We start from the raw sequence: 62,725 nt of genomic DNA on the forward strand, positions 1-62,725 counted from the left end.
ATGTGACTCAAATCTGATGTGAAAACAATAAACTCTCTACATCTACTAGCAAACTTCCAGAAAAGTGCAAAACAGGCGAAACACAGATTTCCTTTGAACCCAGGCTAAATCCCCACATTTAAAGTTACCTTTGATTTATAATAGCTGGAGCATTGATCAATATACTTGATGTATATTTGACAAAATGTAACGTTTACTGCTTGTTTCATAATTTTTTCATCTTCAACTGCCTTGTTGCTAAAATGTGATAAATTAATAAACCTAATCAGACTTAAACAGAGCTGAAGACTTAGTTTTGTGATTTCTGTTGTTTTGTGGAATAATTCCCTCAACAGAATGAGACTCTAAGTCTTAATAATTTGGAAATATCTTCTTTATCTTCTTCAAAAATTAACATTACTAGAAAAAAGGTGTATGTTTATTTTCATTTTAGACAGAAATAAAATTGTGGTTCTTTAAAAATTTCCTAGAGTGGGTATTTTAAAAGTTGTGTAATATTAGCAGCTCTGATTGAGTTTTATTTAGCTGGTCTGAGGGTAGAAATGTCTCTGGATTGTGGCGGATGCAGACCGCCGGTAAACTCTGACGTCTGCCTGCTTGGTGTTTTTATTTTGCAGTTGGTGCAGATGATGAGCCTGGTTTGGTTGAATATCAAAGCTCCTGGTCGCCTGTTTCTCCATAAATTACCCAGAAACCTGTGCAGTGGTCTCATAAAAACACCACAGAGGGATTTCCTGCAGCCGTTAAGTAAAAACGCAGAAAAAGAGACGAACTTTGAGCACAGCAGACATTTCAGCCGTACTGTGACGTCTTCATGTGAAATATTAAAACTGATTACAAATTATAATGATTTATAGCAAACTGTCAGAGGAAAACGTCCGAGCTGTGGTTTGACCAACACTTTAGATTAGATTAAAAACATTTTAACTATTAAACTAGTTTATCTGGGATTGTAGATTAATGAAAAATCCTTTTAAATATATTTAATATATTTTGTGCAGCAATCTGATTAAAGAAATATTAAGTTAGAAGAAATGCTAGTTGTTTTGAAGTGTTAATTCTAATATTTATAGAAAAATTTGGTTAAATTCAGAAACTTTTATTCAGTAATTTTTTTACTAATTAAAACTTGCATAATAATAATTTCTACTCAAACATATTGATGAAAATCCATCCACGTATTACTTATCAATAATTTCAGTTTTTTTCACCGATAGTTTGTGCGCTAAGAATCATGGGTAATTAAAACCGCTTCATCTGATGTTCATTCTTTCTTTCTTTCTTTCTTTCTTTCTTTCTTTCTTTCTTTCTTTCTTTCTTTCTTTCTTTCTTTCTTTCTTTCTTTCTTTCTTCCTTTCTTTCTTTCTTTCTTTCTTTCATTCTTTCTTTCTTCCTTTCTTTCTTCCTTTCTTTCTTTCTTTCTTTTGTTTTGTATTTGGTCATGTAATTTTTTTTTTAATAGCAGCAGGAATATTGATAACATTTAGTCACAACCAGCGCTTTGACTTCCTGGTTGTAAATGATAGTAAACTAACTGATTTTGGTCTTTAAATACATTTAAAAATTACATCTTTGATATGAACAATGGAGGACCGTCAAGAGTCCCAGAAGGAGAAAAAGAAAAGGAAATAAGAAGAAGTGGGATTGCGTCCTCAACTCCCTGAAATCCTGAAATGTTCCGGAAGCTGCTTGTTAAAATTTAAAATCAGAACTGAAAACATAAAGATCAAGTGTTATTTAAATGTGACCATATTGTTCTTAACCCCTTTCTGAATGATGGCGCTACATTTCAGGGTCATTGAACGCAGCAGGCCGCCGTGCGCACACCTAAACGCCTCATCTTCGCGCATTTAAACAGGGGATGCCGACAAATCCGACATGAAATAAAACTAATCCCGCATCTGCGCGGTTGACTTTCTGTCAGGCTGAGTTGATCATAAGTGCTGACTGCAGCCGATGTTAAAGTGGAAGTTGCTGCGTTTGGAAAACATAATCATGAGCGCGCATCGCGCAGCCGCCAGCGCCCCTCCCCTCCGTTGTTAATAATAAAGAGAGAAACTGAATCCGAAGCTGCGATGTTTAATTCATTATTATGTAAGCTATTTGGAGAGTGATTGGACGGTAATTGCTCATTAGGCTTGTATATTTGTCGCTGCACCTTATGTCAGGGCCAGAGGAGCTGTGTAGGGAGGATTCTCTCCTTTCATGGATCCATTTCAGAGGCAATTTGTGAAACAGGACAGATCAGGTTAGACCTGACGCGGCTTTGTGATTGTGACAGGCCGGCCTGCAGGTGCCACCCTTCAATTGGATCCCCTAACTGATGGGATCAGTGGAATAAAACGCGAATCCGCTCCACGGAGCGCATTTTGACTAAAGTTCCTAAAGCCAGCCTTTGAAAAGCCACTTCTCCCATCTTAAAGAGATTTCACCTCGATCAATTATTGACTTCGCGCTCTGATAGGAACCCTGCCTTCCGCACATATTCCTCCCTCGGCTACTATTCACATTAGCGGTGTCAGCGGACGTAATTATACCTACTAATTGCAGATTAGAGGTTTTGGGTCAGCGGGGTCACTCGATAGGGCCCGGCTACTCGTTTCTGGGCCGGATAATCATTTCACGTCGCGGGATAAATGTTTAATGCAGCGAGCCTTGCAGGTCCAAAACGTCCAAACTTCAGTTCGGGTGTTTTATTCGGTTTTATGGGCAGTTTAGCTGCTGGCGGCGGGTCACCAAAGGGCTGACCCCCTACAGCCCACAGCTCGAGCGCGTGGGAGTGGGATCTGACGCGTCACATCAGGACTCGCGCTCTGGTTTGAATTGACTCAATGAGTTTATGTCTGAATTTGGTCTTTATGGCTACAAATGTCTGGATTTTATTATTATTTATTTTAAAAATAACCGCTGTTTATTAGTAAAACTTATTTTGTATAATGTTTTATTCTTTTTATTTAAAAAAGTTATTTAATGTTTAGAAAATGTAAAATAAGAAGATTTTTTTACATAAGACTAAAAGTTTTGTTTTTTTTTTACTGTTATTTTGAAGGTAAAACTTATTGACGCCGTTTAGAAAAGTACATAAAGCACCAAACAACTGTTTTCTGTTTTTACCCCAATATTACTGTTTTAAAGATGTTTCAAATAAAGAATAAAAACAAATTATTCTGCTCAATTCTTCACTTAATGATCGTTACGCGGGTCCTTAATTTTTTTTACATCAAAAATATTGAAAATGTCTCGTTTAAGATGCAATTTTGTTTTTTCCTTTGGCTTTTTCATCTGTTTCTGTGGATCTGAGGTTTATTTGGCTTCTTAATTTTTTTAATGATTAAAAATATTAAAGAGAATTTTAAAAGTTGTTTTAGAAATGTTGTATTATTGTTTCGAAGAAGTTGCGTGGCTCAATCTCTTTTTAGGGGGGCGGAGTGACAGGGATATATATGATTTATATATATATATATATATATATATATATATATATATATATATATATATATATATATATATATATATATATATATATATATATATATATATATATATATATATATATATATATATATATATATATAACAATATATATATATATATATATATATATATATAACAATATAACAACTTTCGGGAAAAAAACATTTAATCGCCTTTTAACGACGGTTTGAAAAACAAAAATACGCCTAAAATTTGCTCTATTTTTTGTCAACTTCCGTCTAATTAAAAATAATAAATCCAGGTGAGAATCAAACGTGTTTAATCAAATTTCAGCAGCCTCTAATGAGGATTCCCTCCTGTCTCTTGTGTGTCCAAACAGGCGCACAAAGGCTGATTTTTTTTTGGAGGGGGGGGGTAAGGAGAAGGAGAGCTGTGCGCCAAATTTGTTTGCGGCGGATCAAGGCTCACCGCCTCCACTGCACTTTCTTTATCTTAATTCCAACTTGAAAAGATATAATTATCTAGTTTGAACAGGACTGCTATCAAATCCTTCTTTATAGGCAGGGTGGGGAAAAGCTCGAGTGGATTGTGAGGCTCTGAGCCGCTCCGTGTTGCCCGAGATAGGAGTAATGAAGTTGTGGAGTCCGGAGATACAAAGGGCATTAACCTCATTAGCATGAAACCTTTTCTTCTAACAATTGTGGGACCCTTTCAGTCCTCTAATCCCCCCTATTTCAAAGCTGGGTTTGTAATAAAGCTTTTAGTTTTTTTCTCTCTCTAAAGCTAATGGTATTCTCCCTCTCTGTGTCTCTTTCTAGATTTTTATTGCTGTTATAATCTGTTGGTCGTTTATTAAGAACTCCCATTTATGTCTCTAAAACACTCGTTTCTATTCATAAAACAATTTAACATAAAACTGCAGTTTTTCTGGAAAGTCAGAAAAAATAGAACAATCCTTGTTTAATTTATTTTTTCATAATTTTAACGCGGATTTTGTGTTTCTGTTTGATTTTAATGAACAGTTTCTTGCTCCAGTTCTGACTGAAGACTTTCTCAGACAAAGATCCCATTTTGCGGCGCATTGCAACCTTCCCTTATCGCGTCGTGAGGGGTAGTCAGATTGTACTAAATTATGTCCAAGCGAGCCTCCCCCCTCCTCTAACCCACTCCTCCTCTTCGGATCCGTGGATTAAGAGATTAAAGTGGACCACTGGGCAATGCATCCCCTTTCCCCCCTCATATTACCCGCATGATAATTGCCCAAACTGATTTGCACTTCCACAAAAGCCTTGCACAGGGGGCCTCTTTGTAGCTGCAGCGCAGCAGACTCTGCAGCCGCCCCCGAAAAATAAAACCAGCGCAGTGAGTCTGAAGACGCGCTGCAGCATCCCGCTTCCAAAATAGAAAAAAAAAAAAAAAAACTCTCGCTGCGCCAAATTATTGCGCATTTTTTCACGATTTCCTCGTCAGAAGCCTCATTTACTGCGGCTGCGCGGTTTTAATTAAAAGTCATCCAATTGTACTGCGCGCGACATACTGATAAAACTTTATTGACAAAATATTGACAATTACATACTTCTTGGAAGTATACTTTGTGTTAAAATTGTAGCAAACTTAACACAAACACAAAAATATTTACATTCTGTAAAAGGGGGTTTGAACAGAAGCAGGAACTTTTAGCATTTCTGTACATGGAATACGTTCAGTGCCTGAAGTTTGTTTGTTTTTTCTCTGTTTTTTTTTTTTTTTTAGTCCTTCACTGAGTCCTGACAGGAGGCTGCAGAGCGACTCGGTTCTGGTTCTGGTAAAGCTTTGGGTTGAAGGAACGTCCTGATATCTTCCCTTTCACTGCTGCGCTATAATTCACCTTTTAGAAACAAAAATAATTAAAAAATGTTTTCTTCTGCTTTAAAAAAAATCAAAACACCGCTACTTCATATGTTTTCACAATCACTTTTACACGAGAATCATCAAGGAAAGACTGCACACTTTGTAGAAAGGAAGAAGCACGACATCTCTCTGTTGGAAAATAGAGTTAAAATGAAAAAGAAATTGAATTTTCTTCTTTTTTCCCTCTTTAGTCAAATTAAAAGAACTACGGGGGAAAATATTAAACCATGCATTTCAAGTTTTACAAAAAAAAAAAAAAGAAAAAAGTAGTTTGGTGTTTTGGTTTCTTGGGTGAAAAAAAAATCTTCTGAAGTGCAAACGTCCAATAAGAATTGGAGAAAAATTGAAAATTAGCTGGAGGTGTGAGGGCTTGTAGTGGCGGAGCGGGGTGGGTTCAGGTAGGCGGACTGAGGCGCAGCTTCCCGGCCCGGTTGGACCGACAGAGCCGCTCCGTGCAGCAGGACCAGCCTCGGCCTCCGTTTCTCCTCCATCTGACCCTCCCACAGTCTCTGCCCCGCATCCTGTATCCTTATCCTCCTTCATTCAGAGAATTCTGAGAAAGTCAATCCCATTTTGGATTTTTCTTTTCTTTTTTTAATCGTCCGAAGTGACATCAATTTCCTCCGGGCTCGCCTGTTTGGTCGCCAGCCTCCAGCGGTTTATGTGATGCGAGCCTTTCTTCTTCTGCTGCGACTCCGAGCCCTCTTCCTCCAACTTCTGCCGCTTGAACTTCGTCCTTCGGTTCTGAAACCACACTTTTACCTGAGGAGGAGCGGGACAAAAGAGGGAGACAGAAAACAAGCCGGATCAGTGTCAGGAGGTAAACCTGCGATTGGTCCGTGCGTAAAAAGGAGAGCAAAGAGGAGAAAAACGCGCTTAAATTTCAAGGAGAGATTAAATTACCAAATTATAGCAAAGAGCAAAATAAATATAAATACACCATGCATGATGATACTCCTCACAGTTACATTTATATTATCGGCAAAAACATCTATCTGATGTCAACACACTCTTCTAAATGGATTTGTCAATAATCAATACCGATAAATTATCCGCTGCTTTGCTTTGTCACTCCTAAATGGCCGCTGAGGTGCGTTTAATAAACCTTCAGAGCGGCTAATTGAAGGAGGTGACGGTTCATTTCTCCCCTCGGCTTCAGCGGACAAAAGACGGCGGCCTGGTGGGCTCAAACAGCGGCTTAAACATAGCAGCGCCTCGCTCTTTGTGTCCACTATCCCATAAAATGGTTAACTGGTTAATTTGCCCTCCATTTTGAAAGGCAACATTCTCTCATCCATACCCCTCCACCTCCCCAAAACAAAGTAATCCAAGCCCTTCTGAAATGAGGTTAGGGCCTACACAATGACCGGCAGAAAGCCCCCACCCACCACCGCTGTCCTCGGTTGACAACACGCATTTACGGAGCCCGGTCTGCAGAAACAATTTGCGGGGTTGATCGTTGGGAATTATTGTTTTGCAAATGTCAACAGCCATCTTTAGATCCGTGCGTAAATATGGAGTCCTGGTAAATTATAATAATAATAATAACAAAAAAGGCAATAAAAATAAAAACACCATAACGAATGGTGAAAATATGTGAACGTCACATGTGATACTCATCAGGAATCAGGTGAGACATGAATAAATAAACGTGACATTAAGCAGCAGGTTTATGCGCAAAAAAAAAAAAAAAAAAAAAAAAAAACACAAACAAAAAAACCCAAAACGGAATAAAAGCAGAAAAAGGCGGGACTTTTTGTCAATCACAAATAATAACAATGATAATAAAAAATAAAAACCATGAAACTGGAAGAGTTTGTCTCTTACCTGAGTTTCTGTGAGGCTAAGGCTGTGGGCGAGCTGCTTCCTCTCCGCTCCCACCACATAATGGTTCTTCTCGAACGCGTGTTCGAGCCGGAGGAGTTGCGAGGGGGAAAAAGCTGTCCGGATTCTTTTGGGCTTTCTGGCCAGCGCGTTGTGCAAAAGGAAGCTCTCTGGACTCGTTTCGTTGCCTGAAAACGAGCAGAAAACGAGGATCCTGGGTGATTTTTTTAAACGACTGAATTCACATGTTTACATGAACAAAAGGCCTGAGCTGAACTCATCCACAGAGAAACACTGCAAGTGTTGGATAATAGTTTATTATTAGGAAATTATGGCGTAAAAGTGTATAATACAACTGAAATGTGTGTTTAAAACGTTTGTTTGTCCTTATGCAACTCTACAGGAGGATATAATTATGGTCTTATTTATTGGAACAATGAGAAATAAAATCGGAATTATCTACAGCGAATATATTACATGTGTAAGCCGCAAGTATAATGTAAAAATATGTTGAGAGAAAATCAAATAGGAGCATGAGCAGCAGAAAGTAATCAAATAAAAACAAATAAAGTAAATATAAACAAAAAAATAATAATAAAAACGCGGTCAGAGTCATCTGACTCAATGCAAAGCATCATGAACAAAAATCTAAAATATTTTTAATGATTATTTATTAATTCTTATTTTATATTCTTATTTTATTTTATATTATTTCTTATTTCTTATTTTATATATATATATATATATATATATATATATATATATATATATATATATATATATATATATATATATAGTTTATTCTTGTAGCATTTATTTTTAACCTTTGAGTAAACACTCCTACAATACGTTGTTATTTAGCTCTAGTTAAAACAGAACAGTATTAAAACAGAAATAAGCCTTATTTCTGTTTTAATACATGTTTGCTCTTTAGATAATTGTAAGTAAACAATATTTTTTATTTCATCTATTTCCCAGTATTTCTCTTATTTTTACACACCAGTTTATGTGGAAACTCACAAGTTTTACGTGAGCCTCTAACGCGTTTTTTGTGTAACCGATTTTCCAGGATTTCTCATATTTTTTACACGAGAGTTTATCTACAAACTCGAAAGTTTTAAGAAAGGTAAGCCCCAAACGCGGCCGGTCAGCGCGCGTCACGCGTAAAAGCGTAGCCATAAGGAGAACTTACCCTGAAACCTGTGGCCCAGGTACCTATATCTGTGTAATAACCAGGGGTAGAAGGTGGACGGGTCCCGCTGCTGGCTGGCGAAAAGCGGATGCGGACTGTGCGACGAGGAGAGCGGGTGAGCGGCCAGCGCGTGTGGCGGGGCCACCGAGTGCACCGGGACGGCGGAGTTCGGCGGGTGAGAGACCGCCTCTGCAAACACCAAGTCCGGGTTCGAGTAGACGCCCCTGCCGCCGGAGTGGAAACCGTTCAGGAACGGGTTCATCTGGCCGGAGTTTGCATAGCTGAGAGCCGCCGGCCTGATGGGCTCCTCTGAACGGGACGCCGGTACCGGATTATCCTTCGCCACTAACGATTCTATTGTGAAACACCTCTTGGGTGTGGGTTGAAACATGGTCTGATAGTCCAGATTCCCCAGTTTAGGTCGAAGTTGTCGAAGGCGCCGCTGCTTAAAATAATCCTCCACACCCAAAGAAAAGGGGGAAAGTTTTCTTCGCTGCGAAATAAGTTGGGAAGCTTGTAGGAAAAAATAAAAAGAGCTCAGCTACTCCCAGACTAATCCATGGATGCGCTGGGTTTTTTTTCCCCGGCCGGGTTGGTGCAAGCAGATTTGTTAGTTCATGAGCCTAATTAGCGCTGCAGCCCCATAAACAGCTTCCTCTGCAGGCTGTAATGGCATGGTGATTGGTCGCTGCTGCTGCCGCCGCCGCTGCTGCTCGCCTTGAGGTGGAGACGGGGAAGACGCTTAAAAAGTGCGTCAACGGGGGAGCAGGGGCGCGGAGAGGCGGACTCGAGCGCGCAACACGGAACGGATTCGTCCAGAGAGGAGGCCCCCCGCACACGCGCGCGCACTCTCTCTCACTCACGCGCGCGCACACATATCTCCGGGACATTTAACTCATTCATCCGAACCATGGAGAGCTGCAGGTTTGCAGCTTGTTTGCATGGAAGGCTCATAAATGACTCACTGAAAGTGATTTTAGGAGGGAGAGTGTGCGCGACGCTCTGACTGCTTGGCCAATAATTATTTTTAATTAACCACAACAGCTCGCTCCAATTAAAGACCAGCATGAACATATAACTCCGCTTATTTTACTTATTTTTTTTGGTTTCACGCCGGTTATTCTAAAAAGAAAAACTTTTATTTTTCCTTCCAGTTATTTTGGTTTTCAACAACGTTTCAACAGAACAACCAAAGAAAAGTCTTGAATGAGTCCGAGCTGCTTTCACGGTTTTCGTTAAGAATATTCGACATATTTACACGCAAATAGGTTAACGCTGCGTGTCAGCATTAAGAGAAAAACACGCTCAGTTGTTTGGAGCAGCCTACCTGTGCGTGGATCAGTTGACATGCGGGGCCACGGCCGCGCGTCACGCAGGGCTGCTGGGAAGTCATGCAAACATTTTTTAAAAATTTTAAACATTCTATTATTATTATTATTATTATTATTATTATTATTATTATTATTATTATTATTATTATTATTATTATTATTATTATTATTATTATTATTATTACATAGTATCGCATAAATATTGTCATGCTAATATATTACTATAGAAGAGACTCTGAAATATTCTGTGAATTATTTTGTACATGAAGTTTCGTGGAATAAAGAATTGTAACATTAAAATTAAAAGAGCAAAAGCTTCCCAGCACAGATATTTAAACTTATTCGCTACATTAAAAGCATTATTTACCATATATCTATATATATATATCTATATATATCTATATATATATCTATATATATCTATATATATCTTTATATATATATATATATATATATATATATATATATATATATATATATATATATATATACACAACACGCAGATAAGAGACGCAAATCACTTAAAATATATAAATATATTTTAATTATATTACGTATATATAAATATATATACGTAATATATTATATATGCATATTAAGCAAATTGCGTGTTGTTGTTCTTGGTCTGTTTTTTCAAATATATATATATATATATATACAAAATAATTTTAATATTTTACAATTCTACTATTTTGATCAACTTCGTAATTTTTCTCTGGATGGTTGTTTATTTTGACTTATAATAAAAAACATTAACTTGTTATATTTTTTTTTTCGCCCTCCGGTGGTTCACCAGGTCATGACCCCGGCCTGCTTGCTAATTATTTCCTCCAAACTTTTGAAAGCTGCTGGTTGACTGCTGAACACGGGCAGCAGGATCCGAACCCGCCGTGGTACACGTGGTCCGGCGGGTTGCTGGTGTTTTCTGCGAGGGTTTACTGACCTCTACTGGTTGCCAAGGGGACAACGGAACAAAATCCCAAACAAAACTTCATCTGGAGCAAGAAGCTGCTGATTTAGTTGTGGTTTTGTAAGAATATTTGAATAAAAGTTTGATCTCGGCCTGTGGTCCGTCTGAGTCTGATCCAACGACGCTGAGGAAATATGTGCATCTACTGCTCAATTTAATAACAGTGAAATGCATTTATCTTTCTAAAGAATGATTTCATACTATTTTATGGTCAACTGAATTAAGTCCATTGTACAAGAGAAAAATGGAGTAAATTTCCACCAATAAACTCAAACAAGGAATTTTCTGAGCTCCAAAGGTAAAAAATGTCAGATTTTGAAATTTCTCTGCTGCCCAGATATTGCATGCTATGAGACGGTCACAGAGGCAGTCTTCAGTCAGAGGCCCCTTCAGACGCAGTGCAAGACTGACTGCTACTGGAAATCCGTCCTTCCAACAGCATTACCATCCACAACTCTGAAAGATATTGGATTTGAGTTACATTTTTTCCCTTTAGGGTAAAGTATTTTAAAATTAAATTGTCTTATTCTTTTAGTTTAAGTAAAGGAGTGAATAGAACTAGATCTTTGAGTTTTAAGTGTTTTTCCAGTTAAAACACTGAACCATAGTTAAAGTACATTATTTGGAAATATTATCTGAAACGTTTTTCAGAAGTTCTGAAAAAATAAAATGTTTCAAACAAAAATATATATTTTAGTGTATATAAAATATATTTTAACAAATACAAGTGTATTTTAAGATTATTCTTAAAAGAATTTTAATATTTAAATGTTTAGTATATTTTAAAAATATATATTTTAAAACATTAGCATTTTTAAAAATGTTGGATATATTCTTATGTCCAACTGATGATTCAAAAATTCAACTTTTTTAAAATATACGATTTTCATAGAATTTTAAGTAGATAAGTGATACTTTATCTTATGTCTGTTGTGCTAAAATTGACATTTCTGTAAAGTTTTTAAAACCTAAGTTTGTTTTTCTCCCATTAGACAATGAGGAAGAGGCGGTGAGTAAACATTTTTATTACGTAAAGTCGTTCTGTTTACATGCATCCAGCGGCTCCAGCAGGACAGAAGCCCACACTGGATATCAAGAAACCTTCTGAATTTTCTGAAGCATGCAAATCAAGATGTGAAACCTGCCGGCAAATGAAACCAGGAGAACAACTGCTGCTACTACAGGAGATGCTAATCTGAGTCAGATTATCGATGCAGTCTATGATTAAGAGGCAGTTGGTGATACATAGTTTGCATTGAACGTCAGACCATTTTTAGATTATTGTTGAAGTGGCCACACAAGCTCACTGGTTACTGATATTAGATGTGAGGAGAAACCAGTCAAAAAAAAAACAAAAACACAAAAAGATAAAATAAATCCCCAGGAAACTAAAGTCTACAAATATTTCATCCAGTATTAGAAGCTAGAAGCTGTGACCCACTGGCTGGGTATTTTTCTCTTATTATTATAGTAATTCTTGTCATGTTTGTGTGGAGCGGTTCGTCCCAGGAGGCGGAGCCGCCGCTCAGCGCCGGACGGTGGTCCAACCGTCGTCGTCCGTCTCGTTCTTGGTGCGGCGAGGGTTGTCCTTGTCGGTACGCCAAGCCTTTTCCCCGTCAGCGTCGCGCTCTTGCTCCGTCTCTCTCTCCCGCTCTCTGGGGCGTTCCCTCTCACGCTCCTCCCGTTTGTTGTCGCCGCCGCGGCGCCAGGAGCTTCCTGAGGTCACCGCAGAAACAAGAGCTTAAGTTAAAAATACGTTTTTTTTAATTAAAGGAACACATGATACATAAAAAAACATTTTTAAAACAGGAAGTTTGTGTGTTAAGAAGCCCCTAATAGCAGTATTTATATTTGTAAACAGCGACCTCTACTGGCTGAATGTCATACTTCGTCTCTATAAATCAGACCAAGCAGAAGTTGCATTTTCTTCAGTAATTCAAGACAAAAACTTTATAGATTAGTTACATATAAAAATATGCAGTTGAAGGGTTTATTTATTTCAGCATCTAGGAGATGCACCGATCTGATATTATTTGTATTGTTTTTGATATCATAAAAATACTTCTAGATTGGCATCGGTGACAATGTTCCTGATCCATAAGGGCAGATCTACTCATTCCAATTCTATACTTTTGCTCTGAGTGGCATCATGTTTTATTTATTTACTTTACACTGTACTAACCCTCAGGAAGTGAAAACAGTGGATCGATGCATCCCTACTTAAAAGTTACAAACTTAACTTGTCAAAAAAACTAAAATTAGTTTCTGAAACAGAAAAGTGTGAAGTTTTTAATACTTCTGGGTTACAGATGTTTTTCTTAAGGCAAACTGTGACGAAGCTGATGGGTCTGAGTCTTCCTCACCTTCATCAGTATCTCTAGGCGGAGGTCTGTCGCGATCGTCCCGTTTGTCTCTGTCTCGCCGGTCGTCCCGGTCGCCACGGCGGTCGTCCCGGTCGCTACGGCGGTCGTCCTTGTCGGTCTCTTCTCTGCGGGAATCCCTCCAGCTTCCTTCCTCGTTGCCTCCTCTCCTCCAGGGATTCTCCTCTCTGAAAACGGTTTCAGATTGGGTTAATAAAATACCAGGCAACAGGAAATCTGTGACCGTTAGAGCCTTTTTTCAACCCCACCTCTGTGGACGACGGTCTCTGAAGCGGTCGCTGGTTCGCTCGTCTCCATCATCGTCTTCTCCGTCGTCGTTGGCGCCGCCGCGGGGCGGCCCCCAGCTCTCCTCTCGGGCTTTTTCCCGCTCACGCCAGCCACCTTAAACACAAATATTCACTCATCAGTAACGTTTCAACTCAGATCTCACTTTCTGACCTCTAGTGGACAGTTTGTTTTCTTTTTATGAGCCAAACTTTTCATTTAAGTTTCTGCAGGTGTTGCCAACTAAAGTTTAAAGCTTTTTAAGACTTTTATGACCATTATTAATGAAATTTAAGACCTGTATCATCAGAGAAAATAACTTTGTTAGCACAGAATGCTCGTATCACTAAACGGTTTACAAAGAGGAGTGAGCCTATGGCGAAGACGAACGCCGTCCAGCCAACTGGCGATAAATTCACACTTTCCTACAATAGGGGCAAAAAAGTGAGCTAGCTAGCAAGATTATATTAGTAGCCAGTTAGCGGTAGCCTCAACCACCTGCAAGATTTGAGACCTGTGATTACTGTGTTTAAGGCCAACTTAAAATTTTAAATAAATCTCAGACATTCATATTAGATACATAAATTTAGGCTTTTTAACCCTCCTGCGGTCGTATAAGACAGAGTCAATTAGACCTTGCAACTTCCCGACGTTTTACCCGATGCACTGTCTCGTATGCTCTTTTATGAGTTTTTATTTCTTTGTGGTTTTGTTAACCAAAGGTCTAATGGGACACCCTCCCCCAGAACTCCACTATCCGATGGGTGGTGCTGTGGAAACCCACATCTGCAGAACTCCAGGAAGGTTTAGGATTCGGACAGCCTGAACACGGCTAAATTAAAGTCATCCTGAAAGGTTTCAGTTCTCTGAAGGATGATTCTGGTAGAACTGTACCGGGTCTGCCGAGGGGTTTCCATGGCTTGGCGTCCTCACCGCGGCGTGGGCCATCATCCATGTCTCTTCTGGGGCCCCAGTCGTCGTCAGCTCCACGTCTGGAACCCCTGGAGTCATCAAGCCCCCTGCGAGGACCCCTGTCATCATCAAAGCCGCGTCTGGGTCCGCGGTCGTCGTCGAAACCGCGTCTGGGTCCGCGGTCGTCATCAAAACCGCGTCGGGGACCGCGGTCGTCATCGAATCCTCGTCTGGGTCCGCGGTCGTCGTCCCCGCCTCTCCTGGGACCTCTGTCGTCGTCGAAGCCTCGGCGCGGCCCACGGTCGTCATCAATCTCCCTGCGAGGCGGACGCTCGTCTTCTCCTCCGCGACGCGGACCTCGCTCATCGTCAAAGCCTCGGCGAGGCCCGCGGTCGTCCCCGTCACGGCGAGGACCGTCCCCACGCCTGAAGGGGCCGTCCCGCTCCTCTCGGTTCTCTTCTCGGCCCTCCTGTCTCCAGTCCCTGCAGAGGAAACGCTTCCAGTTTAAAACAGACACTGAAAACGGAGGCTGCAATGTGTCCAGATGTGAAGCTACACACCTGTCAGGAACCGGGCGGCGCCATTCCGAGTCGCCGTCCGTTTTCCTTCTCCACCCTCCCTCGTCCTTCTCCTCCTGTGACACGACAAGATGTTAGTCCAGTTATTCTACCAGTCTTTACTGAAAAGCAGTAATAACTGTTTCTTGACTTTTACCATTATGAACTGGTTCCTACTGGTTTTTACTGAGTTTTATAATAAATCTGTCAAGTTATAATAAAAACAAATCAGTCAAATCCCAATATGTGATTCTCTGGTTGAATCAAAAATCTGCCTTTGGTGAAAAAAAATCTGCCTTTTTATAACAAACTGTTGAATAGTTGAATTTCATAAGTGAGAAAATTCGTAGGTGAGGAGGAAGATAGTCTGGTAAGAAAAAAAGCTTCAGAAATAAAGAAAAGAAGAATGGATAAAGACAGAAGGAAGAACGGATGTAAGAAGAGACTAAGACTGGAGGGAGGAAAAAAGAATAGAGTCAAACTTGTATCTTCAGGCAAAACATTCCTCAGATGCAGCTTCCTGTTCCGGTTCTGTTGGACCTCTCAGTACTCTGAAACCTCCGGTTCTGTCATTCCTACCTTGGGTTTCTTCTCCTGTGGGCTGATGGTCTTCTGCCGGATGCGCTCCTCTATCTCCTGCTGTCGCGCGCGCTGTTTGCGCTCCTGCTCCTCCAGTTTGCGCAGACGCTCCTGGTACTCCCGCTCCTCCTCCTCACGGCGCTCCTGCTCCAGGCGCTCTCGCTCCTCACGCTCTGTTTGAAAACAAAAATGGACGCCAACAGGTAAACAGAAGGGTCTTCATTTTAAGTTTCATTTGTCTGCGGTAAACTAATCTGATCATTTGACCCGAACCTTTCTTGAGCTGCTCCTCGTGGATCCGCTGAGCCTCTTCCTCTTTCTGGCGGTAGAACGTATTACGCCGGTCCTCTTTGCGCTGCTTCTTCCTTTCTTCCATGCGCTTTTTCCTCTCCTCCACCAAACGCTCCTCAAACGCTTTTAGTTTTTCCTTTAAAGACCAAATAGACACTGAGTTTCTGCTGTAAACTCATCAGGTTCTGCTTGGCCCTTCAGCTGCTGCAGACCTCATAGATGAAGCTGCGGGCCGCCGTGATCTTGGCCAGGAAGCCTTCCTTATCCTCAATCATCCTGGACATCCGCTTCTTATGCTCCAGAGCTTTTTCCCGCTCGATCTTCAGGTTGTTGATCTAAAACAGGAAACTTGCTGTTAGGATTAGTGCCACTGAAAAATACATTTTTGGCTTTAATCTGAGAATTCAGACTTTAACTTTATGAGAGCAAAAGTCTAAATATTTAGAGAAAAACAGTCCATAGGACACTCTGCTTCAGGCTCCTCACACACCCTCTCCTCCTCTTGGAGCTCCCACAGCTCCATGTCTTTGACTCGCTGTTCCTCATACGCCTTCTTGATCAGAGGAATCTCCTCGAGGCGTTTTGCCCTCTCAAAGTAATCAATCTGTAGAAAAACAAACCCCAGAATTTAACTTCCATCTAGTTTTTCTATATCTTAACAGATTTCTGCTGCAGATTAGAGACCAACCTTCTTCTCCTGATTCTTCAGACGCTCCTGAAGTTCCTTCTTCTCCTTCTCCAGCTGCTCCACCTGTTTGGCCATGATGAAGTCAGGATCCAGCTCCTCCAGGTCCTGTTTCGGAGTAAAAATATTTTTTTTGAGTCTGTATGAATTAGATGACGATTATCTAAATAACTGATTCATTATGACGAATCAAATTAATCGTTTCAGCCCTTTAAATTAGTGTTTATGTCATTAAACTTCACCTCAATGTCAATATCCTTGAAAGCTTTGGCTCCCAGCTCCGTTTTCTTGATCTGCTCCAGTCGCTCGCGGACCGTCTTCTTCTTGATTTGCTCGTGTTCCTGCATGATGCGCTCCTTCTCCCGCTCCTTGGCCTCCTGCCGCAGACGCTCCTCCTCGGCTTTGCGGACCTTCTGCATCTCGGCTTCTCGTTGCTCCAGCTCCTCCTTCTCCCGCTGGATGTTCAGGCTCTCCAGCCGCTCCTTGCGCTCCTCGATGGTCTGCCTGCGGGCCAGGATGCGCTGGTGGTCCTTGCGAGCGTTTTTCAGATACGCAGCAATGGCCTGCTGGTTATGTTCATCGCGCTCTTGCTGGAAAGGCATAAAAAAACAGTTTTGTTCAGACAAAAACCCACCTAAGAACCGATCGCTCGATAAAAAATATGGTTTTGAACAAATTCTGGTTTAATTTCCATCAGAACAAAGAAAGCAGGGCATTCTGGGTAAATGTAATCAAAACAAAGAAAAATTGACGTGTGAAAAATGTCACATTATCAGTAAAATAATCTGCCAATTAACTTTTTCAACAATATAAAAAAAAAACTTTTATCTTACTAAAACGTTACTTTTAAGTTAGCTTGTCTTATTCCAAGTGTACTAAGACATTTGCAGACCAAAATTACTTGGTAAGATTTTGTGTTTTTGCAGTGAACTCCAACTCTTCCTTCATTTGACTCATTATGTTAATATGAGTTTCAAATTTCCATCATTTTCTTCCCCATAACAAATGTTCTCTACATCCTAACCTGTTTGTTAGAAAATCATTTGTATCTCTGAGTTTTTGACATTTTTAGTAAAAAAAAATAAAAAAATCCAAATTGTTGCAGAAATGTTGCGTTGAACATAAAAACAGCCGATGACGGATTATGAACATGGACTGGTCATGAGAGCAAAGGCCACAGTAAGCGGCGAGGAAACTCACCAGGTTAGAGGCAGGTTTGATGACCTGGATGGCTTTAGCCAGGGAAGCAGACATGGCGGTCAGCTGGTTCCTGATCTGCTCCGACGGCATGTTCTGCAGGAACGGACCGACCGGAGAATCCTCTTTGGTCGAGTAGTTCAGGTCGGAGCCGAAGCTCAGCGTTCGAGACGTGTGGTCGATCCGGACCTACAGGAAGCATCAGGAAGTCGAGACGCGTTGTGTAAAAAAACCTTCAGAGCAGCTGGACTCTGTCGTCCAATCAGATGCTTGCCTGGAGATCGCAGTGGCGAGCAGCGTCCACGATTGAGCGCTCCAGCTGGAAGGCGTCCACGAAGGGGACCAGGGAGGCCAGACGGCTGAACTCGATGCTCTGGTAGATCTGAGCCACCTTAAAACAACAGAAAAAAAAAGACAAATTAAACCTTTATCAGGTTTTAGTAAAGTTACGGTTAGCAGGAAGAGGATTTACCTGCTGCAGGAGTCTGAGGATGGTGTTGCTCTGCAGGTGAGGGACATACTGCTGCAGGTCTGCCTCCTTGTCAGCCTGATCTCTCACCCAATTCAACACCTGAGACCAAAGTCACAAAACAGGACAAAAAATGATCCAGATGAGATATTTTAAACACACATAAATTAACTTCAACAGTATTAATTGTCACATGGAGAGAAGTTGTCTACCTTCGTCACTCTCCCACTCAGCTTGAGCGGATGAAAGTCGACCTCCAGCCAGTTGTAGAGCTCCTTCACTTCAGGGACGATGTACTGCAGCAGGTTAAATCTCACCTACAGCAGAAACATTCAGTGAGAATAAACTCAAACATTTAACTGTAGCCAAGAAAAAAATGTTCAAAAGGTTAAAAATCTGAATCCAGCTTCAGAAAGCCAAATTTAAGACTTTAAGATGTTTTTGAATTAGCATCTAACCTTGTATGGGTTGGCAGAAGAAGTGACTCAAACATCATCCAGCCAACTAACCAATAGACCAATGATAGATTGGTTTTCAGGGAGTTAACTAGCTAGCTGATTAGCTGTAGCCTCAAACACCTGGAGTCACAGAACTAAGTGAAGACGTAGATGTAGGCACAACAAAGTAACTATGTTACATTCAGTTATTATAAAAATGTCATAAATATATATCAAATATGTAGGCCTGTCGCGATAAACGAGAAATCAATTAATCGTACGATAAGTTAAAACTATCGACGTCATTTTAATTATCGGCTTTATCGTCTCTTCCAGCCTTTTTCTCTTTCTGTTGATGACGCTAAATGAAAAAAGGCTCAACTCCGGTGCTCTCCACTGACCGTCACTTCCTCATTTCCTTAGTGTAATGCCCAGCGCACACTACACGATCTTAGTGCTGTCGGTAGATTGTCGGCCCATTTTCAAAACCTGAGAAACCACACATTAGCAGACAGAAATCCTTGGTATAACGGTTTGATCGGGTTCGATCGTGCCGTGTGGTGTCCAACAGTGGGCACAAAATAATGGCTACAAGTCCAGTTAACTCATTTTAAAACCAGGCATTAATCAATGCTTTACTACAATCTCCCTGCAGTGCATGTGGCTCTAGTGCTCTAACGTCCTGACTGAATGAAAATCATTATAACCTATTTATGTCACGTTAACGAAGAACAGCTGAAAAGTTACCGGGTTCATCAACTGCGGTAACAATTTCGCTCCAACTCCTCCCCTCGTCATTTCTATATTCTTTGTACGAAATGTTTTATAAACATTAATGTTGTTTCCACACATCATCTCCAATGTCCGCTGGACTTCGAGTTGCGCCGTGTCAGCTGTGTGGGATTCCCCTCTGTAATTTCCCCTCAGAAAGTACAGAGGAGAATCCGGCTTTCTGATTGGCTACCTGTCATATTCAACAGACTGCGTTAACTATCCCAGTGGGGAAAACCCCTGATTTAGATCGGAGGCCACAACGGTCTACCATAACACACCACACACTACAGGATGATCACAAGAGACAATCTTAGTACGATCAAAGTTCTAAGATTGTGTAAGGGGAAAATGTAGGTGTGAACTAAGGTGTAGTGTGAACTATTGCATCAGGTAGTCGATGTGCCCATCTTCTCTATTTAAATCTAATGATTACTGAAGGGCAATATGGTAAACAGACTTTATAATCTGCACTCTTTTGGTTGAATGCAGTATTTATTTACACTTTGGCTTTATGTTATTTCGTTTTTATTCAAGTACATTTTTGTTAATGGAGACTGAGAATCAATTTTATTTTTATTTTTGGTTGTTTTGTTTATCAGTTCCAGTGTTGGGTGTTATTTTGAAAATAAAGTGCATCCATCTTTGGCAGGAAATCTCATGCATTATTACATCATTTCCATTAAATCAGTGTAAAAAGGTCTTCAAACAATACTATCATCTATCGCAATAGTTTTTTGAGACAATTAAACGTTCAGCAAAATTTGCTATCGTGACAGGCCTATAAATATGACACAAAAGAAATTTTGACTTTGTAATGTAACGTCTTGACATTGTAACGTCAGACACTGCAGGTCTGTTTTTATAACATGAATCCATCCTACAAAACAAACTATCATCTTGAAATTCTGTTTCTGTGACTCTAGATTCTGGAGGACCACAGAAACAGTTATGGCGAGCCTGATTTGGCCCGCAAACCTCCAGTTTTACACATATGCGCTAAGCTACAGCATACCATGTCGTTGATGAGGCTCTGGCGGGTCGGTGGGGACTGGAGGCCCAGCAGGGTGGCCAGCCGGCGGTGCTTCTCCACGATGATGCCATCCATGTCCAGCAGCCGAGCGATGTCGGTGCGTTCAGGGGTAATGGGAATAGACAGAGTGGCCAGGAGGACTCTGGTGGACATCCTGGAGATCAAAATAAACCGTTTCACCGCATGTTCTCACTTCAACACACCGCTCTGTGAAACAACAGCGATACCTCTGCATCTCGTCCTGGGTCAGATTCTTGCGCATCTCCCTCGACAGATGGTAGAGGCGGTGGAGAGTGCAGGCGTGGAAGAGAGCGTTCCCAGACTTCCAGAAGACTGTGGAAACCTTGTTGTAGTAGTTGGCCATGAGCTGTGGCTTGGGAGGCTTCTTGGAGAGGGCGAAGAGGCCGTGGATGTCCTCGACGGCCTTAAACGCTTCCTAAAGGACAAAAACGAGGAGAAAAGGCATCAGTGGATTGTTTTGGTTGTGAATCTGGATTTAATCATGTTTTCCAGCTCAAACATCAGAGATTACATTCTGATGTTTTCCAATGAAAGCTTATTTTTATTGTTGAAATTCACAATAGGGCTGAAACTAGGCATGACAAATTAAAAAAAGGCAACATTTTTATTTGCATCCAACAAATAACTTGATTAAAACTTTTAACAAAGTCCCAGCACGAATATTAAATAAAATAGATCAGATCCAGCTCAGAACGAACAGCGGATTGTTGTTGGAGAGGTTCTGACCGACCTGCCAGAGCTCCATGCTGATGGCGCTGTCCAGCTGCACCAGCCGTGTCTCCAGGTGCATGGACTGGCTCTCGGGGTTGTTCAGGTTGATGGCAGTACTCTGGTTGTGGTGCCGCTGGATCTGACCCAGATGCATGCGCAGGTTGTCGCACAGCTTGCGAAATTCTGCTTTTCTGGTGTACTGCAGGCAGAACTTGAAAGCTGCAGCAGAAAAAGAAACAAGAATCGGTTTTTCTTCTGTCAAAATCTTCAAATCAAATAACTAGAAGTAGCAGAAACTTTTAAGCACTTTTGTAGCCATTCAGCCCTACAGACAAAGTAAAGTCATTAGTATAGAGCTAGATACCTTGCTGGGCGATGTCATGATACAGACGCTCCACCTTGGAGTTGTTTCTCAGCAGGTCCAAGCACTGGCGGTACGACTCCCACAGGAACTTCACCCACGGCGTGAGCAGCAGGCGGTCGGTACGATCCTGGGTGTCCTCCCCGCTCACAGCGCTCAGCAGCACGCTGCAACGTCACAAAGGACGTTAGATATCAGAAAGGTTCTTTAATTGCAGTGTTTCCTTTAGGGGACCGAAGATTAATCAGCCCCGATTTCTCTAATTTTGGATGATCGGTTCATAGTTACATGAACTGCATGGTAGAAACTGATATTTTCTACCAATACATTGATGTTGTCTTTACTAAGAGAAGGCTATGTTCTACCGTTGCCAACTTTGCTAATTTTTTGCAATATTTAGTACAGAAACTAATTGGCATAATATAAAATCAGTCAGGCTTTTTAAATATCGGAGATCAGCTTCAGGTCTGCTAGCTACTGCCACTAAGACTTTTAACCCTCCAGAGGTCTTTAGAGACCGGATCATTTGGACCCCACTGCTTTTTGTCAACTTTTGGGTTGGTTCTTTTGAAAATTTGTGCTGAGCTCACACAAACTGTGTGACTTGGTGAACAGACTGTTGCACTCAGTTCAACGAGTCAAATAGACAATCAACCACATAGGGACAGAAATCACCACAACGTGATCTGATGTTACCAGAAAGGCTGACAAAATGAACAGCATCAACTGAGAACACCAACAAATACTACAAGTCATCTTTAGGGAAATACTAGACTAGATCGTTTATCTTCTGGTTAAACCATAAATTCACCTTTCTGGAGTCTGGATGTTGTCCAGGTCCTCGATGTCCAGAACCATCTGCTGCGACTCCTCTTTAGCCGTCTCCGTCTTTTCCTCTGCCAGCTTCAGGTAAGCCCTGACCACATCCTCCAAAGATTTGATGTTCACCTGAGAGGAAAGACAAAGGCTTTAATTTACCACGACCTGATCAGACATCCCAGATGTAACCGCTGTTATTGTTTCCTCCCAACCTGCTGGCAGATGTTCTTGTACTGGTAGAGACCCTCTTTGGCCAGGTGGCTCTTGCGCAGATCCACACACAGCTCCAGGTACTTGAGCATAATGGGCTCGTGGATCTTCTGCCATGTTCGATGTTTTTTACTCTTGATAACATCATACAAAACATCCAAGGCTGGCTGCTTCTTGCCGACCTCAAGAAATTCTGTTTAAAAACAAGTCAGAGAAATTCCTTAATAAACAAATACATTTTTATTTAACCAGAACAGTGGATATAGTTCTTATTTATACTATTGTATAGGTAATTATGGCAGAAAGCACCTATTTTAAAAAGGCTTCTGTAGAACACCAGTTATATTATGTTTCTAACCAACTGTTATAAAAATGTTGAGTAAACTTTTAAAATGCGAATTAGCTGTGTTTGGAGTAAATCAACCATGGCATGCAAACCGTAACTTTGTAAGATAGTAATAAACAGAAAGTAGAAGTTTCAAACTAGCAAGTTTTGTGCTTCTGGTAAGGAACAGACCCACCACTGGATGGGAGCCTTCGCTATGTCAGAACTTATTCTGCAAATGTGTTTCCATCTCTTCAGTTTTTTAAATAAAGAAAAAACAACCAAAAACCAACTCAAGCGATGCAAAATTGAGGAGGATGTTTTGAATTTTGCCGTTTCTGCCAACCTTTGTGAGATTCACTATTAAGTGTGATGTTTTTCACCAAATTGCACAATGTAACCAAATTAAGTTACATTTTCCAAGTTATTTCAAGGTTAAATAGCTTCATTGAAGCAAAAACAGAAGAAAATGGTTTCTATTTAAAAATTTAACAAGCCAGGATTTATTACTATGATCATTTGTAAAATGAAATTGAACAATAAAAGACATTTGCTATTAATTTTAGTAAATATTTATATAATTGTGGAACTCGGTTTGGTCCAAGTTTTTAATTTAGATTACATTTTCCCACAAGGTTTTACATCCTCGATCTAAAGGCAACCGAAACATCTAATTTGCCTAGCAACAATCCTATCCAATATCGTTAGGAGAGTTCAATCTGAAAAAATACATAACTGATAAAATTAACGTTATCCACAAAAATGTGGAAAAATGCCGAAAACCGTTAAACACAGTTGTTTCTACAGACTGTAGCAACTAGGCCCAAAGTACAACCATATAAACGCTAACAACATCGGTTTATTTTATATAAAAATTGACACGTGCAACAAAGTGTTGTCAATAACATCTTTTTGTTTGTCAAATTATGTTAACACTGACATAGTACAACGTTATCATTTAATAACCACTGTAACACAAACAAATATGGCCTAGATGTCCCTACAACTAGCTTAGCGCGCTATTCCGACTAGCATTAGCAGTTAGCATCTCTGAGGTGACGCGGCTGGAGTCAGCATTAAATCCAGGAGCAGCTCAAACTCACCGTTCGCTCGCTTGAGAGCGTTTTCTGGCCGCTGGAAATACGCCGGCATCTTGGTGATGTGCTAGTGCAACTCAAAAGTGACTGACTTGGTTAAAACTGCAGTAATTTCACCAGTCCATCCAGGCCACGCACGCACTCAGGGCGACGGCGCTGGCTGAAAGGATGAACCGCGTGAGCGACCGGAGAAAGGTTGCCAGGTGCGAAGCACATTCCCCTTTAGGAAAAGTCACAGAGTGAAAAACGTGCAATGAGCTTTTTGTTTTACCAATTGGGTTGGTCGAAATAATTTTGTATCACTTATTGCTAAATATTTAATATGAGTATAAACACATTACTGGATTATTGGTCTTTGAAAAGAGTAACATTCCTTTTAAATTGCAGGGGTGCCACCGAAAAGCTTTGTAAGGGGTTACCAGAATGGGTGACACTAATGTCCCGGAAATGGCACACCTACACCATGAGTCATTTATTAATAATGTAGTCTATTTTGTCCAATAATGTTAGTGTGTGTTTTAGCTGTGTTGAAGATTGCGTCTTTTTAAGACCACTCTTCCTAAACGGGGATTTTTAACTAACCTGGCAGCGGTGGGGGAACAAAGCTCCCGGATGTGCTGCCTATTAATGCGTTCAAGGTCTACTGAACAAGAGTCAGTCAGTCAGTCAGTCAGTCAGTTAGTTAGTTAGTTATGAACTGTTCTTCGGGTGTCACTACTATTGATTAAATGCAAAAAATAGGCATTTTAAACACAAAATAGGTAGGGTTGCAACGTCTTATTTTAAAAGGGTGGAACTAAACACCTTTGCGCTTCTTTCTCTCCCTTATGAATTATTCTGTTAATTTTTGCCTTAATGTGATTCATTCTTGCATACAATACTAAGAAAAATGATTCCCACTTATAGTGTTTTAAATATAACCTATATTTTCCGTTTTCAGCATTAGAAATAATTACAAAGATATAATATAATATAATATAATATAATATAATATAATATAATATAATATAATATAATATAATATAATATAATATAATATAATATAATATAATATAATATAATATAATATAATATAATTAATATAATAAAGTTTGCAGAACAGCAGACATCGCTTTCTGTTGGAAGAAGCTCTATTATTCAACGGCGTTGAATGCAGCAACAGAGCTTCCTATAGATAGCTGTGATTGGCTGAGAGCACCGAGGCTCCGCCCTATCATTCGTCCAGTCCCGGAAGAGGGAAGAGGTTTTGCAAAGAGATGGAGAAAGTCTGTTGACAGCTGAACTGTTTCAAACCCAGTAACCAGACTTACCATTTCCGCTTTTTCTGAATCTATCCAGATTCGTTTTTAGACATTTAACCATTTGAGGCACTCTGGACTTTCTTCCGGGTTAGATTTTATTCCAAAAACGAGGAGATTTCTTGTGTTTTGGCTGCAGTTTAACTTGTGTCTGGTACTGGAATGGAACATGGCAACGACTGAGACACAGCTGATGTTGAGCGTCGGATTAATTGGTAAGTTTGTATTGATCGAGTCATTTCCTTCTGTTGTTGAAGTGTATATTAATTTAAACAGTTTAAGCTGGCGCTTCAGGACTTTAGGGAGATCACATGACACCAGTGTGACCTCGATATGCTTCATCAGCAGGAGCAGAGCGCTACGGGTCCTTCAGGTTGGAGTTTAAAGCATCAATAATCTGGCGGTGAAACATTCAATAACTCAGACCTCATCCTGATCCATTCTTTATTTTACTCTTTATCTACTCACTAAAAAGCTACAGTGAATCTTCTCAAATTTCTCACTTAACTTCAAGTTGTTTTATTAAGATTTATTTGATAGACAGAAAGCAGCGCATGATTGTGTATTTTTTATTTGTCTATTTATTTTAAAATATCGTATTTATTTAAAAATGATTGTGGAGAGGAAGAAAATTATGATTCTTTATTAATTTAATTTTTATACAAATACAATTTTGAAAAGTGTGACGTGCAACCCCCTTTCCTCCAATTCTACTGAACGAAAACACACAAGCCAACCACTTTCAGAAGACACATTGACCAAGGAGCACACCGGACAGGCTGCGGTTAGATTTGCTAACTTGAACACCATAAAACATGGCAGTGGCAGCATCATTCTGAGAGGATACATTCAGCAGGGTCTGGCTTGTTGGGGAAAATGGAGGGAGAAAAGAGTAATGGGATAAAACTTGTTAGAGTTTTCATGCAAATACTGGTGAGCTGTGTACTGTACCCTGGTTCAGGATTATGGCCAAATTATGCTCTTGATTGTGTTTTCCCCCTAACATAAGAAAAATCAGATCAGACCCTCCTCTACCCCCCATTCACTCTTCTGTTATGGATATTTTAAACAACTGTTAAACAAAAAAAAATCCTGGATGGGCTTATGTTACTCCTTCTTATACTTCCACTGTGTTGGAAGTTGAATTGTACAATGTAATTGTAACTTGCCTTTCCAAATAAAAAGTTAAGTTAAAATAAATAAATAAACAAATAAATAAATAAAAAACTTGTTAGAGTTTTAGTTCATTCTGACAGAGTTTGTTAGAGTAAAACTTGAAAACTGCAGGGGAATGGTTTAGGTCAAACGGCCTAGTCAAAGTTCAGACCTAAATCTGAATGGGAAAAGGGGACAAAACTTTAAACTTGGTGATCTTAGATGCTCCCCTTTAAAACTGACTGAGCTTGAGCTATTTTGGTTAGAAGAACCAACAGAAATGTCTTGATCAAATGTATGTCAGTTAAGGTCCGAGGGCCAAATCTGGCCCGCATTTGATTTTTACACGGCCCTCTAAACTATAGAAATGCCACATGAATAAGTTATTTTGTTAAATATTATTTTATAAATCAAATCAAAGCACTTTTTATCAATATGCTGTCAAATTACATTAATGTGAGACTTAAGTAAGTACTCATCGAATGCAGGGAATATTATTTAGTCATATTTCAACAGTTTTATTGTTAATTTTATTAACACATTCCCCCACAAACGACTCGTAGAGGACATTTGTCATATTGATATGGCCCAAAATGATACTAAGTTTAAGGGTTAGGGTTAACACTGGAGTTGTTCCTGAATCTTGTCTTTCATGTTTCCACCGTTAGAGAAAGACGTGAATGGAGACACGTTGTGGGTGTGGTGTTATCCCTCCGTCAGCGCTGAGCTGAGGCAGCTGCTGCTCACAAAGTGCTGCCTGACGCAGGATGGACGGGATTTCCACACCTTCGTGTTCGGCCAGTTCAGCCGGACCTGGTACTACATCACAACGCTGGAGGTCCAGGAGCCGACGGCGCTGAATAAGGTGCTGACCCGGCTGCCTGTCTATGGATCAGAACGCCTCTAAAGTAAGGCTGAATGATCCGGCATAAAAGTAAAATCAGATTGTTTCCAATTTAATTGCTTTTTTTTTTTTCTAAAATAGAAACTAGAATTGACAGAAAATATTTCCTAAAAGTGTCTTATAGGCTACAACATTTAGCCTGATACTCTCATATCTGATCACATTAGGCTGATGTGATCAGATGTGATCAGATATGAGAGTATCAATCTGTCATTCTTATTTCGAAATAGAGGATTTTAAACAATTGTTTCAAAGACCTACTGATAGTTTGATGCTGATGTGTTAAAAGATTAAGTGTAATTTATAAAACTTGTGCCACAGTAGAACTTCATGTGGATCAAAATTCCTCCTGGTAATTTTGATATTTTTTGTGTTTGAGTTCTCATAAAATTACCACTTTATTCTTATTAACTTTTTAAAAAAAATTGTAGCTTGGCTCTAATATTCCCACACAGAGTTGAGTTGAATTCAAAGTCCAAATAAATACAAGATGTCTGTAAAACATGGTTGTCAAGCAAGATGGCCGCCTTGTTTTGTGCTGACATCACTCTATGGAAACCCATTGGTGGAAAAAAAATCCAGATTTTCCACAAATTTAATCTTCACAAACCAAAATATTCAGTTAATTGATCAAATCAATTTATCACCCAGCCTAATATAAATTATACATCTGTGCTGATGTTTTGTCTTCTGCTTGTAGGTCACCCATTTTTCAATCGCTGTCACAGCAAAAGACTTCAACCCTGAGAAATACGCTGCTCTCAGTCGAATACTCTGCAGGTAACGATGTTTCTAAAGCTCATTTCCACCGTTCCAACGCTCCCGGTTCGTTCTTATCAGTGCGGATGGTTTGTTTTTCAGGATGTACGTCAAACATGGCAGTCCGGTGAAGATGATGGAGGCTTACATCACCGTCCTGACCAAAGGAGTCTGTCAGAATGATGAAAATGGCTCGTTTCTCATCAAGGATTATGACGTCCGGAAGGCGTACCTGGCAGGTTCAATCAAAGGTAAAACCGTCCATGAGTCGCCTCTAAAGGTTTTCCTTCACATCAATTATTAAACTACCAGATCAGAATCATCATTATTGATTTATTATTGATAAAAGTAGCAAAAATCTTTTACTGGTTTGGAAACATTCAGCTTGGAAAGTAAAATAAATGTTTTTCTTTTTTCATGATTTTATTGGATTTCTTTTTAGCTTTCTTTTCTAAAACTGAAATTAAAAATGACAGAAAATGTTTTTTTTTTAAAATGGGCTTTTATTTCAGTCATAATTTCTGAGTTCTACAACGGAGCATAAGGGCCAAGCTACAATACTGTTGAATTTGATAAAATGTTTCTTGTTTCTCAGTTGGTGACTGTATGATGTTTTTATGATAAAACTCTTTGAACTGAACCTGAACTTGTTGTTTTTCCTTCCTCTTCTGCCTCAGATGTTGTGTCTCAGTTCGGCATGGAGACCATCATCCTGTACACCGCCCTGATGCTGAAGAAGAGGATTGTGGTCCATCATCCTCGGATTGAAGCGCTCCTGGAGTTCACCAGGTGAAACTGGGATGTTTCCTCTCGTTTTGCTGTTGGGAATGATTCTGAGTCTTCGTCCTCTTTCTGAGCAGAGTGCTGCCGGCTCTGGCCTGGCACAGGAAGGACTGGTCCGTCCTGCATCCTTACGTTCACCTGACCGCAGCTGAGCTGGACGACCTGAAGAAATGCCCCGGTGAGGTCGCCTGCAGATCAGACCAATTAAAGGGGAGGTATCATGTAAAATCGACTATTTTCAGCTTTACATCATCTTATTAAGTTATTCCCATATCAAAAACAAACCTGGATTGTTGCCTTGATTCTTTTATGCAGAAATCATTTAATCTCCATGGCGACCATTGAGCTGTGCTAACCACCTGGGTGGACCTAGCTCCGCCTTTCAGGCACAGCTCCTCCCCCACTCAGCTCCTTCAGACTAGCCAGCAGCTATTAGCAAACACCTGAGCTCATTATAGGAGCTTCTTCTCAGTGAAACTCTGGTAAAAAAGGTTGTTAAAGGGTTAATAGAGGAGCCATGTTGGGATGGCGGAGTTTCAGAAAGAGCAGGAGTTTTTAAAGAGACATCGGCCTAATTTTAAAACATTTCTTTGAGTCATGTTTGATATGTAGCATTTTTATAACAACTGAAGGTAACATAGTTGTCTGTGCTATAAAATGGGAGGAAAACGTGTAATTCTGCTCCTTTCTAAGGAAACATTTGTGATCGATGTTTTAATGTTTCTGTTTTCTGCTCAGGTTACATCGCTGGGTTTGTGGATCCAGAAGTCAGCAACAGGTTGGAGCTTTTTGACGTGTTTGTGAGCCTCCCAGACAGTGTGATCACCGTGTCCCAGGGCGCCAAAGGTATGTTCACTGAAAAAAAACAAAATACAGTTGGTTTTTAATTAATAAGAACCTCAACAAAGAGGATATTTTCTTTAGTGATTCTGAAAATAATCTGTTTTGACTTGGATAATGAACTAAAACCCAAATGTTCAATAGAAGAGGAATTTAATGTTTTTAATTTAAAACCATGCAGGCTGTTCAGAAAGTGCTGTATCCTAGTATATTAATGGAAAGTTTAGTGGAAGAAAAATGTGTAGTGGAAGAAACAAAAGATGCACAGCAAGAATCAGAACTTCCAGGTCCGACACAATCAGCCGTATCCAGGACTTTGACTACACCGGTCCTGTTCTTTGAATTAAACCAGAGACAGAACCCTCTTCTAAAGCAGAACCAGAACTGGGCCGCTGTTCAGAGTAAAGTTATTTATAATTAAACAATTTAATTATAAATAAAATAATATTTATAATTTCATTATAAATATTATAATATTTATAAAAAAAAACTAAATAACCAAAACTGAAAAAATTTTCGTTAACTAAAATAAAAACTGTAATTAATGGGGAATAAATACATCTAACTGGAGCTACATTGTTCCGGTTTATAAACGGGTTTAGATTATAAAACTAAAACATACTGAAACTGTAAATATGTTATTAATTTTGGGGTTATGAATCTATTTATTGGCGTTTCAAACTGATTTCCCTCCAGTTGCTGTTGGCGCTCGACAGCAAAGTTTGGAGAAAACTCCAGAGTTTTGAAACGTTTTGATACTCAACAAAAATTGTATCTTTTGTTGAGTATTTATCACCCAGTACTTTGACCTTTTCAATTCTGCACCTAAAAATTAAACAAAGTATGAAAAAAACTACAACTTTTAAAAACTCAACTAAAATGTAATAATATTTAATCAATGATGATTGATAATAATAAAAAACTAGCAAATACCAACTTATCAACTTTGTTGTTATATTTAGCAATTTTATTTAGACAAGAAAAAATGGTATTGGTCAGAATTGGCTTTTTATAGTGCAGTTGGGGCACTTCTATAAATTGGACTAAAAATTTATTATTTTATTGGTTTAGTTTTTCTGATGAATTGATTTAAAGGTTTTCATTGATATAGTGAATCTTATGATACAAATGTTAAGTCCTTTTTTTGCGTCGCGCCTGCATGTCGCCGCAGACGCCATGGCGATGGGGAAGTTGCACAAGGACGTGGCTCAGGTCATCGTCCAGTCTGCAGAGGACGCTGAGCGATCCGACAGTCAGGTCATCAAGGTGAGAACCGGCACAGAGCCGCTTCCCTCTCCTCCTCCCTTCCACTCTGATCACCAAACTTTAATCATCAGGACATTTCCATCAAGACAAAGGAAATCCTCACCAACCTGTTCGCCCTGGCCGACGCCTGCGAAGACTCTAAGCTCACGCTGGAGGTTTTGAAGCAGCATCACTTCCCCCCGGCCACCGAGAACTTCCTGTTTCACCTGGCAGCTGCAGAGCAACTCTTACGGATATAAACTGGAGCTTCTGCCGCGTCATCTCGGACACTTCCTGTTTCCTCAAAGGCCTTTTTTTCCCCTGCACTGAAATCTGAAGGTGAGGAACATGAGGAAGACACCAGGTTGTTGATAATTAATGTTTTATTCAAAGTTTTAAATGCTGAATGCAATTAAAACCTGAAGGGTTTTATTTCTTAATGCGTCTGAGGTACGATTTATAGAAAGAATCTACAGAAATCAGACATGAATGTCATGTTATTATGGGATTTTAATATGCAACTTCATTGAATTTGTTATTGTTTTCTATAAAATCATACATAAAGGCTCAAAGATACTAATATTCCATCAACAAGCTTCTGGTTTCATTCTAAATCGATATTTTGCAACTTTTCTTGTATTAATTGTCCTTTTAAATTATTTTCCTTCACTGCAAAAATCACTAAATCTTACCAAGTTTTTTTTTGTGTGTCTACAGATGAAATTAGACAAAATTAACTTATAAGTAACTTTTCAGAAAGACATAGGAACTTTTTAAAAGTAAATAATTCCTTTATATTGATGATAACGTTCTAATTCCACTGGCAGATTTTTCATGTTATAAATAAAATGTTAGTTTTGGACCGATTCCAGCTCTGTTGAGTTTCTTTGAGTTTTTCATCTTTTGTTCAATCCAAGTTGTCTAAAAAAATCACTTTTATGTTGCCTCAGAGTAATAATGAGCCATTCATCGTCTGTAATCTTTGTAATCAGAAGACCTATTTCACGCTCAGTCCAGCTATAAAAATATTTTGGGTCGCGAATGTTACAGGATCTTTTGAAGGAAAAAAAATGTGGCTTTGTGTTTGAAGAACCACTATTTTATTTTTATGTTTGGGTTTTAAAACAAAGATGCAACATTTTTGCAATTGCATTGGTGGATGTTGATCTTTGTGGAAAATCCTTTATTATTTCCTCTGAAGTTTAGATATTTACACCTAATGTCTGTACATTGTGATGTTTGAAATCAGTTAGAAACTCTCGTTTGGGCTGATGATGCCGATTCTTATTCTGAAAATGTTACATATTTTCCAAACCACTGAGAAAATCCCACAAATGCATGCATGCATCTCAGCCTGTATGTATAATTTTGACCCTTTGTGGATTAAAAACAAAATCCCCAATTCAAACTTAATCACCAAATTGTTTATCATCATCAAAAGAACTGTTTAAATAAATAAACAAAAACTAAAGGTGAATCTTAAATTTGAAGCTCTGTGCTGATTGCTGCAGTCAGATCAATACGTCCTTTTTTATTTTATTTTACTTTTTAAAAGAAGTTTCTGTTTGTGCTTCTGATTACATTTCCTACATTCTAGCTTCTTGTTAAAGAAGCTGGAAGATTGAGTGAAAATGATCCTCATGTGACGAGATGTTACTACAAAATTAAGTTAGTAAAAACAAACGCCTGGTTTTTCCCTCTTAATCAGTTTAACGTTTTGTTTTTTACTGATGGGATCAGTGCTGTGGGTTATTTTTTAAACATGTTTTTTTTTAAAAGATGCACCGATCCACCAGGCAGAGATCAGAACCGGCTGATCGTCTGGTCCATCATCTGGTCACATACTGAAATACACAAACTTTCACTTCCGTTCAGTGAAAACTGGGAATTTCCACCATTTATCCGCCTTTAAATGCATCAGCCGGCAGCATGTGCGGGTCAAAAGTTAAGATCCAAGATGGCTGACACTTTGAAATTATTACCAAACTTTTTCTGTTAACTTGACATTTATCCTGTAAATATCAACAAATAAATCCGTTAGGGGGAAAAAATCCATTTCGATAAACTGGATTAAAAAGTTTACAAACCATTAAACTAAAACTGGATTAAAGCAACTGGTAATATGAACCCTGCTAATCCTGGAAAAGATCTCCAAATCTAACAGACATTTGGAAAATCTCAGGTCAAAACTGACCAGAATTTGGACATTTTTACTTTTTCCAACACTACAAGTCACTCCCCAGCATGATACTGCCACCACCATTTTTGGTCACATCAATAGAGCTACTAGATGGTAGCTCTATTTGGTAGGAAGTACCAGGAAGTGGCAGAAATTGATCTTTTCAGATTATCTGCCTCGTGTTAAACTTCAGGGCCGGCCAAAGTCTTTTTGGCTCCTTAAGCAGATTGTTATTTGGGGGCCCCTGAAACCAACATGTTTTACCTGCTTTATCATTCCTAATCTACTCTGTGTAACACACCTGCATTCATTAGCATCATTTGCAACTAGCTTACATCACACCAGTGTTATTATGATTATAGCACTAATCAACTAAAAAACTGGATCTTTAAATGCAGAGTGGTATTTATGTGTATCATATTATTTCAACTATTTGACTGTAACATCAGCTGATAAACACTGAATTTACAGTAAACAGGTTTGATATTTTTCCAAAAGTAACAGCAGCCGTCGACAGGAAGAGATTAACAATTATATAACAATTGTTTTTATTTTTTATTATTCAGTGTTATTTTATTATGTATTATGCATGTTTTGCGTAACAACATACATTTCTTGGGGGCTTTAAGCAGCTGCTTATCTGACAGAGTGACGGATTTAACAAATTTGTAAAGAACATTTTTATAAATGTTACATACTGCACTGTTGATTTTACTGCTTCACACAACTTACTGTTCAGGTTATTAATGTTTTATTGTTGATTCTTTCAGCAAAATCAGATAATTTTTTTGCCTCATTCTCTTGAATAAGAAAGCAGGATTTACATTTTAAAATTCATGCAACATCAAAGCAAATGTATTTTTATGATTAAATAAAATGTTTGGTATAAAAGATACCTGATATAACGACTGAATAAAGTTAATATCGAAATGACTTGGTTTAATAAATTAAATTTGAGACGTTTCCTGAGGTTTTGCTCCTCAGAGTCCTCTGTGGTAGAACAACGTTTGGCCCGACGCTCCGGCCTGCAGCTCCTCCTCCACGCTGTCCCGGTTTATCTGTGAAACGAAGCCGGAGTCAGTTTGGAAAACCTCAGAGCCGACGGGAAGCAGAAAACCCCGAACCTCACCGTTCCCGCCGGCGAGAAGAGGCTGAAGGAGACGGGGATCATCGATCCGAGGACGAGCGCCACGCTGATGTGGCGACACGGTGCCATCAGCAGAGCGTTCCTCTGGAAAAATCTTCTCCTGCAAAAAGAAAACATTGAATTTCTGTCCAAATGTGGTTGAACATACCAGCTGGTCGGATATTTCCACAGGATTTAAACTAAGACTGAAATGATTTATTGGATTAATCAATTGAAATAATCAACTCATTTAGTAATTAATTAATTGTTAAGTGGGGTACACAGACTCAAAGGCTATTGGCTAGAAAAAACATTCAGAGCAATAATTAAGCAAAAACTATGCAAAATATATATATAAATTTTGGATTTAAGATTAAAAACATTACCTGTAAATGTCAGTTCACAATACTTTTAGCTTCAGATAAAATAATAAAAATACTTTTATTTATGGGCACCTTTTGGTATCCAGTTAAGTTAATCCTGCACTGTGTTAATGTTTTTAGCTGCAGATTCATCCTTTGCTACAAATGATCAAACATAAACTAAAGGAATTCTGCTGACAATAAAATTTTATTTTCTTATATTTGTCTATTTGCATATTTTATATGCATCTCTAATATTGCATAAAGAAATCTTAAGTGATTACATAAAAAATCTGCAAAATGTGCAATTTTTTTTCAAAATGTTTGTCATAATCAATAGAATAATCTATTGATTACAAGCTGCAGACCAAATTTCCACTGTAAAATTTCACAAACTTTTTTTAAAGATCCCAAACAAAGAAACTGCTAGTTCTGCTTTGTCTTTATTGTATCTTTTTGATGACATCACAAAAGGCACAAAAATTGACAGATCCCAAAAAAGAAAAAAGAAATGCTGCTGCAGCTGCACGGCCCAGTTTTAACTGTGAAATAATGTGGAAAACTTTACATTAAATAGAGAAACTGAACCCGGGATGATGTTCTCCCTCAGATAAAACTCTACCTAAAGTTATTTTGACTGATTTTATAGAAAAAGTTAGTCAGTAACTTCAAAGAAAAACTAGTAATAATGATATAAAAATAATAAAATCAAACGTACTTTTGTAGGAATAAAACCAGCAGATTAGAAACGGCAGCAGTCGTCCCAAACAGCACCGCTCTCGACAGCGCAGTTTCCCACACGGCCTAGTTAAAGGAAACTTTTAATTCTAAAACTGTTACATTAAAATGCTTTTTTTCATTTATTTTGCTGCTTTTTTGACCTTTGACCCTGCTGCTTTGGAGACGCCAGCAGGGTTTCCGTTACAATCGAACACTTGGATCCCCGTTTCTGTTTCCTGGTGTCTGATGACGAAAACGTTGAAGAACGCCAGAGCAGCTGAGGGAGGAGAAGGAAAAGATCATGAATCCACAGCGGGGAAGAGTTAGGAAGACAGAGAAACAAACAAAAGACCCACAAAACACAAAAAATCAAAAATATAAAAAACATTGAAAACACAAAAAAACATGGCCACACAAGATTCACAATACTTTGACCTTTTTGAATTCTGCATCTAAAAATAAACGCAATAAAATTTGCACATGTGAAATACGTGCAGAAAACTTTACATGTGAAATTCTTCCATCTTATTTGTTCTTCATGTTACTTCACATTATTATTAATTTATTATTGTAAATTTTCATATTTACTCAATTTTTAAAATGTGACTTCCCATGGGAGATGTGATTCTAGACGTCACAAATTCAGACATTTTCCTGCGACTGAAACCTAATTTGAGGACAGGAACTTCACCTGACAGCGGAATGGGGAGAATCGACCTGCAGAACGTCTGCAACGGAGCGCTTCTTATGCTGAGTCTGTTGATAAAAATCTGAGGAAGAGCCTAAAGTAATAAACACAGAACATCCAATCAGCAACTCCTCAAACTGTTTAGCTTTCAGTGACGAACTCTGCAGTGAAAAGCCGCACACACCCCAGCACACGTCGTGTAGGAAACGGTTCCCACGATGAGCAGAAGCTGCTGTAGTGACGTCTTCTTCTCCTGGAGACGAAGAGACGGTGAAACTGAAACATCTGCTACTTTTGAGTCATTGTCGGGTTTTACAGACTTTACCTTCTCTGTTGAAGAGTTTCTGTGCACGTAGCTGAACCCAGCGTTGTAACTCTGCACCAAAAACTGAACAGCAAAATGAACGACTTCAGTTTATCAGCATCAACAAACTCAACAAATGCGAGGCGACGCGCATCATTACCTGCCAGAACAGCGCCACTTTGACTCCCCTGTGAGGCAAAAGACTCGCAACGATCTGGAAACAGGAAGAGGTCACTCTTTTACAGCTGAGGAAATTAATGTAGGCTTCTTTAGGTTTATTTTAATGTGAAGAGAAAGAAGATTCACCAAAGAAACCAGCATGTTGCATGTATGTACAGCACAAAACTATATGTAAAATGCATAGTAATAAATTAATTGTGTAGATGCAATTTGAAAAGAGTACAAATTGTGACACGAGTAAAAATTTGATGTGCAAATATGAATAATATGAATAATATTTCAAAGCATGTTGTGAACACCCATAAACTTTATCCAAATTCTGTTAGGTTTTAGCAAAAAATAATTCCAAGAAAAAACACAAAAACTCCTAAAGGTCAGAAGTATTATGTTACATCAAACATAAATAATAAGTACCAGGGATACAGGTCTTGTATTTGGTATCAGCATTTGGAACGTAATTCCCAAAAAACATTGTTGGTCTTTTCAAACAAAAAAATTTATAAAATGATTATTTTACTCACTAAGATATAAGTCTGTTTTTAATGTTTTATAACAAATGAATATCATGGACTGTTACTTTGTTAGCAAACACAGACTTCAGGTAATAAACACACTTACCAAAGGTCCTGATATCGGTAGATATGCTGGAAAGAAGGAGAAAAATAAAAGTCACATTTTTTTCAAACTGTACTGGAAATAAAATGTGCTTCAGAGATTTACTTCACTTAACTAACTGGAGGTGTGAGGGTGGAGCAGTGAGACAGTGGTGAGGTGTACGGCAGAGAGCGGAGTGAATGGGTTTAAATACTGCAATACATGAACTCCTTCATTACAGATTAATTTATTGAAACATCTCCACTTTGTATGTCAATATAATTCTGGAACTGTTCCTAGTTCAGACTTGATAAAAATGTTTTTAGTTGTGTTGTTGCTTTTATTTGGACAATTGTTCCCTCTGGAATGATGAGTAACCGTGGCAACAAGATATTGTTTTTCCAACCAGGAGAGGCTGATTAAAGTCTTATGAGCATATTATTCTTCCTTGACCAAGTTAGGATAAGTCTATGGGCTATAACGAACATGTTCATTCCATTTTTTGAACTTAAGCATTCTTAAATAATGAGATTTTAGCTGTTTTAGGGTCTCTTGTCACTTTAAATTCAAATAAGCTGCTGCTGGCCACGCCCTCCCCAACTCAACATTTACACTCGCACTGAAAATGGCTGCAAACAGATGCTTAATTATGCAACCATACGTCTTTGAAAAGCAGAAGTGGAGCCTCCTGCACAACCAACAAGAATGCAGAAAGCAGTTTCTGGATGATAAGTCAACAACAAAACAGCCATTGTGCAGCAGTAAAACCAGCTGACCAAACGTGCTGGAACTCACTTCCCTAACCCTTACACCACTATTTTTTGTCCTTTTAGAACTTTTACTGTCATTAAATATAACATCTTATGCAACCAAAGATGTATGGTTCCATAATTGCACATCTGTTGGCATTAAATTGTTACAGCATGCCTACTAAAACTGAGAGGTGAATTTTGAATGTTTTGAGACAAAAATGCACATTTTCATTTCATACCTGGAGGGCGGAAAAAAAGTGGAAGAACCGCACCGGTACCAGTGTGGGTAGAAGACTGTAAACACAAGATAGAATAAATATCATATGCAAAAAATAATTTTAATAAAAGTTGAGATTTGTGTTAGGGAATATGTGAAATATTATTAAACTTACAAGTGAGAGGTTCACTGCCACTTCATCCTGTCAGAAACGCAGATATTAAAGGTTTGCTTTGTTTTTAACCACTTTACGTACTTAAAACACTAAAACGCACTCTCACCTTTTCATCCAGCTTCTCTGTACTTCCAATGAGAGAATGGGCTTTCAATATTTCAGCCTGAGGAGAGCAGAGAGAGCAGATTATTACGCCCAGTCCAACATCGGAGCAGAACTCCATAGTTACTGTTAAATCTCACATCAGAGGAGAGCAGCAGGGATGGATCCAGGAGGTAAACCCAAGTCTTCAACCTACTGAGCAAAGACTAAAAAACAAGACAGGCTCAGTGTTCACTAATGATCTGCGTGTTTAATCACTGCGGTGAACTGTTACAATACCTGGCCTTTGTTTTTCCACTGCAACAGATTAGCATCCATAAGGAATAAAAAAATAAAGGTTTACAGGAATTAAAGTAAAACAACCCACTGAAAAATAATCCTATAAGCATGCCTTTCTCATGCTTCTGAGGTCAAGATGTTTAAAACGAGACTTCCGCTTTAGACACGTGATCAGCGCTGTGGGTGGGTACGTTCAAGATGCATTCAAAAAATAGAAAATAACAGAGATGTGAAATGTTTTATTTTTCGATTACACACTCCAGTTTAATACATTAAGAAGTGGTTAGGTAATTATACGAAACTGATCAAATAAAACTGGAAAAATATTACATATATCAGATAAAGTAAGACATTCCGACATTTAAATTATTTATTAGATATATAATAAAACGAGAAAATAATGGTAAATCCATATTTGCTTCTTGCATAATCCTATTTGTCAGTAAATCACGAATTAATTTAATATCCATATCATAGTCAGTGTTAACAATACTTCAACGCGGACTTCAACTTACACGCCCCTCTCAATATGGCGTCGACGTTGACGTACGAAGTTCTGAAGAGCGCCTGAAGGCAACATGACCGACAGTCGCCCTTTTTTATTCTTCGGGAAATACTTATTTCGTGTTAAATCCTTTACTGCAACATAATTTTTCAAAGTGTAACAGAATATATTTATTTATTTCATTTTATTGATTTTGATGACTGATTAGTGTCCCGCAGGTGGCTCTGACCCTCCTCCTGTTGTGACATAATCCAACATGGCGGCCACCGTTGGAAGACTGCTCAGAACCTCTGTGAGTAAAACTCTTAATTTCTGTCAGCTTAGGTTGTTTGTTCGCTCTGTTTACCTCAGTTCGCAGCTCAGAATGCAGGAATTAAATCATGACAGGAGAAGTTTTTAATCAATTTGTTCAGAAACGCGTTAATGTGCTGCGCATATATCCAAATTTGACACTGTGTTTCCAACCTCTGGTTCGCGGGCGCTCCATGCGAAAATTAAAAAAAAAATTTGTTCAAATTTATTTGTCAATTATTTGTAAATGTGCGCAATAATTATATATTTCGGCTAAACTTTTAAAAGAGTTGTGTGACTTTATTTGAGCAGCAATTGAAATAGTTTTCAAATGATGCCAAGATCCAGATGAAGGTTAAAATAAGGTCAAAAACAGTTTATTACTTTATAAGATATTTGGCACAGGTTTTACATTTGTTCAAATATCACAACAAAGTAAATAAAATTAAGACAATTTGTCCCTCAATTTACATTGAAACTCATGAAAATTTGTTACCCAATATCACAAAAAATTGTAGTTGTGTTTTCTTTATTTGTATACGTTATTATTAAAATGTCAAATGCTATTAATTGACTTATAATTGAGTTACGAAGTAAACAAGAAGGAAGTAAATAGTTGGCAGTGTAAATCCTGGGTAATCTGACTTACTGTTTTTTTGCTCATTAAATGCATCCAAACTAAGAGCCTTTTTTGTTCCAGTTCTTCAGTAATTTATATTTTCTAGTATTTATTATTACTTGTAGGTTCGGGTTGCAGCTGGAGGGCTGAAAGTTGCAGCTGCTTGCCAGCATGGAGTTGGCGGCGCTGCCAGGGTCCTTTCTGCTCCTGTTCTCCAGAAATCCTTTTTCTCCACCGGTAGGTATCGCATCACTAGCAACGTCCAAGAGTCAACATTATTCTTTCTACTGCTGATGATTATTAAACAGATTAATTGTTTTAAGTCCTATAGATGAGATTAAACCAGAACTGTTTGTTTAAACCAAACACGGCTCTGTTAGGCACGGTGGTGGCAGGGTCATGATTTGGGATTGCTTTGCAACTGTTTTTCTTATTTTAGCTTTTAAAGGAACCAAAAGCAGGAATTTACAACCGAATGGTGAATTAACAACGAGAGGATTTAATAACTGTACGTCATTTAGCTCTTTATTTCTCAACTGGTGTCAAACTACAAATTAAATTGTATTTTTATTATTGTCAAAGTTTATTTTATGATTTTAGTCTTCTAAAACCAAAAAATCAATTAGCAAAACCCTGACAGAACTGTTCATCTGCTGAATGCTTGCTATAGTAAAACTATAGCAAGAATTTACTAACTGTGTAAGATTTATTTTTCTCTGCTTCAAAAAGATTTAGCAAATAAAAATTTTTAGTGTTGGGGGGGAAAAATGTATCTTTTCATATCAAATTTTTGCTGATTTCTGGTTCACAGACCACAGAGAGAGCTGTTGGCCGAATCTCCAGATAACAGAGTAAGAATCGTTTGACGTTTTGTTTATCAGGCTCCTCCAGATGGGCGGCCGCCGTCACTCAGCCGGCGCCCGGCTTTAAGGCCACAGCCGTCCACAACGGGGAGTTCAAGGACCTGAGTCTGGCTGACTTCAAGGGAAAATACCTCGTCCTTTTCTTCTACCCTCTGGACTTGTGAGTATTTGTGAAAAAAAGCCCAACTGGGTTTTCAGATGTGAAGATGAAGAAATGGAGAGAACTAAAACAATTTGTTATTATTGGCATTGGGTTAAAAAGATTAATAGCGATTAATCGATAAAATCAATTTATCGTCCAGATCTAGTTGAGCTCCAACAGGAGCTGTTAATTAACAAAGTCAAATTTGTTTTAAATCATATTTGATATTTACAGCATCTTTATAACAACTGAAATTAACACAGTTACTTGATCGTGCTATGAAAGTCTACCAGGTGCCTGGAAAACATAATACTGTACCTTTAATTTGTATGACACTGAATGAGGAATGACTTCCTGCTTAAAATTTTTAGTTTCTTTTTTTTGGAGAAGTTTGTTGCTCCAGCAGAGTGAAATCTGGAAAACTCTGAGCTGCTCTTGTATTTATTTGTTGCACATATACAAGCTATCATCTATATGTCGTTAGCTCAGTTAGCTTAACAGATAAAACCTGCAAAACTCAAAATATATACACATTTGCTTTTTATTGGATTTTTCACTCAGATATAATAATAATAATAATTAAAGCATTAAAAAAGGAAGATTCAAGTTTTCCTGCTAGCATCATGTTAAACAATAGCAGATTTGAGCTAAGCTATACTAAGACAAGCTAAGATAACTTTCAGCCAGTTGTTAGATTAAACAAAATTGTTATATTTCATGTGGCATTTTGTAACAGCTTAAGTTAACATAGTTTGTTGATTGTGCCTGGAAAACGTCGTACTTCCCCTTTAATTCCTGCGTTTTTGCTGTTTTCAGTACGTTCGTGTGTCCGACGGAGATCATCTCGTTCAGCGACAAGGCCAAGGAGTTTCACGACGTCAACTGTGAGGTGGTGGGCGTGTCTGTGGATTCTCACTTCACCCACCTGGCCTGGATCAACACGCCACGAAAGGTGCAAATGACTCTGACAATACGCAGAGACTGTAGCGCGTATGTAGATGAATATGTGTGTTAGCGGCTTTTATTGACGTTCCAGGCTGGAGGTTTAGGAAACATCCACATCCCTCTGCTGTCGGACCTCAACAAGCAGATCTCCAGAGACTACGGGGTTCTGCTGGACGGCCCGGGAATCGCACTGAGGTGAGCTCACTGTGTCAGGCGTTATACCTGTAAACATCGTTAACTTCTTTTGATATCATACTTTGCAGCAAAATACTAGTTTCAAAGCCCTCAACATATTTTGTGTGAGAGGCAAACTGTGAAGAGGAAGTAAAATTATACGTAGATTTCTATGTAAAAACACCCATAAATAAAGTCCAGTTTCCTTCAGAGGTGATTTGATTTGTAAATAGTCCAGCTGTGATTAATTTAATCTCAGAACAAGTCCAGATGTTCAGTGAACATTAGAGAACAAACTGGATCAGGAGGAGGAGTACAAATCAGAGTTAGCTTGTAAAACAAAATCACAAGGTTTTAACATTTGTTTAGTCCATCTGGTTCAAATTCAAAAATACTTTATTCAGCCAAAAGGGAAAATAAATCAACAGTTAATGAACTAATTAATTAATGAACTTCACAAGCAAACAACTTGACTTTGGTTCAACTTTCCTTTCAGTGAAGTTTTTAAATGTAAATAAAGAAAAAGATTTTTTTTTTCAAATTTTAACCAATTTTGGGTTTTTATCTAGTGACTTTTTCTCTGTTTCTTTTCTTTAGATGAAAGTTTAAAAAAGTTTTTATTTCAATCGTTACGGTGTGTTATTAGAACCAGAGTACCAAACAAATAAAATTATGAGAATAAACTCAAACAAGAATCATCGTAAAAAAGTTTTAATACGAGAATAGTCATAATTAATACGAGAATAAAATTAGAATAAAGTCACGATATTAAGTGAATAAACTTGTAAAACTACTTTATTCTTGTAATAATTTTTCTGATTTTTTTTTCAGACACAGCACACTAAAAAAATACTCGTTATAAATACAAGATGTTTGGTCCTGGGTCGGCTGTTATCACTTTAAAATAAACTAGAAATTTAATGGTGGAAATAAAAATCCAGATTTTTCAAAAATTACATCTTCAAAAACAGCAAATTTGAGGTTAAATTATTGAAAATGAGCCTGACATTGATGAGAGCTCTCTGGAAGAAACTGCCGCTGTGGCACCGACTGGAAAGTTAAAGTCTAAACAGTTCATGTCCAGCATGTGTCTGCAGAGTTGTGTGGTAAATAGAAACATCCGATAATCTTCTGTTCCATTGTTTTAGGGGCTTATTCATCATCGATCCAAACGGTGTGGTGAAGCACATGAGCGTCAACGACCTGCCAGTGGGCCGGAGCGTAGAGGAGACGCTGCGCCTGGTGAAGGCCTTCCAGTTTGTCGAGACGCACGGAGAGGTTTGTCCAGCCAGCTGGACGCCGAAGTCGCCCACAGTGAGTATCTCTGGGAAAACTGCAGATTCCTACAGCACCTAAACATCCCTGATGCTGTCAGTAGGAGGAGTATGGCAGGCTGTTGTAACATAAAATCAGTTTCACCACTCTTACAAACCAGATATTATGAGTAGACATATTAGAAAATTAAGATATCTCTAATTATAGTCTGACTTGTACAAATGACAAATTTGACTTTGAGTAGTATGATGCTTCACAACATCACAGGTAGATAAATAATAAAACCTGAAATAAAATTTTATTTAATCTAAAGTAATTTAAAACAAATGATAAATTTGGCAGTAAAATATTAAAAATATGAATAAAAACAATACATTCTTTATTTTAGATGCATCAATTTCCCAAAAACTCAAATTAATTACTAATTTCCCCTTTTTTTTTCTAAACAAAATTCCTGTAAGATATCTCCAGATCAATTAGATATCTAAAAATAGATTGCTTTATCATTTCAAATATGTTGATTTATTATTCCATCTAGTCAAAATATCATAGCATTATGAATCAGTTTGAAATTTCAATAAAATTCTGAAATGCTTTTTGAAGATGCACCATTTTCAGCCTGGAGATGGGTTGACAGCGACTCTCTTAGCTTTTCAAAGCCACTTTGATGCATTTTGTTCATCAGAAGTGAATTAGCAGGAAATGTTTGCAGACTTCTAAAACTGTCCTTTTTCCTTTTTTTCCTGACAATTTTGTGCAGAAAACCCAAAATAAGACAGCTCAGTAACAACACAGGGCTCACGCACAATTCTTAATTCAGATTTCAAAAATTTTTATTTTGATGAGTCACATTTACAGCCATGTTATGTTACATTGTAATTATGGAGATGACAAATCCGGTAATTTAATTTGAGTCATAATTATTATTCTTACTAGTCAGAATGTTAATGCGGAGATCTTAAATTCAGATTCCTGAAAGTCAAAATGATTTTAGACATCTAGAATGTAATTTTACTAGCAGTCAGAGGAAAGTGATTTTATGTTAAAATGGCCTGCCGTAGATTTAAAACCTCTAAATTAGTTTCCATTCCTCTTTTGGATTAGATTAGCAGTGAGTCTAGCTTGGAGGTCGATCAGCCGTCTGCTTCATGTTTGGACGGAGACCTGAACAACCTAAAAGCCGTTTTAAGCTCATTACTTTACCGGAGCAAAGGCTACAGATCCGCTTGGCTGCAGTGTGACCTTCATGTTGGCCTTCTGCTGGAAGGATCTAAAAGTTAAATCAGGAGTCCTAAAGAAATTTTGTTTCTTTATTGCAATTAAAATCACTGATTTTTTGTGGCGCTACTTTACAAATATACTCAAGAAATTTTGCAATATTTTTTTCCAGTGAACAGCTTCCAAATTCCACATATAGAAGAAAAAAGACGAGCAGATTTTATTCCTTCAGGAACTTAAATGGCTCAATTCACACAATTTCCACAGAAGATAACTTTATCAAGTAAGGCAGCAACGTTCTAGAAGAAACACTGCCACCTGCTGGTGGGAGCTTATGGCCACCGTTATAAAGTTGCACAGTAAAGAAATGCAGGTGTTAATTTTTCAGTCTATTTCCACCATTTTATTCATCTATTTATAAATATCAGTTCCAAACTTAAGCTCTTATTCACAAGGTAAATATTTAGTTCTAAAATAAATATTTAGCTTATATTTGGTTCCAAACTAAACATTCAATTTTCAAACTAAACCTATTATCTCAGATCAAAAATATTTAGAAAGGAAGTTAAATATTAGCATCATTGACACTCAATATTTTTGACCATTTGTGTAAAATTAAATTATGCTTTTAGCGTTTAAAAAAATCAGCTATTTTTGTGTGAATTTCTGGGATCCAGAACTGAATTAAGTTTCTCCACATTGCATATCGATTTTTGTTTCTGTTCAGTGAGAGCAGCATAATGTCGTCTAATTCTCATTCCTTTTCAGATCAAACCAACCCCTGAAGGATCGAAGGAATACTTTGAGAAAGTCAACTAACCGTTTGGTGAAAATTACAGTCAATAAAAGATTCTTAGTTTACTGATAAATCTGTTTGACAAACTCCTGGCTTTGATTCGTCTGAACCAGTTTGTGTTTCTGTTGATCAACTCTCATCTCTACTGTATGAAGATAATAAAAATCACGCTGAGTAACCCCTGTACATAAACATGTTTATTTTCTTTTTACAGCAAGTTAATATGCAGGTTCAAAATGTCTGACATTGGTACACAACATGAAGTGCCAAAAATCAACCAAAGTGGGAGAAAACTGGAAATTAGAAAAAAAGGCATTTGCCACTTTTCATACAAGTAGGGTACATACTGTATTTACACAAAATAGGGAGAAACACTCTGCAGCACAGTGTGGTGATGAAAACATCTAGTTTTAGGTGTACATAAACTTTACTTTTTACAGTAGCAGAAACGAAGCATCGCCTCGTTTCTGTAGATAAACGATGTTTTTCTTTTTGCCGAAGCTTAGCTTACCGAAAGACGTGGGCCCTCTTTAAAGCTTTGAAATCCAAATAAAAAACGTCCCCCAAAAGAAGAAAAGTTGGACAAAATGTGGCTTTAAGAGTTCGAAACAGAAAAAAAAATGGAGGCAGAATTTGATGAAGATGGTTAATGTGGAAAAAACTTCATGCAGTTTCAGGCAAGCTGTAACAGCGCCCACCCCAAGCACCGAACTAAGAAAAACAAATCAATGCAACTAAAGGATTCATTAAAAAAAAAAAAAAAAAAAAAAAGACACCCTGTAGTAAAACTGTACAACGAAAATACATTTGGGATCTACATCTAAAGGTACATTATTAAGGTTATATACACGCCACCCCATCCATATATTATCTTTACATGTAGACTTCATTCAACCCAAACATTTAGAAAACAAGACTAACTTGAAGATGGGATCACATCAAACGGCCATTAAAAAAACAAAATAAAAATCAGTTCTTCCTGCACCTCAGCTGCTGATCAGTTTCTGTCCAGTGCAGAAACCCGACAGCAGGGCCAGAACCTCACCAACTGGATGGACTGCTTCTGGAGAATTAAGCCGCCAAACGGAGGTTTTTGTCGTTTTCAGTGAAAGTAAAAGAACAAACTACGGTACGGCGGAGATACGACAACACTTCGAGTGACTTCCAGGAGTACAAAATAGAAACGAACCCGGCTCCCGAATAATCCGACGCAACAGAACCAAGGCGTTCCGAACGCTCCGGCCTCTTCACTGAAGAGAGCTACACTACTCCGTCAACGTGTCGTCTCGTTTGGGACTGGCTCGGGGGAAAAAGAGAGAAAAGTCGGCTTTAAACATTCAACCCTCCCAACCGTTTCCTAAAGCAACTGATTAAAAAATAAAAACCTTGAGTTTTACATCTCCTCCACAGATTTCCCCCTCTTAAAGTCACAATGTTGAAATTTATTCAGAAATAACAAAACAAAACAAAACAATGTTGAACAAAGTGAGATTCTCACAATCTCTCTGCAAGAGGGAAAGGAATAAATGACTTGTGCCTGCCGTCTTCCAGAACACGAAGGTGGATCAGTCAAATCCCCGTGTTGCTGCTACGCTGCTTAGTCGATTTTCACGTTTGTGTAGATCTTCCTCACGAAGGCACTTGTTCCCATGTAGCCGACGGCGCCTGGAAACAGATCGAATGAATCGGGTCAGTTCTGCAGAGACGGTCTAGTAAAAGTCTGAGCAGCAGTCGGACCCGGGGAGCCGATCGACATCTACCACTTTTCAAAACGGGTTGTGTGGAGTATGTCTGAGTAGGCATTAGGCGGAGATATTTAAAAAGTTTGAGGTCCAAAACCAAACCTGTCACACACATTAAAGAGCAGAAGAAGAATTTGTTCTGAATGTCTGGAGTGCAGACTGAAACAGTGCTGACCCACTCCCACCTGTTGCTGCATACTGCTGGTCAGCTGGCTAAAAGCAGGCTTCTTGAGTTTTTCCACAAGAAATATTTACCATTTCAAAAACAGTTGTGATGCAGTAACTAAGGCTGAAACAATCTGATTAATTGCGATGAATTGCTTATTGAAATAATCAACTAATTTAGTAATAAACTGCTGGTCAGAGTGCATCAACCGAAAATAGTTTTGAAAAAACAAAACAAAAAAAACATACAACCAGAGCAATAATTAAGGTAAAACTACAAAAATATACACATTTTGCAATTAAGGTGAAAAAAAAAAAAAAAAAAATCTTAGTATGTAAAAATGTTTTTACCAAAACTCCTCAAGTTGCAGTTTTAGCTTCAACTGGTTCAAACTGTGAAAAAAAATCCGTTGAGCACCTTTTGCTATCCAATTATTAGTTTGATAAACCCAAAATAAGCAGACACTGTACTGACAAGTCCAGAAGAGGATTAAAAAATGGAATGAGTTTTTTTGCATCTTTTAATGTATTTCTATTATAAAAGCAGCAGAATGTACCACTTTATCTGATTAATCATCAGAAAAATGGATTTCTAAGATAACTGTTAGGTGGAGTCCTGGTGGTAATTTATCACTTAAACATTTAGCAAGGAAGCAGAGAAAGTCCTAATTAGAAGCAGCATGTTCTCAACTATAAATCAGAGTGACCATGTTACTTCAGTTTGTGACATTTTGGTGTTTAAATGGGAGAAGAAGAGCAGAAACTCACCACACATGATTCCCAGAGCAGTGCTGAACACGGCCATGTAGCCAAAGTAGAAGGATGTTTGAAATAATCCATACATCCTGAAATACACAAGAAAACATTTTAGAATCCACTACATTTTTTAAAATTTACTTCAGTTTTCTATCAATTACTGTAATTACAGCCATCACTCACTTAGTTTTGAAGAAATAGTAGTAAAAGGAGTACATGTAAACATAAACCGCAGTAGATGCAGCAGAGAGGAAGCTCGTCCACTGCCTGGAAAAACAGCAAACAAACATCACATTTACTTGAGTTACTCTTTGGAAATATTGTATAGGAATATTTTTACTACGCTGCACTTTTTACTTTCACTTGAGTAATTTATAATTTAGTATTTATACTCTTACGTGAGTAAAATTTCTTCATTTTCATGTTTTAACCGAAAATTCACCAGACACAAACACACACCTGCAGCTTTTGTTAAAGTTTCATAAGTCTTGAAAATAAATGATTTGGAAAATGTTTTTTTTGCCTGATTTTGTTACTTATATGAATTATTGTCATTTTGGTCCTTAAAATACCAAAGTTTTCACTTAACTTTATATTTTGGTCCATCTGATGACGTAATTTTTAAATATTAAATGGTTGATGTTTCGACCAGTTAGTACTTAATTTGACTTTTTACCGAATACTTTTTTACTATTAGTTGAGTAAAATTTCTGGATTCTCTACAGTTGTGGTTCCTCTGCCGCCTCTGTAGCATAAACACTTAGAGGAGAGAATAAAGCCCTGATGTGTGGCTCACCATCTGTAGTCCTCAGCGTTGAGCAGGAAGTATGTGCACACGATGGTGACGCACACCGTGACGATGCAGAGGATCACCAGGACCAGCATCATGAAGCCGTACACGTAGTAGATTTTGTAGGCCCAAAAGGAGGTGAAGATGAAGTACCTGACAGGGGAGGAGAGAGCGTGTCGTTGCGGCGCGTCGTCTAACGGAGAACCGGATCATTTCCTCAGGAAACACTTACATTTCTATGAAAATGGAGCCGAAGGGCAGGATTCCCCCGAGGCACACGATGACAGCCGGCTCCATGAACCTGAGGCAGGACGCCATTCAACACAATCAGAGCGTTTATATTTTCCCTTCTGGGAGACTGAACATGTTTTATCACTTAAAGAAGGATAAGTCAGACGTTTGTTTTCTATTTTACAGCCGATGTTTCCATGAAAAGCAGCAGTTTGTCCTCAGAGTCGGCAGGTCAGATTACAGAACAAAAATAACTTCAGCTGTTTAAGCAGCAAACACACAGATTCAAACAAAAGGTAAAATATAACAGCACAAATAAGAATACAAGACTGTACAAGTGAGGGCAGATTAACAGCATAAGAAAAAATCTTGTGCATGTACTTAAAATACTCAAATGTGCAACTGAGTGAGACAATTTAAAGGGGAAGAATTATGTATTTTCCAGGCTCATGGTGTTTCATAGCATAACCAAAAAACTCTGTTACCTTCAGCTGTTGTAAAAATGCTGTTTGTCAAATCTGCCATTAAAAGAAATTGACATTATAATTTAATGCCTTGAAATTGGGCCTCTGTCTCTTTAAAAGAAAACTCCGCCTTCAGGAAGTCAACATGGCTCCTCTATTAACCCTTTAGCAATGTTTTTAACCAGTGTTTCACTGAGAAGTGGCTCCCATAATGAGCTCATCAGATGCACTAGGTGTTTGCTAATTGCTGCTGGCTAGTCTGAAGGAGCAGAGTGGGGCTGCTCTTTTAGGTGGGAAACTGCAGCTCAGAGGAGGCGCTGCGCCAACCAGGCGTCTTGCCATGGAGACTAAAGGATTTCTCAAACATTCATTAAATATTTAAGGCAACATTCCAGGTTTTATTTTGATGCGGGAATTTTATGACCTGATGTAAAGCTGAAAAAGTTGATTTGATATGATACTGTCCCTTTAAATAAATATACAATTTTCTTTTCTCAAGTGGCTGTTCAATAATAAGGAGTTATTTTCTTAAAACAAGCTCCTATATTTTGCTGAAAAGTTACTTGCAAGTTAGTTTTGTTTTATTTCAAGCGTGATAAGATATTTACTCTAAAATCTAGGCAGAAATACTTGGTAACATTTTGTGTTTTTGCAAGACAATTTATCCATCTGTAGATTTAATTTGCAGTAATGTATGTGCTGCTGTGCCTCCGCTCCCTGCTCCACCATCATCCACCCACCATTTCTTCTCGGGGATCGGCCGCGGCACGGCGTTCACTCTGCAGGGGAAGTTGGGCTGACCAGAGAGGTTTCTCCCCAAAATGGTTCCCACAAGATTCAGAGGCAAAATGACGAAGAAGCAGATGCAGCAGACAGCCACCTGGAGCGGAAAGAGAAAATGTATTTATGTTTACATTTGCTGTGTTGTTTAATATCACCCCAACTGTGGTTTTTGCAAAGACAAATCAGCACAAATGATCAGCAGATGGACAGATTAGTCCATTGGTCAGTTTATTTTTTCCCCATCAATTTTGAATAAGAGGAAAGGTTTCTTTATGAAACCAGATGGGAGAAGGTTTTATGGATAAAACCATGTAGAGTAAACCGAGCAAACTGACTGTGTGAATCGTTTCTGGTGATTTCATGGAGGCTTCAGCTGCACAAGAACATAAATATATGGAGAACGAAGAGTTTCATTGGCAAGTATAAACTTTTTAAAATTTAACCAAGATTTGTCCTTAAAAGTTTAGTTAAGTGGATAAAAAAAACTAGTATTTAATAGTAAAATCACCTGCAGAAATTTTTCTGGGCTCAATTGTTAAAAGAAAAATATGATCTACTCTCTACAGGATTAGTCACTCTGTATTTAACCAAGTTTAATTCTGTTAATGTAAAACAGATTTGGATGCTTTAACGTCTGTTTTTGAGAAAAAAATAAAAGTCCCTGGATAGATGTGCTTATTTAAACCAAATATGTCGTGCTGAACCAACATTTTGCACTGGAAGAAGATTTTAATTCATTGTTAATAATTCTGCTTGTATTTAAAAAGTCTCCTTCATTATTGAATTGGAATCAATGGACAAAAAAACAACAACTATCCAGCCACATATTGCAGAGATATGAGATTTTGTAAGTAGTGCTCAAAGTACAGCGATTGGGTTAGATTTCATTTGGTGGTATCAGAGTAAAGGAGGACACATGTTGAATTTAGGATGTTTCATGCACTTTCTTTTGTTGTAATACATAAAATTCCACTACAGTACATTCAGGTTTATGGTTTAATGTGAAACAGAGGGTGTGAATACTGACTGGTTACTGAGCTGTAAGTCAAGCCTTCAAACAGCTGTTTCTAGTTAAGAACATAGTAGTTGGTGAATTGATAAAGTCAGGAAACGTCCTGTGAAATGCATTTAATTCAGTTGAACCTTTTAGTTTAATCCGTTGCCTGTTTGTCCAGCGGATTCATTTCTTCTGCTGTTCATCACCTCCGCCAAACGTTTTATTCTCACCGGTCTAATCGGGTCGCAGCAGATTGCAGACACTGCAAGCTGTTGACTCAGATTCCTTCTGCGTGTTGCAATGTGAAGCAACGACTCACCATGGTCCCGAAGGGGATGGCTCTGGAGGCGTGGTAGTAGATGGCGATGAAGTTGATGAAAAAGGCCGTCCCGCACACCATGGCTGGGATCATGAAGGCCCCGATGAACATCTGCTTGATCCATCGCCTGCCTGAAGTAACAGATTCACACCATTTTAAGGGGTTTTTCTTTTTAATGGGATATAATTTGGATGCTTTATTACCTCCTTGTTTTGCATACAGGCTTCCACCGAAGTAGCCGTTGACAGGAGAGGTTGCTGCATAAACAAAAATGGCCGTGCTCAGCATGGAGCCCCTCCTGCAGAAAAGACAGAAGGTTTACAGTTTCCTGTAAAGATGTCTCAGTTTTATTGCACATAAAATGTATTGGAATTTTTTATTGTTTTTTTCTGTTGGCACCCGTCGTCAAGAGCAACACATTCTGTCAAATTTCAAAACTATGTTTCTGGGTTGCAAAACCCACAAAATGCAATTGATAATGAATACTTTTTGGGACATAACTGCAGCAGCTGGAAAAGAAACACAATTACAAAAAAAGATGGTGTAGAGAGAGCAAATAGGTCGACTATGTTAGTTAAAAATAATCTGCAGCAAACCGTTTTCCACATGGCTCAGACAGTGCAGTTATGAAGAATGTAAAATAACGCAGGTCGTGAAGCATAGAATTAGACTGAATAGATCTTCCCTAATGGATCAAGAGTTTTATCAATGAAACAATCTAGAATTTTTCTCAATTTTGGATCGGTGCATCTCTAGTATTTATTTAACTTACTGTAAAAAATGGAAATAAAAAAGTAAAAACACCACAATGTTCAGACTTCAGTTACTCACTCTGTGTACAGATCCTCCACCATCGCAACGATGATGACGATGAAGGAGACGGAGAAGATCTGGCAGCCGGAGCCGATGAGCGAGGAGAAGATGAGCGGATGGCTGGACGGCCTAAACACGTCGCCATGCACCTGCTTCCAGCCGTACTCATCCCCCAGATCCCTGTCCTGTCGACACACGGCGACAGGAAGCAGAGAGGAGCAGCATCAGCGACGAAGAGGAGTTTAAAATCAGCACGATGAAACCAAAGTTCCCATAGGTCGCTCACCATGTCGTCCATTTCTTCCTCTTTGCTGTATCTGGCGTAATCCTTCCTCAGGGTTCTCATTAGGATCATGGACACCAGGCCCACCAGGAATATGACCATCATGAAGGAGTTAAAGATGGAGAACCAGTGAATCTGAAGGCAGAAAAAAATGGCTAAATAAATATAATAATAGTTCATTTTATCTCCAGACACCCAGTGACACTTTACAAGAAAAAAAAGATGCAACACGTTCAGTAGAAATGAAAACAGGTAAAGAAAGTAGAGATTAGAATAAAACATCTACTTCTAAGATTGTCGTAAGAGGAAAAATAGAGGCAAAAAAATTGTGTATTGTGAACTATTGCATCAGGTAGTGGATGTGCCCATCTTCTCTATTTAAATCTAATGATTACTGAAGGACAACATGGAATACAGACTTCATAATCTGCACTCTTTTGGTTGAATTCAGTATTTATTTACACTTTGGCTTTATGTTGTTTAGTTTTTATTCAAGTGAGTTTTTTGTTAATGGAGACTGAGAAGGGGCGTGCTGTGGTGGCAGCACAACCCACATTTGGAGGCCTTCAGTCCTTGACGCGGCCGTCGCGGGTTCGATTCCCGGACCCGACCGACATTTGCCGCATGTCTACCCCCCTCCTTCCCTCCTTTTCTGTCAGCCTGCTGTCATATAAGAGCCCACAAAAAAAAAGGAGACTGAGAATCCATTTTAGTTTTGCATTTGGTTGTTTTGTTTATTTTATCAGTTCCAGTGTTGAGTGTTCTTTTGAACATAAATCTATTGTTGGCAGGAAATCACATGCATTATTATGTCATTTCCATTAAGTCAGTGTAAAAAGGTCTTCAAACAATGTTATCGTTTATCGCAATAATTTTTGAGACAATTAATCACTCAGCAAAATTTGTTAGCGTGACAGGCCTGGTTGAACAGAAGCATTTTGATTTGTTTTGGACAGGCTTGTTCTGGTAACACATTTTACTGGATGATGACCTATCCCTGAAATTATCCCAATAAATGATCATATTGTTGTTTTGAAACTATTTTCAAGTATCATAATGGCATAATAATGCAAGTAACCCCCTAAAAATCTAACTTTAATTTCCAGCAAACATTTACTTATGGAACTGAAAGATATTTTAAATATCCAAAATAAATAAACAAAACAACAAATAAAATTGATACTTAAGTCTCTGTAAATAAAACTGTTCTTCAAACATGGGGCTAGTTGAAACTAAAACACCAGATTTAAAACTTTTATCATCCAGTTTTTGGTAGAAAGAAAAACAAAACAATCATGCCAATGGAAATGATCAAGATTGTTTTAATTTATCGTGCAGTTGATTGGTTTATTGCGACATGCTAAGTTGTGGTGGCTTTGAAAGTGTGCAACAGTACTTTAAATAGTAAATGTAAATGACTGGAAGTCGGTGAATCTGCTGTAAAACTGGGATGATTTGAGAAAATATCAGGGATTTAGTCTGAATCATCTGAAGTTCCCAAAGAGAGATTTACAGAAATGAAACGGAGAAATGACAAACACTGTGTATCAGGATGGAAGCAGAACATGAGCAAAGGGAAGGACAAAGATAGAAGAGGTACAACATATAAATAGATAAAGCAGGAAAAATTTGTTTTTGCTTTAGAGAAATCCTTAAAAAAAGTCATCAGTTTTATTTGCACTTCCTGAACAGCAGCATGAAACCCGAGGAACATTTCACTCACCCGGTGCTGAAAGAAGGACGGGTCCAGGTACTTGTCAAACCTGTCTTCAAACTTCACGTCCGACTTCTTCCATTTCACCTGGGTGGGAACAAAAGTGCAGGATTTGATATCAAATCCTGTAACCCACGGTTACCGTGGGGACCAGCGACACGCCCCACTTCCTGCCTCTTTTCCCTTCAAACATTTCCCTAGAGAAGCGTTTCTCAATTACTGTCCATCATGCCTGCCACTAGAGATTGTACAGTTTGGAAAGATTATTGTCAATCTGATCATATTTAATAATTTGTTTGTAAAACCACTGCCATCAGCATTCTATGATCTGATTGACTAGCAGTACATTTTGTTGTTTTAAGTCTCCCAATAAGTTTCCAAGTTCAGTTTATTAACTAAATTAGTAAAATTTAATCAGAACTGTTCAGCCTGTGGGATTCTCAAAAGAGGAAAAGATGCAAATGATTCACAGTAATTTTTTTTTTTAGCCCAATCAGTAAAACGTTTAAAAAACTTTTTAAAACTGTAAAAAGTGGTTACTTGTCAGCTTCTTGCGCTTTTTTTTTTTAAAACATGTAAAGCTTTTAAAATATTTTGCAGAGATTTAACGATATGAAAATCTTGGTCAATAGGTATTAATATTGTTCTCAATGTATCGGTCAGAACGGTGCTGTTCTGACCGATACATATTTCACTACTGTGAACACATTTGAAAAAAAAAAAAAAAAGATAAAAATAAATGCTGAAGTAATTTTGGCCCAGTTTTGTTTATTAGAAAATACTTTGTATTTATTTTGATTCAAATAATTTTAATTTTTTTTTAGAGTTTTATGTTAATGTTTTATTGCAATCGATGGGATTTTTTCAAGTTGTATTGAACATCTCTGCAACATAGCAACAGTTTTTTTTTTTTTTTTACATATTTTTAAAAAGTCATCATAATGTCTTTAAATACACATTCATAGGAATCTGACATATGAATGTGCATTTATATTTCTGCCTGAAATACATGATATTTCAGGCAGAAATGCACTCAGTCAGTGAGAAAAAAAATCTTAAGTTCTGCTTTTTATGCAAAAACAACAGTTTGTTCACGGTAGCAGCTTTGCTAAGTCATCACCTTTATATTCAAATGTACAACAAACATATATACGTTGTTAAAAGTAGCAAATGTTAGGCAAACTAATCTTCACTTCAAGTATCCAGATGAATATTCTGACTGCAAGTATATTTAATGATATCACAACATTTAATAGATTGGAATTTAACCATTTATTTATCTAACCGTAACCATCTGAACTTTTTAATCCAACTGTTAAAAACAAGAAGATTCATAGATTAGCTCAGTTCTGGTGTCGTCTCATAAGCTGAATATATTTCACAGATCAAAGAAACGTACTTGCATTTCCCAGAGCCTAATGAAATCACAAAAGGGGAGCCTGATATTTGCATACTATGTACAAAGAGCTCTCAGTACTCACAGAATAGGACATGGCGATTCTGGTGTTTGACATGAGCTTCACTTTGCCTTCGCTCGTCAGGTTTACGTCAACGATCCTGTTGCCGTTGTAGCCGATCTCCAGCTTTTTGTACGTCCAGAGGTAATGCTCCTCTCCGTTTTCATCCGCCTCGCCGACGATGCCTTACAGAAAACATGGATGAGTCACTGATCTGATGGAGGCAAAAATACTGATAGGGACCACAAGTCTGAACGTAGAGCTGCTAGTCAGGATGTGCAAACCAACATAAGGGGAAGCTTGTTGGTTTGCACATCCTGGTGAATCTGAATATTTATTTTCCACTTCAATATTATATTTAAGCACTTATTTGTAAACATAAATAATAAAAGGGTTATTTTAATAATTGTTCTTATGCAGGACAAACTACTAAGCAGGCACACACTAACACCTAAAGGTAATTTATGGAAGCGACATAAAGTTAATGTTTTATCACAATATTTTGCAGTTTTATTGTAATAACAATAAAAATTATTAATTTGTGTTTCTTAGTCAACACCAATGATTTATCACTCTTTATAGAAAACGGATGTATTTGCAACAGGCTTCTTTAGGACACCAATCACATAAAAAAGTCTGATTTAAGTCACTAAGTTGCACACAGTGGCAGAAATAGATCTTTTTTTTTTTTTTTCAAATTTATTGATATTTATTGATAGTCTTATTGAAATAATAGAGAAAATATAAAACAACCCGACAATACGGATAGTTTTGGGAGAGCTTAATCATTAATTGAAATTTATCAAGACAACTGAAAATCTAAATTTATTATGATAAATGATAATTGGATAAATGCCCATCCTTACCAGAGGAATAGGCAACAGTGTACCATATATTTTTATTTACTATTATTCTGCTTTGTGGTATACAGTTAGTACAAAAAATAGCCAAAAATGTGAGCTTTTTAAAATAGTAATTTTGTTTTTTATATCACACCAATTCACTACAAATGTTTACAAAAATGCTGGGAAGCAAAAGTAACACTTTCTGTACTACTTTCAGAAGCAAAGTAACAATTCTGTTTCTGTTTCAGAAACTGTTATTTTGTTTTTAGTAATAGAATCATTAAAAAGGAACAACAAAATACTTTTATGCTACAAATAATGGACATTTAGAATCAAATATAGCAGCCAGTGTTTCTCCCATCCAGTTAATAGTTAAACTCAATCAAATTTAGAACACTGTCAGAAGTGTTCTGCTGTGTTTGAGCATATAGTTCACCGTCATGCTTGCTGCAAAGTCAATGACTCTACAGGGCTTATCAACCCAAACTGAATTTTATCTTAAAACTTCAATCCAACTGAATCCATGTGTTTGGATTGTTGGCATGTTTCAGGATACAAATTTAAGATGTTTGATCTAAATATCTAAGCATCTCAGAAGCGATGAATCACGTTTTAACTCCTTAAATGCAGCAAAGTAAATATCAGAGCCCCACCCACTGCATGCAACATCCGCATGCAGACGGGTGGATGTTTAATCAGCCGGAGGAGTGGTGGCCACTATTGCAAAAAAAAAAAAAAAGTGACTACAAGTTTAGCTTGAAGAGGAAGAGACCTAAGAAGTGTATTTAATATCCCTCTGATAGTACAGGTTGTGTGACACGAAAGCTCTCTTTCACAGGTGAATACACTAATGGCAAGTTGCTGTGGGTCGTTTGTATCCTAAATCCGTTTTAAGGTAAATTGAAGTAGTAATGAACTGTGCTGAGTAAACAGCACAGTCATGCAGCTTCATTCTCAGAACTGGGCTGATCCCTTTGACTTTTTGGTGGGAAAAACATAGCAATACATAAAAATCCCAAAACTTTTCAGCACCAACCAAAACCCCAGAGGTTGAAATAACGTCACTTACCCCAGATGGGCAGGTCATCGATGTACATCTGATACCAGTAGTGGTTCTTTATGGCGTAAACAAAGGCATCCTGTTTGGGTTTGTCTAAGTCAATTTCACAGTATGTGTTCTGCATGACTTCCTCTGCAGAGATAATGGGACAAAACATTTTGAATTAGGTGCCATAAATTTTGAAACATACATACATTAACGGTTGTACTTATGCGTTTAGGCTAAACAAAGCAGAAAACCTTTGAACTTGATGTCAAGGCCGCTGAACTCCAGCTCCACCCCCTGCAGAGCCTCTCCGAGGGTTTCATGGTAATGACTGATGGTCTTCTTGGAACCCGCGCAAAATGGCAAAGAGAAATACTTGTACGTCTCCTGTCGATTGTGGTAAGGCCCCACTGTGTTCATCCATAAAACGACCTCCTCCTTATCTGTGTACTACGAAGGGAAAATAAAGGGATTTATTCAGAGCAGTTCAAGAATGCTACACCTGTTCTGCAAGTCCATCAGGTTTCTGAATATACATTTCTGTGCCATAATTAGCTTTAGGTACAAATTCATATCAGAGGCAACTCAGTAGACTGTGATAAAGAGGTTTAAATAAAAATAGGGAAACCATTAAAGCATAAAGTATGCATCAGTCCGTTACTGACATCAAAGCATGACGAGGTTTTCAAAATTGCACAGACGTGAAATCTTTTTATTGAGATGCCAACCTGATAGATCTGTCACAATAACAAATTTTGCTCAACAATAAGTTGCCCCTGAAGTTATTGCGATAAACAATAATATTGTAACACTAGAACTGGAAGACATTTTAAATATCCAAAATAAATAAAACAACAGAAATAACTAATAAAACGAATTATGAAGTCTCTAGAAACAAAACTAGCCTTCAAAAAAAGGTTTAGTTGAGACCAAAACACCAGACTGAAGACTTTTATGACCCAGTTTTTGGTAGAAAGAAAGAGAAAAAGTATAAATTTGCAAATGGAAATTATTGAGTTTGTTATAATGTATCATGTAATTAATTGATTTATTCCATCAGGCCTACAACCTGCTTTTCCACACACTGCAGATCAGCTGGCTGAAAGAAGGCAACTATACTTCTCCTGTTTATAGGAAAGGTTAATTTGGTTGTTTGGAAAAAACGATGGTGAGGAAACTAAAATAGTTGGCTGCATTGACTGCCAAAGTTACCTAAGGAGATAGCCCAATTAATTCACCAGTTATTACTACCTTGGTTTACAGATGTTAACATCTAAAGAGCATATATTCTGCATAAGAATGCACTTAAACTATTGAATGTTGAGGGTTTTTTTTAGCTTAAGTTATGTACCAAGGTAACAATAAATGTCATGCATAAAACTATAAGATAAAGAATGTTTATTATTATTTTTCCAGGAGCAGGAATGGGCATGTCATTAAGAGTGAGTCGCTGATGCCTCCAAAAATAAACACCTTTAATTTGCTATTGAAATTTATAGATCTAATATTTTCAAATGCAAATTCAACACACAAAAATTTGTATTTATTTTTCTCAATACCTACTAGCAAAACAGCCAAAGTTAATTGTTAAACATTGTTATACTGTTTAATTTACTTGAAGATGAGAATAAATCTTCAAACCACCCAAATTTTCTAGAATCTCTATTCTCAAATATTAGCCCAGGTCAGGTCATATTCCATCCAAAACTGAAAAATAATTTATAGATTCATTTTAGGGTTTAAAAAAAGTTTCATTTCAAAATGAATCTAAGCTGAATGTTGTTGTTTTTTTGTTTTTGTTTTTTTTACTTATTTAAGGCAGAATTACTCGTTTTTAATTATGTAAATGTCTTATTCTATTGTAACGAACGTAACATTTGGACTCAAAGTAGGATTACAAGTCAATTAACTTATGTTTCCGCCCATACTCTAGAAGAAATACATAACGTTAATTTACATATCGTGATATTTTTTGGGATTCATTCTAAAACAGATGCCCATTGTATTCAAATTTGAATGCAAACTAATGAAAATACACCGGTTATCACGTTCAGGTACACCTGTGCTACTCTAGAAAGCGATATGCCGTGGCTGTGTTTGCTTACGTTCAAGGAAGTGAACTTCCACGTTATATCAGTCTACTCATCCGACTTCTTTCATACCTATACCATATTTTTTATTTTTGTTCAGGCTGATCAATGAGTTCAAGACCTGCTCAACACTTCTAGATAGTATCTGACTGCAATCAAACGTATAACAGAGTAAATACCAACAGGCCTCAACGTTTCCCCGGTGTCCCAGCTTAGCCTATTTACGGTTCTACTTCTGCTTTAAGGCTAAATGTACTTTTAATTTACTCAACTGACTAATGGAAGCCTCTTGGTGCTATACTAACAGATTCCACCAGTTCTAAAGGAAAGCTGGTGTAGAGCCGTTGTGAAAAGCTAACAGTTAGCATCAGTGTTTAGGCCGATTAAGGGTTGCATGTTAGCTGGCTAACTGAATGCTTATCTGTTCAATAGCACAGCAGGTATCGATTTATCACTCAACAGACTGAAGTTATACACCCTGGTATGTGTGTGATTCTGTTTCTTGAACCGCAGCTAGCAGCTTACCCACAGCACAACCGTCCATTATTTTTCAACGATCCCCCCCTCTTTCTCAGTCGGCCTCATTTAAACGCCGTCTTACCGTGTGCTCATGCTCGTCCGCGTCAACAGGTAATAAAGAGCCCACTACTGCAAGGAAAGCCGTCATTGCCAACTTCCACCGGGAAGAACCCATTATTTTTGGTGAAAGTATGCAGAAAGATTGGGGTAGTTAGCTACGTTGGGCTAATATCCCACCTTCTTCCTGGTTGTATGACAGAGGCAGTTTTCAGAGATGCTCTCTGTACGCTCTCACCAAACCTACACAGGATTGGTTGAGAGGTGTCACGTGGTACTCGGAGTCCAATCAGCGTAGAAAGCGATGGCTCCAGCGGTGGTTGGAGGAACTTTGTCGGCGCATCTTCCGCAGGCTTCAGCCACGTCATCCCGACTGCCAAGACCAGAGCTTCACCTTTGACGACCAGACCACGCGTGGACGGTGCGGGGTTTTCTCATAGAATGGCACTTTTAAATTGTTCTCAATGGCCTAAAGTTGTCACCCTGTTTGCTTTTCTTAAATTAACATATTTGTGGAGTATACCTAAAAGTACGGAAGAGGATTAGGGCTATTGAAAAAAAAATTATTCTGACTTTAATCACAGAATTCTGGCATTAAAGCCAGAATATTGAGGAAAAAAGTAATCATTCTGAGATTAAGGTTAAAATTCTGAGATTAAAATCAGAATTTTGAGATTAAAGTCAGAACTCCAATTTTAATCTAAAAATTAAATTAATCTCAAAAATGATCTCAAAATTTTTAATTTCTTTCTCAGAATAGAACTAATTCTGAGAAAATTTATTATGAAAAAAGTCAGAATTTTCATTTACCTGTTCTAAGCATCTGTTCAGGAATTGGATGAGGTTTGTTGGAAATATTAGATTAATTATGCAGGTTTTAATGATGTTTAATCTTAGCTAGTGTTGAAATATTAGATTGACTTGGTTTGTTTCGAGTAGGCCTCAATTTAGGTTACATTTAGACTCGTGGTTTGATCTAAATCAGTAGAGCTTTTTTCTTTAGATAAAATAAATATGATTTGATTAAAATATGTCTATGTAGTAGTTTTTCATATTGACTGGAGGGTTTGTGAGTCTGTTAACTATTGCAAATAAATCTCGAGCATTGTTAATGTTTTTGCTTATGATATCTGCAAAGAACGTTTCCCTTGCATGTTGTAGTGTTGAGTGATAGCTACGGAGTCTGTCTTTATAGATTTCATAATAAATATGAAGTTGAGTTTCATGCCATTTACGTTCGTCTCTATAGCAAAGTTGTCTAGCAGATCTGTTTGTATATTTGTCCATGGAGACTTGATCCTACCAGACACTACCTTCACTTTGCCTGTTTTTAAATATTTTCTTCAAACTTCTCTTTCAGTCCAGATTTTGATGTTTAAATTGTTTTTAATTATTGAACTTTTTATTTCCTTTGTATCTTTATTAAAAATGCGATTGGTTTTTTTGTATTATTTTTAATTTATTAAGATTTTATTATTTGTTAATTGTATTATGTGACTTCTGTTTCATTATTTTTGTGCACAGCTCTTTGGTCTTGGAGTTAAAGTTCTCTAGAACTAAATCAGGAATAGCAACTCGAGAGCTGCAGAGTTTAGATGCTGCATGTTCATTTCTGATGTAAAATAAAGACAAAAACTGAATAACTAAATTACTTCTGGTGTTCCTCTTCGTGTGATTTAAAACTCATGTCATGTTTTTAGACTCAGTTCACGGAAAATATCAACTGAACAAACTGAACCATAAATGTAAAGACGATCATACAGGAAATGTTTCTTTTTCATTCATTTATTGATTCATTTTTCATTTCTGAGGCAGAGAAAGCTCCATTAGGGAGGTCAAGGTCAGGTGAGACAAAACAATACTATTCATTTATCCTAATTCTACAAACTACAAAGTGATGAAGATACAACTATAAAATTACAACTGAGGAAATTTGATGAGAATTTTATTTCAGTATATCAATATATTTATTTATGTTGTAAAACAGAAAAGTTCTAATCACTGCAGAGAAATATTGATGAAAAACTTACATAACATATATCCTTGTTTGGTGCTTCAGTAAGAAATACATTCCCACATTTTGGTCTAAAGTAGGTATCCTGAACAACATTCACGTTGACACACTGAAGATGTGTTGGAAAAGGAGCATTGGGGTCTGTAGAGAAACATGAGAATCATAAACATGTTCTTCACTCGACCTTCTCTGTAGCAACAGAAACAGAGATTTTATTCTCATAACTTCAATATTTCTCTCACATAATTTGTTTGGGCTTGTCGTATATTCCTCCCTCTCCTGCCAGCTGAACTGTATCTATAACAACAATAAGAATAAATAAAATTTGATAACAATGTAGAAATTGAATTGTGATGAAGAACAATGAATGAACAAAATAAATCCATGAG

At 38.0% G+C, this 62,725-nt stretch overlaps 6 protein-coding genes across 8 annotated transcripts; 2 read left to right on the forward strand and 4 right to left on the reverse strand.

Moving 5' to 3' along the window:
• Positions 1-4,969: 4,969 nt before the first annotated feature.
• On the reverse strand, positions 4,970-9,081 carry emx2 (empty spiracles homeobox 2). The gene is made up of 3 exons (XM_044136602.1): positions 8,342-9,081; positions 7,153-7,337; positions 4,970-6,087 (listed from the first exon to the last, which is right to left on the reverse strand). Exons 1-3 carry the CDS (start codon positions 8,730-8,732, stop codon positions 5,920-5,922), a joined length of 744 nt encoding a protein of 247 aa, XP_043992537.1. The 5' UTR covers positions 8,733-9,081; the 3' UTR covers positions 4,970-5,919.
• A 2,570-nt stretch (positions 9,082-11,651) lies between these two features.
• Positions 11,652-23,993, reverse strand: eif3s10 (eukaryotic translation initiation factor 3, subunit 10 (theta)). 2 transcript variants are annotated; one of them, XM_044135785.1, is made up of 22 exons: positions 23,769-23,993; positions 22,343-22,533; positions 22,123-22,259; positions 21,315-21,478; positions 20,970-21,169; positions 20,446-20,654; positions 20,201-20,372; positions 18,190-18,294; positions 17,981-18,079; positions 17,783-17,899; positions 17,512-17,697; positions 16,554-16,901; positions 16,315-16,419; positions 16,117-16,230; positions 15,839-15,961; positions 15,609-15,762; positions 15,336-15,508; positions 14,760-14,833; positions 14,182-14,681; positions 13,272-13,404; positions 13,006-13,190; positions 11,652-12,358 (listed from the first exon to the last, which is right to left on the reverse strand). In XM_044135785.1, the coding sequence occupies exons 1-22, from the start codon at positions 23,815-23,817 to the stop codon at positions 12,168-12,170; spliced, it is 3,729 nt and encodes a 1,242-aa protein (XP_043991720.1). In that variant the 5' UTR covers positions 23,818-23,993; the 3' UTR covers positions 11,652-12,167. The 2 variants fall into 2 exon arrangements, with proteins under 2 accessions (XP_043991720.1, XP_043991721.1); XM_044135786.1 differs by having other exon boundaries at positions 14,221-14,681; positions 23,769-23,952.
• A 968-nt stretch (positions 23,994-24,961) lies between these two features.
• Positions 24,962-31,186, forward strand: dennd10 (DENN domain containing 10). Its single transcript, XM_044135787.1, has 9 exons — positions 24,962-25,275; positions 26,884-27,080; positions 27,820-27,899; positions 27,981-28,129; positions 28,556-28,667; positions 28,739-28,839; positions 29,400-29,507; positions 30,673-30,767; positions 30,839-31,186. Exons 1-9 carry the CDS (start codon positions 25,230-25,232, stop codon positions 31,004-31,006), a joined length of 1,056 nt encoding a protein of 351 aa, XP_043991722.1. The 5' UTR covers positions 24,962-25,229; the 3' UTR covers positions 31,007-31,186.
• Positions 31,187-33,461: 2,275 nt separating this feature from the next.
• Positions 33,462-38,601, reverse strand: sfxn4 (sideroflexin 4). The gene is made up of 14 exons (XM_044135788.1): positions 38,425-38,601; positions 38,286-38,351; positions 38,150-38,206; positions 38,044-38,070; positions 37,891-37,945; positions 36,924-36,949; positions 36,286-36,339; positions 36,147-36,209; positions 36,006-36,074; positions 35,825-35,915; positions 35,295-35,410; positions 35,132-35,217; positions 34,055-34,172; positions 33,462-33,983 (listed from the first exon to the last, which is right to left on the reverse strand). The coding sequence occupies exons 1-14, from the start codon at positions 38,461-38,463 to the stop codon at positions 33,906-33,908; spliced, it is 945 nt and encodes a 314-aa protein (XP_043991723.1). The 5' UTR covers positions 38,464-38,601; the 3' UTR covers positions 33,462-33,905.
• Positions 38,602-39,139: 538 nt separating this feature from the next.
• prdx3 (peroxiredoxin 3) lies at positions 39,140-46,023 on the forward strand. Its single transcript, XM_044136155.1, has 7 exons — positions 39,140-39,221; positions 39,965-40,076; positions 40,721-40,862; positions 41,661-41,796; positions 41,881-41,984; positions 43,112-43,277; positions 45,225-46,023. The coding sequence occupies exons 1-7, from the start codon at positions 39,186-39,188 to the stop codon at positions 45,273-45,275; spliced, it is 747 nt and encodes a 248-aa protein (XP_043992090.1). The 5' UTR covers positions 39,140-39,185; the 3' UTR covers positions 45,276-46,023.
• On the reverse strand, positions 45,435-60,635 carry tm9sf3 (transmembrane 9 superfamily member 3). Of its 2 annotated transcripts, none has more exons than XM_044136152.1 (15): positions 60,348-60,635; positions 57,911-58,106; positions 57,681-57,803; positions 55,791-55,951; positions 54,319-54,396; positions 52,599-52,730; positions 52,331-52,497; positions 51,703-51,797; positions 51,500-51,630; positions 50,141-50,280; positions 48,938-49,006; positions 48,712-48,858; positions 48,099-48,182; positions 47,928-48,004; positions 45,435-46,917 (listed from the first exon to the last, which is right to left on the reverse strand). In XM_044136152.1, exons 1-15 carry the CDS (start codon positions 60,438-60,440, stop codon positions 46,850-46,852), a joined length of 1,761 nt encoding a protein of 586 aa, XP_043992087.1. In that variant the 5' UTR covers positions 60,441-60,635; the 3' UTR covers positions 45,435-46,849. The 2 variants fall into 2 exon arrangements, with proteins under 2 accessions (XP_043992087.1, XP_043992089.1); XM_044136154.1 differs by having other exon boundaries at positions 60,503-60,607.
• Positions 60,636-62,725: the final 2,090 nt, after the last annotated feature.

Source organism: Gambusia affinis, linkage group LG13 (genome assembly GCF_019740435.1).
Source record: "Gambusia affinis linkage group LG13, SWU_Gaff_1.0, whole genome shotgun sequence".
Taxonomy (NCBI): domain Eukaryota; kingdom Metazoa; phylum Chordata; class Actinopteri; order Cyprinodontiformes; family Poeciliidae; genus Gambusia; species Gambusia affinis.

Coding starts and splice junctions, on each gene's coding strand:
- emx2 (XM_044136602.1), bottom strand. CDS start 8,732: ATGTTTCAACCCACACCCAAGAGGTGTTTCACAATAGAATCGTTAGTG. Junction 7,338..8,341: donor CCTGGGCCACAGGTTTCAGG/GTAAGTTCTCCT, acceptor GCTCGTTTTCAG/GCAACGAAACGAGTCCAGAG. Junction 6,088..7,152: donor TTAGCCTCACAGAAACTCAG/GTAAGAGACAAA, acceptor GCTCCTCCTCAG/GTAAAAGTGTGGTTTCAGAA.
- eif3s10 (XM_044135785.1), bottom strand. CDS start 23,817: ATGCCGGCGTATTTCCAGCGGCCAGAAAACGCTCTCAAGCGAGCGAAC. Junction 16,420..16,553: donor TCAAGGATATTGACATTGAG/GTGAAGTTTAAT, acceptor ACTCCGAAACAG/GACCTGGAGGAGCTGGATCC. Junction 12,359..13,005: donor GCCTAGAGATACTGATGAAG/GTGAGGAAGACT, acceptor CGGTGACCTCAG/GAAGCTCCTGGCGCCGCGGC.
- dennd10 (XM_044135787.1), top strand. CDS start 25,230: ATGGCAACGACTGAGACACAGCTGATGTTGAGCGTCGGATTAATTG. Junction 27,081..27,819: donor AGCCGACGGCGCTGAATAAG/GTGCTGACCCGG, acceptor TTCTGCTTGTAG/GTCACCCATTTTTCAATCGC. Junction 30,768..30,838: donor CCGACAGTCAGGTCATCAAG/GTGAGAACCGGC, acceptor TTTAATCATCAG/GACATTTCCATCAAGACAAA.
- sfxn4 (XM_044135788.1), bottom strand. CDS start 38,463: ATGGATGCTAATCTGTTGCAGTGGAAAAACAAAGGCCAG. Junction 38,207..38,285: donor CCCTGCTGCTCTCCTCTGAT/GTGAGATTTAAC, acceptor TGCTCTCCTCAG/GCTGAAATATTGAAAGCCCA. Junction 35,218..35,294: donor CCAAAGCAGCAGGGTCAAAG/GTCAAAAAAGCA, acceptor TCCTTTAACTAG/GCCGTGTGGGAAACTGCGCT.
- prdx3 (XM_044136155.1), top strand. CDS start 39,186: ATGGCGGCCACCGTTGGAAGACTGCTCAGAACCTCT. Junction 40,077..40,720: donor GAAATCCTTTTTCTCCACCG/GTAGGTATCGCA, acceptor TTTGTTTATCAG/GCTCCTCCAGATGGGCGGCC. Junction 40,863..41,660: donor TTCTTCTACCCTCTGGACTT/GTGAGTATTTGT, acceptor TGCTGTTTTCAG/TACGTTCGTGTGTCCGACGG.
- tm9sf3 (XM_044136152.1), bottom strand. CDS start 60,440: ATGGGTTCTTCCCGGTGGAAGTTGGCAATGACGGCTTTCCTTGCAGTA. Junction 58,107..60,347: donor CGGACGAGCATGAGCACACG/GTAAGACGGCGT, acceptor TTCCCTTCGTAG/TACACAGATAAGGAGGAGGT. Junction 48,183..48,711: donor AACGCTGAGGACTACAGATG/GTGAGCCACACA, acceptor CTGTTTTTCCAG/GCAGTGGACGAGCTTCCTCT.